At 45.3% G+C, this 63,848-nt stretch overlaps 1 protein-coding gene across 4 annotated transcripts; it reads right to left on the minus strand.

The window, feature by feature from the left end:
- Positions 1-30,687: 30,687 nt before the first annotated feature.
- On the minus strand, positions 30,688-59,889 carry NSMCE4A (NSE4 homolog A, SMC5-SMC6 complex component). Of its 4 annotated transcripts, none has more exons than XR_005779923.1 (10): positions 59,650-59,889; positions 56,280-56,360; positions 53,819-53,949; positions 53,153-53,304; positions 52,972-53,071; positions 50,020-50,110; positions 47,116-47,210; positions 43,061-43,109; positions 36,158-36,232; positions 30,688-30,980 (listed from the first exon to the last, which is right to left on the minus strand). XR_005779923.1 is itself a non-coding variant. In XM_040438032.1 (10 exons), exons 1-10 carry the CDS (start codon positions 59,789-59,791, stop codon positions 36,182-36,184), a joined length of 924 nt encoding a protein of 307 aa, XP_040293966.1. In that variant the 5' UTR covers positions 59,792-59,889; the 3' UTR covers positions 36,164-36,181. The 4 variants fall into 4 exon arrangements, 2 of the variants coding, with proteins under 2 accessions (XP_040293966.1, XP_040293965.1); XR_005779924.1 differs by lacking the exon at positions 30,688-30,980 and adding an exon at positions 30,995-31,254 and having other exon boundaries at positions 36,159-36,232; XM_040438032.1 differs by lacking the exon at positions 30,688-30,980 and adding an exon at positions 38,285-38,376 and having other exon boundaries at positions 36,164-36,232; positions 47,116-47,150.
- Positions 59,890-63,848: the final 3,959 nt, after the last annotated feature.

The following is a 63,848-nucleotide window of genomic DNA, read 5'->3' on the forward strand; positions in this document are numbered from 1 at the left end:
CATATATTATCACATGAGAAGACTTTATTACAATCAGTACAGGAAGATGATAAAACTCAGAAAAGTCACTGGTTACTTACCGATGCCAACAAGTCTGTGGGTTCTAGACCTGTACCACGGGTCAGCGGTTGTAATCTGGGGTCAGGTAGAGACTGCAGCTTTGGTGACGTAGAGGATCTAGGTCTGTTTCAGTAATATCAGGCTTCTGGTCAGGGCGATCTCTTGGCCCATCATAGACTCGACATGTCATGAAAGACATGGAGTCGCTAATTGACCTTTTTGGGAAAGCCTGTGATCCTGCCATTCTGCAGGCAGGATATTAGATGGTCTCTCATCACGTTGTGCTGGAAGATTGCCGTGGGTTCACCGTCATCTGCCAGAAACTCAAAGGCAAATGCTATGGCGAACACCCCACAGTCATAGGTGTTTCTCTGCTGATCCACGTTGAGAAATTTTAGATGTTTCAGGGGCTCATGGACCACTACACTGTAGATGTTATTAATCTGCTGGCAAACAGATAGAGGCAAATTGCTGGTCTTGATGCTGTCGGCCACTAAGATGTCGCCATTTTTGAAGCAGGTGGTCAGCCAGTGCACCCTGTCCTCGTCGTAGTGGATTTGTACAGCCTTATTTAGCACACTGTACCCTGGAAAGAGAATAGCAGCTGCGGGCTGCAGGCCATCAAAGTCTCCAAATTGATTCTGCAGGAGATCCTGGGCCTTGTTAATGATGTCATCAACCAGCATGCCTTCCTGGCCGCTGCTCTTCAGGATGGATAAGTGCTCTGGAGACAAGTTGTTCTGTGCTCTCCAGGTATAGGCCATCTCCACTTGTGGTGTTCCCAGCTCCGGGCTTCCTACATCGTTCTTAGATGGAGCGGACATGTTTTCTGCCGCAGCTCTTTTGGCTAGTGGAAGTGTCCCGGACTGACTGTCATTGGAGGTTGGTGCTTTCCTTTTAAGACTGGCTTTGGAAGCTTCACAAGATGCCTTCAAAAGGTCTTCAGCAGACTCGGCCATTTTCTTGTCCTGTTTTTGACGAGTTTTTCTATTATATCGTCGCTTACAGCTCTTTGGTGTTTTTTTAGCAGGTGGTGCTTTGTGGACAAGGAATGGCTCCACAGCATCAGTGTCCCGGGGTCTTTTTTGTGAGGGTTCCCCCCTTTCTGGTATTTCTCCCAGGGACATGCCTTGTGGTATTACGGGCCCCTCATGTGCAACTTTTGGATCAGCAATAAAATTGGTTGGTGTCTTCTCAGCTGTGTCATGGCGGATGACATGGTTTTTACGTCTTAAGACAACTGACCTGAAGAAGCTCCTGGCCTGTGTTATGATGGTTGATTTCTTGGCCAGGAAGCTGGAGTTCCTGATCAGAGTTCTCCATTTTTGATTCAATTTCCTGAATCGGGTCAGAAAGAATGAGCCAATCGACATGCAGGATGAGAGAGAGTTGACCAGCAGCCGCCGATCAACATAGCGCCGACGCCTATGAATCCTCATGATGGCGTCCAATCTTCTTTCTGAAGTCGTGTGCAACTTGGAGTCACACCTTCACAAATTCGTCATTGTGATGTCATCCAGTGACATCACAGCTGTAGGCCCAGTTCTAGAACATTCTATGCAAATGTGGTGACATCACAATGCTGTGCCAGGATGAAGGCCAGATTATTTTAACCACTTAATGGCCAGAGCACATAATATGTTAATGAGCTAAGATATATGGATAGTGTTTGTTTAATGGATGCAGATTTTCAGTTTTCGAGAATACATTGATTTTTACTTTTACAGTACACTTTGTGCTTCGCATTTTTAGTTGATTTGGTTGCTGATTATTATTTTTAAAATCTGTATAGTTCCAAAACTTAGGGGTCAGATCTTTATATTATATGAAACACTCTAATACTTTAAATAAAATTACATCATGCCGATGCTACAGAACCTCTTTTCTGAAAAGTAAGTAAGAGATTCCTGTCCATCGTTGATTGCTTGGAAAAGGCCTCGTCATAAGAAGGTCTGCAGTATATGAGATGTGTATTTTTGTGTTGTGCCCACACTGGTGATTACAGAGGGGTTGTCCAAATTGTCAATTTAATTTCAGCCACCCATTGACACCAGAGTAATATGCAAGTGGTACGCAGCCATAATACAGCCCCCAAAGTAGTCTATAGGGCCTTACTGTACCCAAGGGCATAATTTGGGGCAAAATTTGGAAACACCCCAAGCAACTTCCCCAAAACCTCTCCTTCCGTAGCGAGTCCTGCACCGTTCAGGAGAAGGAGTCAAGAGTTTACTAATCAATGGCTGATGAAAGCAGTTCCCAAGGCCCTTCCCCCTTATTAATGCCCCTCCCCTCCATCTACATGCAGCAGCTTCCTGATAGTCCTCTTCTCTCTGAGGGTTTGGGTCCCTGTAGTTTATAATCTTCTGTCCTTACTGTAACCTAATCATCTCTCTACGTACTGACCTTCCACTTACACACAGCAGCAAAATTGAACAGGACGTGCTGCAGTGTAAAGCATGAGGGAGATACAGAACAGCAGACCAAGTTTATATGTAGACAGAACCTCCTATACACAATGCAGCTAAGCTGCAGTCACTGATCATAAGGCTGTCTAGTCCTGCAGAAGATTTATCACAGTGGCTCAGGCTGGATGATAAATCTGGTGCAGGAATAGACACTTTTCTCTAACTCGCTAACAACTATTGGTTGGCTTACTTTGCAACAGAAGTTTATGCCATAATTGTGGTGCAAAATTAGGCCACACCCCTTCCGACAATGCTCCACCGCCTTTCAAGCAAGTCTGAAAAAATGTGCAAACCCTAGTTGCACCAAAATGGCGCCAGATTTTAGATGCACACATAAGTAAATTTAAGTGGATTAGTAAATTTGGGTCATTGCAGGGCATTGATTATTACCCCCTATGCCAGAAACTGGTGTGAAAAATAAGTCACACGGCCCCGTTTGTGACTTTTTGAATGCCAATGCCCCTAAATTTAGGCACACACAGTGTTTTTACACTCTGAGGAGTGGCAGAGGCGGGGACCGTTTTCTGGCATATAAATGCCGATTTAAATCTACTCCACCTAGGGGCTGGAGTAGGAGTCAATCTAGACATACAGACTGTGCTAATTTAGGGCTCATGCACATGATCTTGGGATGCTTTGCGGTCCGCAAATTGCAGATCCGCAAAACCCGGGTACGCGGAAAACAGAACATCCAGCCGCTAATAGAACAGGCCTATCCTTGTACGTAATGTGGACAATAATAGGACATGTTTTATATTTTTGCGGAACAGACATACGGACACAAAATGCACATGGAGCCATTTCCGCCCCATTGTGGCCCCTTTGAAGTGAATGGCTCTGCATACGGGCCGCAAAAAAAAAACAACACAGAACAGACACTGAAAAAATACGGTTGTGTGCATGAGCCCTTATAATGAGGCCTGAGTCTCGTCATAAACAGATGTAGCAGAGATGAGTTTGCCTGCCAGTTTCATGCTAAAGCCTGCTGGGACCAAGATAAAGTTTGAAGATTGATTCTGATGAACGTCTATTCAAGTAAAGCTGCTGTTCAAATACATACAAGGTCTGGACTCAATTTTTCTTGCAAATTCCTCAGTTATTCCCCCTATTTATTGCTTCGGAGCCAACGCCTGGGGTCCAGCCGTATCCAGGTAGGAGCACCATGACACACATAAAGGGACATTTTAGGCTGCACTATACCACTTGGCATTCCTATACCTAGGTCGCATTACATAGAGGGCCCTTAGGGGAGGTCCCCGTTGCAGGTTCAGTACTGGAAATGAGGGGTTCACGTCACACCTAAAACACATATTACTGACAGCACAGTCACTTCTCACCTTAAGTCATAGTTTCCGCAGAAGTCACTCTCATCATCCTCTACACTGTCACTTGCAAGTTGCTTACAGAGGAATGAAATCCCAACTCCCGTGGCACAGGGCACTAAAGTTTCTCTGCTGGGCGCTAGGCAAGCCAATCAGCAGCAGGCTCTGCGAGCACCGCTAATGCTGATTGGACAGCCCAGCACCAAGCAGTGAGACAACATAGAGCGCTAGTCGGGACTCCAGCAGGTGCAGCGCTAGCCACTGATGATGTGCTGAGTAAAGGGAGGCCCCGAGGACAGGACAAAGGAAGCAGGGAGTTGAGAAGCGGAGCCTGAGCCCCGAGCAGCGACTCAAGACATGAGTGAGAATTAAGAGTAATTAGGAGGAGGGGATTTTAGTCCAATATCGGGCCCCCCTCCTCCAGATGCCCCATAGCAGCAGCGTATTCTGCCTCCATTGGAGGTGCATAGCTGACTGTACCTCAATTTTTCTATTTCATTTTTTTTCAGTAGGATCTATATAAGACGCCATGCAAACAACCATATCCATTTTGCGGTCTGAAAATCGCTGATCTGCAAAAAATATGGATGTGGTCCATGTTACATCCACATTTTTTACAGACCTGTTGACTTCAATGGGTATGTGGTCCGGAGATAGTTTCTGTCAATACAAAACTTTCTCCTATCCACAGAATATCCACTGATCACGAGAACTGGATCCGGCGCCCCTTACTAATGAAGTGGCAGGTCGAGCGTGCACATAGGGACTGCTGGAGATAGACGAGTACAATGCTCAGCTATTTCTAAAAGTCCCATAGACACTGAATGAAGCAGAAGGGAACATGGTTGACCTACAATTCAATTTTTTGGGGGACACAGGATTCCCATTCTCATGATCATGGGGAACCCAGCAGTCCCCACCGATCAGATACTTATCCCCTATCCTGTAGGTAGGGGATAAAAAAATAAGATGAGCTATAAAACCAAGAAAGCCATCACTATCTGATCAGCAGGATCCGACACCCTGCACCCCCATCCAGTTGACTATGAAGATTGATAAAGAGGCTCAGACACACCACTACTTAATATACACTGACTTCTTTATTAACTGCAAGGTATCAAATGTACAGTAGTAGATGTTTTCATTAGAAGTCAGGGCACTAGTCTTAAATGTGGCCCTGTTGATGATGGGGCTTTGACTCATGAAGAGTCGGGCCTTCAGCACTCAGGAGAGGAAAAACCCCCAGTGGAGGGAACCTCTAGGGAACCATGGCTGAAGGACTGCCCTTCCCCTAGGCGGTGGAGGAAAACAATGTCACATGACAAGGACGGTAGATTTTTCCTTCAATCAATGGTAAATGTGTGTTGACTTCTGCAGAGACCAAGCCTGGAATCTGCCTTTTGATGCAGCAGGAAACTCACTTCTTCGGTGAATACATCTGACTGCGGAAAGTCCGGTGAATGACAAGTCCAGTGGTGAATGCAGAGACCGAGCCCGGAATCTGCCTCTTAATGCAGCAGGAAACTCACTTCTTTGGTGAATACATCTGTCTGCGGAAAGTCCGGTGAATGTCAAGTCCAGTGGTGAATGCAGAGACCGAGCCCGGAATCTGCCTCTTAATGCAGCAGGAAACTCACTTCTTTGGTGAATACATCTGTCTGCGGAAAGTCCTATGAATGTCAAGTCCAGTGGTTATTGCAGAGACCAAGCCTGGAATCTGCCTTTGGTGCAGCAGGAAACTCACTTATTCGGTGAATACGTCTGACTGCAGAAAGTCCGGTGGGTGAGTGCAGAGACCGAGCCCGGAATCTGCCTCTTGCTGAAGCGCAAGTCATCTGATCCTGACATGGTGGCCACCATGTCGTTGACTTGTGGTAGAGTCATCACCTCCAGCTGTATCCCATATTCATTGCCAGGACACAGTGAGACCCCCACTCTGGTACATTGATCTGCAGATGTGAAAAATATAACTAATTATGACTGAACATGGAGCAGCGGAAAGTTACATGTAAGTGACACACAATTTACTCCCGGTCACTGTGGGTCATTGTAATCCCTTTAACTGTATTAAACTTGGGTCCGTGTTTCTAACAGCGATACCAACGCTTATCATTTTCATTGACTGTTATAGCTGTTATTCTTGTTCTGGGACCCACTGCTGTATCCAACATAAACAGAATAATACACCTTATAATTGTGGGCTTATTTATTTTCATCTTTATAGGGTTTGGAGCTAAGTTTTTCTGATACAAATGGCCAAAACCCCTGCTTTCTTACACACCCTAGTGGTGACTGCAGATAGTTAGAATTTTATTATACTTTTATGCCATGTATCAGGCGATTTGGACGAATTTCCACTAATGGCCACTGAGAGAATCTAAACCCTAAATTATTCTGTGTCATCACTCTGGTGCCTCCAGAACTTGGCATCATGTCTGTTATTATTATGAGCTCCTGTCATAAATCACATTACATTTTATGAGTCCTGTAGCAAGGATCTTACCTTACTTAGGGCTCTTTTTGGTTCTTAAGACCAATACCTTCCAGCAGGGGTCACTGGTGAAGATCAGGAGATGGTTTATTCTGCGCCTCCTTTTGTCTCAGACCTCTGGTGATCCGATCTGCTGCAATTGCCTTCTTAACCCCAGGCTGTTTTTATTTCCAGTGGTGACCAGTGGATAGTGCTGTGTCCAAATTATACAGAAAACACCATAAATATCAAGGAAGCAGAAAAATCACAAATCATCAATATACCCAATGAAGATACAAGGTCTTCTCATGGATGCAGTCCCTATCATCTGATAGTCTGACACATGTTCCCGGGACACAACTGCCTGATAATCAGGTCTCTGGGACTGAGTTAAAATAATAAATTAGGACACCCCCACATTAATAGGTATAACTATAGACACAGCAAAGTTATGGGGCCCATAGGCTAAAAGGCCAATGTTTGTGGGCATTATCCAGAACCTTTGGTGGTTGTCTAAGTACTTACCACACATACATATATTATCACATGAGAAGACTTTATTACAATCAGTACAGGAAGATGATAAAACTCAGAAAAGTCACTGGTTACTTACCGATGCCAACAAGTCTGTGGGTTCTAGACCTGTACCACGGGTCAGCGGTTGTAATCTGGGGTCAGGTAGAGACTGCAGCTTTGGTGACGTAGAGGATCTAGGTCTGTTTCAGTAATATCAGGCTTCTGGTCAGGGCGATCTCTTGGCCCATCATAGACTCGACATGTCATGAAAGACATGGAGTCGCTAATTGACCTTTTTGGGAAAGCCTGTGATCCTGCCATTCTGCAGGCAGGATATTAGATGGTCTCTCATCACGTTGTGCTGGAAGATTGCCGTGGGTTCACCGTCATCTGCCAGAAACTCAAAGGCAAATGCTATGGCGAACACCCCACAGTCATAGGTGTTTCTCTGCTGATCCACGTTGAGAAATTTTAGATGTTTCAGGGGCTCATGGACCACTACACTGTAGATGTTATTAATCTGCTGGCAAACAGATAGAGGCAAATTGCTGGTCTTGATGCTGTCGGCCACTAAGATGTCGCCATTTTTAAAGCAGGTGGTCAGCCAGTGCACCCTGTCCTCGTCGTAGTGGATTTGTACAGCCTTATTTAGCACACTGTACCCTGGAAAGAGAATAGCAGCTGCGGGCTGCAGGCCATCAAAGTCTCCAAATTGATTCTGCAGGAGATCCTGGGCCTTGTTAATGATGTCATCAACCAGCATGCCTTCCTGGCTGCTGCTCTTCAGGATGGATAAGTGCTCTGGAGACAAGTTGTTCTGTGCTCTCCAGGTATAGGCCATCTCCACTTGTGGTGTTCCCAGCTCCGGGCTTCCTACATCGTTCTTAGATGGAGCGGACATGTTTTCTGCCGCAGCTCTTTTGGCTAGTGGAAGTGTCCCGGACTGACTGTCATTGGAGGTTGGTGCTTTCCTTTTAAGACTGGCTTTGGAAGCTTCACAAGATGCCTTCAAAAGGTCTTCAGCAGACTCGGCCATTTTCTTGTCCTGTTTTTGACGAGTTTTTCTATTATATCGTCGCTTACAGCTCTTTGGTGTTTTTTTAGCAGGTGGTGCTTTGTGGACAAGGAATGGCTCCACAGCATCAGTGTCCCGGGGTCTTTTTTGTGAGGGTTCCCCCCTTTCTGGTATTTCCCCCAGGGACATGCCTTGTGGTATTACGGGCCCCTCATGTGCAACTTTTGGATCAGCAATAAAATTGGTTGGTGTCTTCTCAGCTGTGTCATGGCGGATGACATGGTTTTTACGTCTTAAGACAACTGACCTGAAGAAGCTCCTGGCCTGTGTTATGATGGTTGATTTCTTGGCCAGGAAGCTGGAGTTCCTGATCAGAGTTCTCCATTTTTGATTCAATTTCCTGAATCGGGTCAGAAAGAATGAGCCAATCGACATGCAGGATGAGAGAGAGTTGACCAGCAGCCGCCGATCAACATAGCGCCGACGCCTATGAATCCTCATGATGGCGTCCAATCTTCTTTCTGAAGTCGTGTGCAACTTGGAGTCACACCTTCACAAATTCGTCATTGTGATGTCATCCAGTGACATCACAGCTGTAGGCCCAGTTCTAGAACATTCTATGCAAATGTGGTGACATCACAATGCTGTGCCAGGATGAAGGCCAGATTATTTTAACCACTTAATGGCCAGAGCACATAATATGTTAATGAGCTAAGATATATGGATAGTGTTTGTTTAATGGATGCAGATTTTCAGTTTTCGAGAATACATTGATTTTTACTTTTACAGTACACTTTGTGCTTCGCATTTTTAGTTGATTTGGTTGCTGATTATTATTTTTAAAATCTGTATAGTTCCAAAACTTAGGGGTCAGATCTTTATATTATATGAAACACTCTAATACTTTAAATAAAATTACATCATGCCGATGCTACAGAACCTCTTTTCTGAAAAGTAAGTAAGAGATTCCTGTCCATCGTTGATTGCTTGGAAAAGGCCTCGTCATAAGAAGGTCTGCAGTATATGAGATGTGTATTTTTGTGTTGTGCCCACACTGGTGATTACAGAGGGGTTGTCCAAATTGTCAATTTAATTTCAGCCACCCATTGACACCAGAGTAATATGCAAGTGGTACGCAGCCATAATACAGCCCCCAAAGTAGTCTATAGGGCCTTACTGTACCCAAGGGCATAACTTGGGGCAAAATTTGGAAACACCCCAAGCAACTTCCCCAAAACCTCTCCTTCCGTAGCGAGTCCTGCACCGTTCAGGAGAAGGAGTCAAGAGTTTACTAATCAATGGCTGATGAAAGCAGTTCCCAAGGCCCTTCCCCCTTATTAATGCCCCTCCCCTCCATCTACATGCAGCAGCTTCCTGATAGTCCTCTTCTCTCTGAGGGTTTGGGTCCCTGTAGTTTATAATCTTCTGTCCTTACTGTAACCTAATCATCTCTCTACGTACTGACCTTCCACTTACACACAGCAGCAAAATTGAACAGGACGTGCTGCAGTGTAAAGCATGAGGGAGATACAGAACAGCAGACCAAGTTTATATGTAGACAGAACCTCCTATACACAATGCAGCTAAGCTGCAGTCACTGATCATAAGGCTGTCTATTCCTGCACCAGATTTATCACAGTGGCTCAGGCTGGATGATAAATCTGGTGCAGGAATAGACACTTTTCTCTAACTCGCTAACAACTATTGGTTGGCTTACTTTGCAACAGAAGTTTATGCCATAATTGTGGTGCAAAATTAGGCCACACCCCTTCCGACAATGCTCCACCGCCTTTCAAGCAAGTCTGAAAAAATGTGCAAACCCTAGTTGCACCAAAATGGCGCCAGATTTTAGATGCACACATAAGTAAATTTAAGTGGATTAGTAAATTTGGGTCATTGCAGGGCATTGATTATTACCCCCTATGCCAGAAACTGGTGTGAAAAATAAGTCACACGGCCCCGTTTGTGACTTTTTGAATGCCAATGCCCCTAAATTTAGGCACATACAGTGTTTTTACACTCTGAGGAGTGGCAGAGGCGGGGACCGTTTTCTGGCATATAAATGCCGATTTAAATCTACTCCACCTAGGGGCTGGAGTAGGAGTCAATCTAGACATACAGACTGTGCTAATTTAGGGCTCATGCACATGATCTTGGGATGCTTTGCGGTCCGCAAATTGCAGATCCGCAAAACCCGGGTACGCGGAAAACAGAACATCCAGCCGCTAATAGAACAGGCCTATCCTTGTACGTAATGTGGACAATAATAGGACATGTTTTATATTTTTGCGGAACAGACATACGGACACAAAATGCACATGGAGCCATTTCCGCCCCATTGTGGCCCCTTTGAAGTGAATGGCTCTGCATACGGGCCGCAAAAAAAAAACAACACAGAACAGACACTGAAAAAATACGGTTGTGTGCATGAGCCCTCCTTATAATGAGGCCTGAGTCTCGTCATAAACAGATGTAGCAGAGATGGGTTTGCCTGCCAGTTTCATGCTAAAGCCTGCTGGGACCAAGATAAAGTTTGAAGATTGATTCTGATGAACGTCTATTCAAGTAAAGCTGCTGTTCAAATACATACAAGGTCTGGACTCAATTTTTCTTGCAAATTCCTCAGTTATTCCCCCTATTTATTGCTTCGGAGCCAACGCCTGGGGTCCAGCCGTATCCAGGTAGGAGCACCATGACACACATAAAGGGACATTTTAGGCTGCACTATACCACTTGGCATTCCTATACCTAGGTCGCATTACATAGAGGGCCCTTAGGGGAGGTCCCCGTTGCAGGTTCAGTACTGGAAATGAGGGGTTCACGTCACACCTAAAACACATATTACTGACAGCACAGTCACTTCTCACCTTAAGTCATAGTTTCCGCAGAAGTCACTCTCATCATCCTCTACACTGTCACTTGCAAGTTGCTTACAGAGGAATGAAATCCCAACTCCCGTGGCACAGGGCACTAAAGTTTCTCTGCTGGGCGCTAGGCAAGCCAATCAGCAGCAGGCTCTGCGAGCACCGCTAATGCTGATTGGACAGCCCAGCACCAAGCAGTGAGACAACATAGAGCGCTAGTCGGGACTCCAGCAGGTGCAGCGCTAGCCACTGATGATGTGCTGAGTAAAGGGAGGCCCCGAGGACAGGACAAAGGAAGCAGGGAGTTGAGAAGCGGAGCCTGAGCCCCGAGCAGCGACTCAAGACATGAGTGAGAATTAAGAGTAATTAGGAGGAGGGGATTTTAGTCCAATATCGGGCCCCCCTCCTCCAGATGCCCCATAGCAGCAGCGTATTCTGCCTCCATTGGAGGTGCATAGCTGACTGTACCTCAATTTTTCTATTTCATTTTTTTTCAGTAGGATCTATATAAGACGCCATGCAAACAACCATATCCATTTTGCGGTCTGAAAATCGCTGATCTGCAAAAAATATGGATGTGGTCCATGTTACATCCACATTTTTTACAGACCTGTTGACTTCAATGGGTATGTGGTCCGGAGATAGTTTCTGTCAATACAAAACTTTCTCCTATCCACAGAATATCCACTGATCACGAGAACTGGATCCGGCGCCCCTTACTAATGAAGTGGCAGGTCGAGCGTGCACATAGGGACTGCTGGAGATAGACGAGTACAATGCTCAGCTATTTCTAAAAGTCCCATAGACACTGAATGAAGCAGAAGGGAACATGGTTGACCTACAATTCAATTTTTTGGGGGACACAGGATTCCCATTCTCATGATCATGGGGAACCCAGCAGTCCCCACCGATCAGATACTTATCCCCTATCCTGTAGGTAGGGGATAAAAAAATAAGATGAGCTATAAAACCAAGAAAGCCATCACTATCTGATCAGCAGGATCCGACACCCTGCACCCCCATCCAGTTGACTATGAAGATTGATAAAGAGGCTCAGACACACCACTACTTAATATACACTGACTTCTTTATTAACTGCAAGGTATCAAATGTACAGTAGTAGATGTTTTCATTAGAAGTCAGGGCACTAGTCTTAAATGTGGCCCTGTTGATGATGGGGCTTTGACTCATGAAGAGTCGGGCCTTCAGCACTCAGGAGAGGAAAAACCCCCAGTGGAGGGAACCTCTAGGGAACCATAGCTGAAGGACTGCCCTTCCCCTAGGCGGTGGAGGAAAACAATGTCACATGACAAGGACGGTAGATTTTTCCTTCAATCAATGGTAAATGTGTGTTGACTTCTGCAGAGACCAAGCCTGGAATCTGCCTTTTGATGCAGCAGGAAACTCACTTCTTCGGTGAATACATCTGACTGCGGAAAGTCCGGTGAATGACAAGTCCAGTGGTGAATGCAGAGACCGAGCCCGGAATCTGCCTCTTAATGCAGCAGGAAACTCACTTCTTTGGTGAATACATCTGTCTGCGGAAAGTCCGGTGAATGTCAAGTCCAGTGGTGAATGCAGAGACCGAGCCCGGAATCTGCCTCTTAATGCAGCAGGAAACTCACTTCTTTGGTGAATACATCTGTCTGCGGAAAGTCCTATGAATGTCAAGTCCAGTGGTTATTGCAGAGACCAAGCCTGGAATCTGCCTTTGGTGCAGCAGGAAACTCACTTATTCGGTGAATACGTCTGACTGCAGAAAGTCCGGTGGGTGAGTGCAGAGACCGAGCCCGGAATCTGCCTCTTGCTGAAGCGCAAGTCATCTGATCCTGACATGGTGGCCACCATGTCGTTGACTTGTGGTAGAGTCATCACCTCCAGCTGTATCCCATATTCATTGCCAGGACACAGTGAGACCCCCACTCTGGTACAGTGATCTGCAGATGTGAAAAATATAACTAATTATGACTGAACATGGAGCAGCAGAAAGTTACATGTAAGTGACACACAATTTACTCCCGGTCACTGTGGGTCATTGTAATCCCTTTAACTGTATTAAACTTGGGTCCGTGTTTCTAACAGCGATACCAACGCTTATCATTTTCATTGACTGTTATAGCTGTTATTCTTGTTCTGGGACCCACTGCTGTATCCAACATAAACAGAATAATACACCTTATAATTGTGGGCTTATTTATTTTCATCTTTATAGGGTTTGGAGCTAAGTTTTTCTGATACAAATGGCCAAAACCCCTGCTTTCTTACACACCCTAGTGGTGACTGCAGATAGTTAGAATTTTATTATACTTTTATGCCATGTATCAGGCGATTTGGACGAATTTCCACTAATGGCCACTGAGAGAATCTAAACCCTAAATTATTCTGTGTCATCACTCTGGTGCCTCCAGAACTTGGCATCATGTCTGTTATTATTATGAGCTCCTGTCATAAATCACATTACATTTTATGAGTCCTGTAGCAAGGATCTTACCTTATTTAGGGCTCTTTTTGGTTCTTAAGACCAATACCTTCCAGCAGGGGTCACTGGTGAAGATCAGGAGATGGTTTATTCTGCGCCTCCTTTTGTCTCAGACCTCTGGTGATCCGATCTGCTGCAATTGCCTTCTTAACCCCAGGCTGTTTTTATTTCCAGTGGTGACCAGTGGATAGTGCTGTGTCCAAATTATACAGAAAACACCATAAATATCAAGGAAGCAGAAAAATCACAAATCATCAATATACCCAATGAAGATACAAGGTCTTCTCATGGATGCAGTCCCTATCATCTGATAGTCTGACACATGTTCCCGGGACACAACTGCCTGATAATCAGGTCTCTGGGACTGAGTTAAAATAATAAATTAGGACACCCCCACATTAATAGGTATAACTATAGACACAGCAAAGTTATGGGGCCCATAGGCTAAAAGGCCAATGTTTGTGGGCATTATCCAGAACCTTTGGTGGTTGTCTAAGTACTTACCACACATACATATATTATCACATGAGAAGAGTTTATTACAATCAGTACAGGAAGATGATAAAACTCAGAAAAGTCACTGGTTACTTACCGATGCCAACAAGTCTGTGGGTTCTAGACCTGTACCACGGGTCAGCGGTTGTAATCTGGGGTCAGGTAGAGACTGCAGCTTTGGTGACGTAGAGGATCTAGGTCTGTTTCAGTAATATCAGGCTTCTGGTCAGGGCGATCTCTTGGCCCATCATAGACTCGACATGTCATGAAAGACATGGAGTCGCTAATTGACCTTTTTGGGAAAGCCTGTGATCCTGCCATTCTGCAGGCAGGATATTAGATGGTCTCTCATCACGTTGTGCTGGAAGATTGCCGTGGGTTCACCGTCATCTGCCAGAAACTCAAAGGCAAATGCTATGGCGAACACCCCACAGTCATAGGTGTTTCTCTGCTGATCCACGTTGATAAATTTTAGATGTTTCAGGGGCTCATGGACCACTACACTGTAGATGTTATTAATCTGCTGGCAAACAGATAGAGGCAAATTGCTGGTCTTGATGCTGTCGGCCACTAAGATGTCGCCATTTTTAAAGCAGGTGGTCAGCCAGTGCACCCTGTCCTCGTCGTAGTGGATTTGTACAGCCTTATTTAGCACACTGTACCCTGGAAAGAGAATAGCAGCTGCGGGCTGCAGGCCATCAAAGTCTCCAAATTGATTCTGCAGGAGATCCTGGGCCTTGTTAATGATGTCATCAACCAGCATGCCTTCCTGGCCGCTGCTCTTCAGGATGGATAAGTGCTCTGGAGACAAGTTGTTCTGTGCTCTCCAGGTATAGGCCATCTCCACTTGTGGTGTTCCCAGCTCCGGGCTTCCTACATCGTTCTTAGATGGAGCGGACATGTTTTCTGCCGCAGCTCTTTTGGCTAGTGGAAGTGTCCCGGACTGACTGTCATTGGAGGTTGGTGCTTTCCTTTTAAGACTGGCTTTGGAAGCTTCACAAGATGCCTTCAAAAGGTCTTCAGCAGACTCGGCCATTTTCTTGTCCTGTTTTTGACGAGTTTTTCTATTATATTGTCGCTTACAGCTCTTTGGTGTTTTTTTAGCAGGTGGTGCTTTGTGGACAAGGAATGGCTCCACAGCATCAGTGTCCCGGGGTCTTTTTTGTGGGGGTTCCCCCCTTTCTGGTATTTCTCCCAGGGACATGCCTTGTGGTATTACGGGCCCCTCATGTGCAACTTTTGGATCAGCAATAAAATTGGTTGGTGTCTTCTCAGCTGTGTCATGGCGGATGACATGGTTTTTACGTCTTAAGACAACTGACCTGAAGAAGCTCCTGGCCTGTGTTATGATGGTTGATTTCTTGGCCAGGAAGCTGGAGTTCCTGATCAGAGTTCTCCATTTTTGATTCAATTTCCTGAATCGGGTCAGAAAGAATGAGCCAATCGACATGCAGGATGAGAGAGAGTTGACCAGCAGCCGCCGATCAACATGGCGCCGACGCCTATGAATCCTCATGATGGCGTCCAATCTTCTTTCTGAAGTCGTGTGCAACTTGGAGTCACACCTTCACAAATTCGTCATTGTGATGTCATCCAGTGACATCACAGCTGTAGGCCCAGTTCTAGAACATTCTATGCAAATGTGGTGACATCACAATGCTGTGCCAGGATGAAGGCCAGATTATTTTAACCACTTAATGGCCAGAGCACATAATATGTTAATGAGCTAAGATATATGGATAGTGTTTGTTTAATGGATGCAGATTTTCAGTTTTCGAGAATACATTGATTTTTACTTTTACAGTACATTTTGTGCTTCGCATTTTTAGTTGATTTGGTTGCTGATTATTATTTTTAAAATCTGTATAGTTCCAAAACTTAGGGGTCAGATCTTTATATTATATGAAACACTCTAATACTTTAAATAAAATTACATCATGCCGATGCTACAGAACCTCTTTTCTGAAAAGTAAGTAAGAGATTCCTGTCCATCGTTGATTGCTTGGAAAAGGCCTCGTCATAAGAAGGTCTGCAGTATATGAGATGTGTATTTTTGTGTTGTGCCCACACTGGTGATTACAGAGGGGTTGTCCAAATTGTCAATTTAATTTCAGCCACCCATTGACACCAGAGTAATATGCAAGTGGTACGCAGCCATAATACAGCCCCCAAAGTAGTCTATGGGGCCTTACTGTACCCAAGGGCATAACTAGGGGCAAAATTTGGAAACACCCCAAGCAACTTCCCCAAAACCTCTCCTTCCGCAGCGAGTCCTGCACCGTTCAGGAGAAGGAGTCAAGAGTTTACTAATCAATGGCTGATGAAAGCAGTTCCCAAGGCCCTTCCCCCTTATTTATGCCCCTCCCCTCCATCTACATGCAGCAGCTTCCTGATAGTCCTCTTCTCTCTGAGGGTTTGGGTCCCTGTAGTTTATAATCTTCTGTCCTCACTGTAACCTAATCATCTCTGTACGTACTGACCTTCCACTTACAGACAGCAGCAAAATTGAACAGGCCGTGCTGCAGTGTAAAGCATGAGGGAGATACAGAACAGCAGACCAAGTTTATATGTAGACAGAACCTCCTATACACAATGCAGCTAAGCTGCAGTCACTGATCATAAGGCTGTCTAGTCCTGCAGAAGATTTATCACAGTGGCTCAGGCTGGATGATAAATCTGGTGCAGGAATAGACACTTTTCTCTAACTCGCTAACAACTATTGGTTGGCTTACTTTGCAACAGAAGTTTATGCCATAATTGTGGTGCAAAATTAGGCCACACCCCTTCCGACAATGCTCCACCGCCTTTCAAGCAAGTCTGAAAAAATGTGCAAACCCTAGTTGCACCAAAATGGCGCCAGATTTTAGATGCACACATAAGTAAATTTAAGTGGATTAGTAAATTTGGGTCATTGCAGGGCATTGATTATTACCCCCTATGCCAGAAACTGGTGTAAAAAATAAGTCACACGGCCCCGTTTGTGACTTTTTGAATGCCAATGCCCCTAAATTTAGGCACACACAGTGTTTTTACACTCTGAGGAGTGGCAGAGGCGGGGACCGTTTTCTGGCATATAAATGCCGATTTAAATCTACTCCACCTAGGGGCTGGAGTAGGAGTCAATCTAGACATACAGACTGTGCTAATTTAGGGCTCATGCACATGATATTGGGATGCTTTGCGGTCCGCAAATTGCAGATCCGCAAAACCAGGGTACGCGGAAAACAGAACATCCAGCCGCTAATAGAACAGGCCTATCCTTGTACGTAATGTGGACAATAATCGGACATGTTTTATATTTTTGCGGAACAGACATACGGACACAAAATGCACATGGAGCCATTTCCGCCCCATTGTGGCCCCTTTGAAGTGAATGGCTCTGCATACGGGCCGCAAAAAAACAACAACACAGAACAGACACTGAAAAAATACGGTCGTGTGCATGAGCCCTTATAATGAGGCCTGAGTCTCGTCATAAACAGATGTAGCAGAGATGAGTTTGCCTGCCAGTTTCATGCTAAAGCCTGCTGGGACCAAGATAAAGTTTGAAGATTGATTCTGATGAACGTCTATTCAAGTAAAGCTGCTGTTCAAATACATACAAGGTCTGGACTCAATTTTTCTTGCAAATTCCTCAGTTATTCCCCCTATTTATTGCTTCGGAGCCAACGCCTGGGGTCCAGCCGTATCCAGGTAGGAGCACCATGACACACATAAAGGGACATTTTAGGCTGCACTATACCACTTGGCATTCCTATACCTAGGTCGCATTACATAGAGGGCCCTTAGGGGAGGTCCCCGTTGCAGGTTCAGTACTGGAAATGAGGGGTTCACGTCACACCTAAAACACACATTACTGACAGCACAGTCACTTCTCACCTTAAGTCATAGTTTCCGCAGAAGTCACTCTCATCCTTCTCTACACTGTCACTTGCAAGTTGCTTACAGAGGAATGAAATCCCAACTCCCGTGGCACAGGGCACTAAAGTTTCTCTGCTGGGCGCTAGGCAAGCCAATCAGCAGCAGGCTCTGCGAGCACCGCTAATGCTGATTGGACAGCCCAGCACCAAGCAGTGAGACAACATAGAGCGCTAGTCGGGACTCCAGCAGGTGCAGCGCTAGCCACTGATGATGTGCTGAGTAAAGGGAGGCCCCGAGGACAGGACAAAGGAAGCAGGGAGTTGAGAAGCGGAGCCTGAGCCCCGAGCAGCGACTCAAGACATGAGTGAGAATTAAGAATAATTAGGAGGAGGGGATTTTAGTCCAATATCGGGACCCCCTCCTCCAGATGCCCCATAGCAGCAGCGTATTCTGCCTCCATTGGAGGTGCATAGCTGACTGTACCTCAATTTTTCTATTTCATTTTTTTTCAGTATGATCTATATAAGACGCCATGCAAACAACCATATCTATTTTGCGGTCTGAAAATCGCTGATCTGCAAAAAATATGGATGTGGTCCATGTTACATCCACATTTTTTACAGACCTGTTGACTTCAATGGGTATGTGGTCTGGAGATAGTTTCTGTCAATACAAAACTTTCTCCTATCCACAGAATATCCACTGATCACGAGAACTGGATCCGGCGCCCCTTACTAATGAAGTGGCAGGTCGAGCGTGCACATAGGGACTGCTGGAGATAGACGAGTACAATGCTCAGCTATTTCTAGAAGTCCCATAGACACTGAATGAAGCAGAAGGGAACATGGTTGACCTACAATTCAATTTTTTGGGGGACACAGGATTCCCATTCTCATGATCATGGGGAACCCAGCAGTCCCCACCGATCAGATACTTATCCCCTATCCTGTAGGTAGGGGATAAAAAAATAGGATGAGCTATAAAACCAAGAAAGCCATCACTATCTGATCAGCAGGATCCGACACCCTGCACCCCCATCCAGTTGACTATGAAGATTGATAAAGAGGCTCAGACACACCACTACTTAATATACACTGACTTCTTTATTAACTGCAAGGTATCAAATGTACAGTAGTAGATGTTTTCATTAGAAGTCAGGGCACTAGTATTAAATGTGGCCCTGTTGATGATGGGGCCTTGACTCATGAAGAGTCGGGCCTTCAGCACTCAGGAGAGGAAAAACCCCCAGTGGAGGAAACCTCTAGGGAACCATGGCTGAAGGACTGCCCTTCCCCTAGGCGGTGGAGGAAAACAATGTCACATGACAAGGACGGTAGATTTTTCCTTCAATCAATGGTAAATGTCAAGTGCGTTGACTTCTGCAGAGACCAAGCCTGGAATCTGCCTTTTGATGCAGCAGGAAACTCACTTCTTCGGTGAATACATCTGACTGCGGAAAGTCCGGTGAATGACAAGTCCAGTGGTGAATGCAGAGACCGAGCCCGGAATCTGCCTCTTAATGCAGCAGGAAACTCACTTCTTTGGTGAATACATCTGTCTGCGGAAAGTCCGGTGAATGTCAAGTCCAGTGGTGAATGCAGAGACCGAGCCCGGAATCTGCCTCTTAATGCAGCAGGAAACTCACTTCTTTGGTGAATACATCTGTCTGCGGAAAGTCCGGTGAATGTTAAGTCCAGTGGTTATTGCAGAGACCAAGCCTGGAATCTGCCTTTGGTGCAGCAGGAAACTCACTTATTCGGTGAATACGTCTGACTGCAGAAAGTCCGGTGGGTGAGTGCAGAGACCGAGCCCGGAATCTGCCTCTTGCTGAAGCGCAAGTCATCTGATCCTGACATGGTGGCCACCATGTTGTTGACTTGTGGTAGAGTCATCACCTCCAGCTGTATCCCATATTCATTGCCAGGACACAGTGAGACCCCCACTCTGGTACAGTGATCTGCAGATGTGAAAAATATAACTAATTATGACTGAACATGGAGCAGCGGAAAGTTACATGTAAGTGACACACAATTTACTCCCGGTCACTGTGGGTCATTGTAATCCCTTTAACTGTATTAAACTTGGGTCCGTGTTTCTAACAGCGATACCAACGCTTATCATTTTCATTGACTGTTATAGCTGTTATTCTTGTTCTGGGACCCACTGCTGTATCCAACATAAACAGAATAATACACCTTATAATTGTGGGCTTATTTATTTTCATCTTTATAGGGTTTGGAGCTCAGTTTTTCTGATACAAATGGCCAAAACCCCTGCTTTCTTACACACCCTAGTGGTGACTGCAGATAGTTAGAATTTTATTATACTTTTATGCCATGTATCAGGCGATTTGGACGAATTTCCACTAATGGCCACTGAGAGAATCTAAACCCTAAATTATTCTGTGTCATCACTCTGGTGCCTCCAGAACTTGGCATCATGTCTGTTATTATTATGAGCTCCTGTCATAAATCACATTACATTTTATGAGTCCTGTAGCAAGGATCTTACCTTATTTAGGGCTCTTTTTGGTTCTTAAGACCAATACCTTCCAGCAGGGGTCACTGGTGAAGATCAGGAGATGGTTTATTCTGCGCCTCCTTTTGTCTCAGACCTCTGGTGATCCGATCTGCTGCAATTGCCTTCTTAACCCCAGGCTGTTTTTATTTCCAGTGGTGACCAGTGGATAGTGCTGTGTCCAAATTATACAGAAAACACCATAAATATCAAGGAAGCAGAAAAATCACAAATCATCAATATACCCAATGAAGATACAAGGTCTTCTCATGGATGCAGTCCCTATCATCTGATAGTCTGACACATGTTCCCGGGACACAACTGCCTGATAATCAGGTCTCTGGGACTGAGTTAAAATAATAAATTAGGACACCCCCACATTAATAGGTATAACTATAGACACAGCAAAGTTATGGGGCCCATAGGCTAAAAGGCCAATGTTTGTGGGCATTATCCAGAACCTTTGGTGGTTGTCTAAGTACTTACCACACATACATATATTATCACATGAGAAGACTTTATTACAATCAGTACAGGAAGATGATAAAACTCAGAAAAGTCACTGGTTACTTACCGATGCCAACAAGTCTGTGGGTTCTAGACCTGTACCACGGGTCAGCGGTTGTAATCTGGGGTCAGGTAGAGACTGCAGCTTTGGTGACGTAGAGGATCTAGGTCTGTTTCAGTAATATCAGGCTTCTGGTCAGGGCGATCTCTTGGCCCATCATAGACTCGACATGTCATGAAAGACATGGAGTCGCTAATTGACCTTTTTGGGAAAGCCTGTGATCCTGCCATTCTGCAGGCAGGATATTAGATGGTCTCTCATCACGTTGTGCTGGAAGATCGCCGTGGGTTCACCGTCATCTGCCAGAAACTCAAAGGCAAATGCTATGGCGAACACCCCACAGTCATAGGTGTTTCTCTGCTGATCCACGTTGAGAAATTTTAGATGTTTCAGGGGCTCATGGACCACTACACTGTAGATGTTATTAATCTGCTGGCAAACAGATAGAGGCAAATTGCTGGTCTTGATGCTGTCGGCCACTAAGATGTCGCCATTTTTGAAGCAGGTGGTCAGCCAGTGCACCCTGTCCTCGTCGTAGTGGATTTGTACGTCCTTATTTAGCACACTGTACCCTGGAAAGAGAATAGCAGCTGCGGGCTGCAGGCCATCAAAGTCTCCAAACTGATTCTGCAGGAGATCCTGGGCCTTGTTAATGATGTCATCAACCAGCATGCCTTCCTGGCCGTTGCTCTTCAGGATGGATAAGTGCTCTGGAGACAAGTTGTTCTGTGCTCTCCAGGTATAGGCCATCTCCACTTGTGGTGTTCCCAGCTCCGGGCTTCCTACATCGTTCGTAGATGGAGCGGACATGTTGCGGATCCGCAATACACCCGGCCGGCACCCCCAATAGAACTGCCTATTCTTGTCCACAATTTTGCGGAACGGATGCGGACCCATTTGCGGTTGTTTGAATGGACCCTTAATCAGAGCTAGTGCAAATGAAAACTGATTTAGTTGCCCATAGCAACCAGTCAGATTGATCCTTTCATTTTCCAAATGAACTCTGAAAAATGAAAAGTAAAATCTGATTGGCTGCTATGGGCTGTGATCACATGACCATGCAGCTTTCATATTTTCTGTGATGTTATGGCCATGGGTACAACAAGGCAGTGATAGGGGAGTGTCTATGTAACTAGCTGGTGGGAGGAGCTATAAACTAGCTGGATGTTGTTAGGGGCAGTGATAGGGATATGTAACTAGCTGGTGGGAGGAGCTATAAACTAGCCGGGTGTTGTTAGGGGCAGTGATAGGGGAGTGTCTATGTAACTAGCTAGTGGGAGGAGCTATAAACTGGCTGGGCATTGTTATGGGCAGTGATAGGGGAGTGTCTATGTAACTAGCTGGTGGGAGGAGCTATAAACTAGCCGGGTGTTGTTATGGGCGGTGATAGGGGTGTGTATATGTATCTCACTGGATGGGAGGAGCTATAAATCAGCTGGGCGTTGTTAGGGGCAGTGCTAGAGCTATGGTAGAGAAAGAAGTGCATCATGGGTTTGGTTGGATACAGCAACAGGAACATATAGGAAGGAAACAATCCAGAGGGATTGGCTTACATGGTGAAAGTGGGTCAGGAGAGTCCAAACTAATAAAGCATGGAGAAGATGTAATAAGTTAAGCACCTCTCAGAAAAAATCCCTTTAAGGTACTGACAAACAATTTTTGTGTTGTGCATTTTTTAGATACAAAAATGTTTAGTGTGCGGTCCCATCTGATGAGGTGATCTTTAGGGAGATATACCGTATTTTTCGCTTTATAAGACACACCTGATGATAAGATGCACCTCGTTTTCAGAGGATGAAAATGGTGAAAAAAATAATTTGAACTAAAAGGTGGGCTAAAATATTTTAATAAAATAACATTTAATGTGTGGACATTACCAATAGCAGCATTAAGAACCATTATTACTGTAATTAAAGGTAACAGATGAGGAAAGCTTTAGAACAATACACCTCTAGTCATCTTGAAACCCCAAAAGCTCCTCGCTACTGTCCGAACTCAAGCTCAGTGGTATCACTATCACTGGTATCTTCATACAGGACACCATCCTCAGAACCGTCCATGGCATTACTGATGCCACATTTTTTGAAGGATTTTAGAACTGTTTCATCCTTCACTGACTACCATGAAGACTTCACCCACTCACAGACTTGGATAAGAGTGGGCCTTTTCATCCGTCCACTGGGTGTAAGATCGTGATTCCCAGCAGCCATCCGTTTATTCCACTCCTCTCTCATAAAAACCTTAAATGGCTTGTTGATTGAAACATCCAGAGGTTGCAGCTGGCTAGTAAGCCCCCCAGGAATCACCGCTAGATGAGTGTTCACGTCCTTGAACCTCTTTTTTGTGGGTTCACTGATATGTGCCCTAAACTGGTCAAGCACAAGTAAGGCCGTTTTTTTTCAGAAGCCCTCCAGGGCTTTTGGACCACACTTTGTCGAACCCACAGTCTCATGCCATTTTCGTCCATCCACCCTTTGTCGTGTACATGCACAATTGCGCCTCTTGGAATCGCCTCTTTTGGCATGTTCTTCCTCTTGAAAATCAGCATTGGTGGCAGTTTGGTTCCATCTGCGCAGCAGGACAACACAACCGTGTAATGGGTTTTCTCATGTCCTGAGGTCTTCACTGTTACAGTTTTTGCGCCTCTGACATCAACGGTCCTGTTCGATGGAACATCAAAGGTTAACGGGACTTCATCCATATTCCCAATCTGGCCTATTTCATAGCCATTTTTCTTTCTTGCAAATTTGTGAAAAGACACAATCTTGGATTCATATTTTTTTGGCATTTTTTGCGCAATTCCAGTTTTGGTGCGCATAGCAAGGATCCAGTGAACTCATCAATGCCTTTCTCTGCAGCTAGACGCTTGGCTTCATATATGATCATTTTTGTAGATACTGAGAAGCCGTTGTTTCTGTGACATGTGATCCACTCTTTAATTTCCACATATATCTGTGGTCATTTTGCAGAACACCCACGAAAAGTGGCTTTTCCCCTCCACTTTGGAGGGGAAAAAAGTGCATCTTATAAAGCAAAAAATACAGTAGGCTCACAGCTGATGTTCAGGCAGTGCAAGCACCAAAGGGTGACAACTTCATTGCCACTCGTTTGGACCGGCCTGATTTAACAGGCCAATGCAAACTGAATGTGGGAGGAACAATTGCTGCTGCCGTCGTTACTCCCTCAGACAGTTCAGTTGACTATGGGCACCACATCCTTGATTACAAATGGAGATGTGCTGCCAATAATCGTGCATCTTACATCCTGATGAATGTTGCCCATCTGGTCATTTGTCAGCAGCTCGATTATACCAGCCAATTATTGGGAACAAGCATTACTATGAACACTTGTTCCAGATAATTCATGCCACTTTGCATAAATTAATAGTACAAGCGACAATAAGAAACTTTTTAATATGTCTTATCAGGAAGAAATGTCTAGTTCTCATGTTATTACTTGTCAATACAAGTCTATGGATAGGTGAGGGGCGAGGAGTGAAACAGAGAAGAGAGGTACAAAGAGCTGAATAGGAAGTTTATATCTCAATACAAGTGCATTTTTCACAACCATACAGGTCAGTACTTCTGTAATGTCCTCTATGATCCTGGGCTTCTTCTGAGTGAATAAAAGAAGGTTCTACACCAGAATTTATATCCACACCTTTTGCTTTACAAAAAGGGATGAGACAGGGATGTCCAATATGCCCATTATTATTTAATTTGGCCTTAGAACCTCTGTCAAAAGCAATAGAAAAAGGGATGACAATCTCAGGTATTCACATAGGAAATATAGAAGTGAAACATGCACTCTTTGCAGACGACATTTTGTTTTTCTTGACTATGGTATTCATGTGAGGGAGATATTCTTGCTACTTGACCAGTTTAGTGAACTATCAGGCTTTAAAGTAAATAAACACAAATGTGAACTACTGGACTTAACCCCCAACTCTTTAAAAGGAAGGCTCAAACAAGTTAATGATGTTGTAGTCGCCATGGCTAAAGAGTCCATAAGATACCTAGGCATATTAATTGTGAGATATCCACTGAATTACCCCCCTCTAATTAAAAAAGTGCTAAGAGACATATCTAGATGGATGAAACTTCCACTATCATTGCTGGGAAGATGCCATATGCTGAGAATGATGAGTGTACCAAAACTATTCTATTTGATACAAACCATACCGTTACTGATAAAGCACACTGACATTAAACAATTAGAGGCAGCATTCTGGTCTTTTATATGGGCAACTAAAAGATCAAGAATATCCTTGACCACACTTCAGCTAGATAAACAAAATGGAGGAACATATTTCCCTGATCTACGAACATACAACTTAGCCAGCCTATTAAGACACTGTTTTGATTGGCTGAGGGGACAAAGTCGATATTCCAATTATAAATTGGAATGTAGACTGTTTGCCCCTTGGAATCTGACTACTCTCCTACACATAAAAATACTCCGAGCTAGCTACCTTAGCCAGGTACAGCCTAATGTTTAAGGATACATATGCAACATGAAAGGCAGTACGGAAAAAATATGGCCTATCTTGGCAATGCTCTAAATATTTAGATCCCCTGACGCTAAATCTGCCAGTTACAGGGAACACCATAAAATGGAAAGAACCAAAAACTATAGATGACTTTTGGAATATAGAGGACAAGCAATACTACACATTTCAAGAGTTCAGGAGTAAGACGGGGATTGACAAGTCTTCCTTTTTACTCGATTATAGGATAGTGGTAATATTAAGAGAAAAACTGAGATTATACACCTGAAATTCAACAGAACGAGACTCATTAATAGGACAACCAGGGGAAAAAATAACGCCATCCACTATTTATAAAGATATCCGCCATTATATATCTAAAACACTAGTGCGAAACATCTTTAAACAACGGAAGAAGGATATCCCGGAGATAGATACACCAACAGATGTAATAAAAGGCTGGGAGATGGTGCGCATGTCTACTGTAAATGAGGTATGGAGAGAAACGCAATTCCGCATAATGCACAGAGCAATATATGGTTTCTTTACAAGACAAGGTCAGTCCAATAAAATGAAAACTGCCCTAAATGTAAAAAGGAAAATACGAACTTGTATCATTGCCTATGGACATGCACGAAGTCTCAACTATTTTGGGAAAGCATAAGACGGCTCATAAAGCATAACCTTAATTTTACAGTATTGAATGACCCACGCTTGGTGGTGTTTCAAACTATGCCTGACATGACCCACTACCAAGGGTACTACACTTATTAATACTAGCAGCTAAGAGATATTTGCTGGAGAACTGGCTAAACCCAAAATGTCCAACAATGATTGAAGTAGTCAAGCAGCTGAAACGATGCTTGCTATTAGAAATGGTAGAAGTGGAACAGAGAAAAACAATGATGTCCACACAATTTTTCAATAAATGGCAAACCTGTATTGAAGCTTTTCTCTCAAATGACAAAATACAGGCGATTGTGTTACCTTTTTGCGACACCATATGGTATCACAAGGGACTTATGTAAGAGGCAAGACCAATATAATATAAAATATAAAGTGTATTGTATATGGAAACCATTTATGTCACACTGTGAATGTTACCCAAGATTGTTTACTATGTATATCCTTTGTAAAACTAAAAAAAAGAGTTTAAAAAAAAAAAAAAAAAGTTAGAAAGGAGAGTCTCCTCTACTTTCTGTATGCAGTGAATGACAACTCACCCATTCTTGAACAACCCCTTTAAGGTCTGAATACATTTTAGGGTTGTGTGATGCTATTGTTTTACAAACTTTGTAGAACTGTTCACAAGACAGGATCTTTACAGTTGATGTTCAGCTCATACCTTCATCTGAACACAGACCTTTACTAAAACTTCCTGCTGTACAATAGTATTTCCATTCCTGTGTGACACATTGAAAGACCACCAGGTGGCAGCCTACTGGAGCAGCTGTGAGGGAAATGAAGCATTACACAATACACATTGTCCATGCAATGCAAACAACACTCTCTGTAGATGTTTCCTGCTGATAGAGAAGCTTCCTGAAAAAGGCCCCCTCTTATTAACGCACAGATACAGTGCGGTCCCATATTTCTTCAAGCTGCTCGACCATTACAACAAGGGATGAGCCAATGTTCGGGTTGTGGTATATGCTGAATTGCCTTATGGATTCCGATACCACTGACCATAACGCAATGCCTTTAGAGGCATTCAGTTATTCATTCCGTCATAATTAGAGAGGAGTGAATTTCCGCTTATGAAATTCATTTGCGATTCGTTTACTGGTAAAAGCAGAATTGCGTTATGGATTCCGTTACCACGGACCATAACGCAATTCTATGACTGAATGCCTTTAGAGGCATTCCGTTATTCATTTCATCATAATAGAAGTCTATGGGCTGCAAAACGGATCCGTCCCATTTCCGTTATGCAGGGGAGTCCTCTCCTGCATAACGTAAACGGGACGGATCGTTATGCAGCCCATAGACTTTTATTATGGCGGAATGAATAACGAAATGCCTCTAAAGGCATTCAGTCATAGAATTGCGTTATGGTCCGAGGTAACGGAATCCATAACGCAATTCTGCTTTTACCAGTAAACGAATCGCAAACGAATTTCAAAATATGAAATTCGCTCATCCCTCATTACAACACTGACACACTTGCGGGTGGCCAGTTTATAGATTTCATAAGTGTCCATGCCAGCAGATAAATCTCATGGGAAAAAAAAAAATGCAAATATCGCTAGGGCAGCAGATGTTGACACTGAGATAGGCTATGACTATTGGCCAAAGTATAATCTGGCATGACCATGCCAAACAAGTTAACACATGTGAGGCCATCTTGAAAGCCTTAAAGCTGTTTCACACATGCGAGTCCATTGCGGAAATCCGGCTCCGTGTGTGAGGGTGATCCTCCATTCTGGACTTGCAGGAGAGCATGGCATGATCGTGATTTATAATGCTATGTGCCTCTACATGACCTTACGGATTCAGGACCATACTGACAGCGTTATGTCACTATAATCCTGTAGAAGTAAGGTCAAGCAGAGACACACAGAATCATAAATCATGATAATGCCATGCTCTCCTGCAAGTCCAGAACGGAGGATCACACTCGCACACAGAGAGCGATACCCGCCATGGACTCGCTCATGTGAAACATCCCTTAAAGGTGACATGACAACAGGTATTTTACTATATTCAATTTATGCAAAGCAAAAAATGGTTGCTGCACGATATCATTCTCCCCGGAGAGAGCACTATGACATATCGTGGTCTCCAAGTCTGGAAGCCGATTCAAGTGACAGACACCATGCCCATGCTGCCTGGGACCAATAATCAGAGCCAGGACTACATGAGTACAGGATTACATTATGATGTCAACTAGTTAGCACTGATCCCTGTTAGGACATCTCGTATAAAATAAAACTACAGACAGGTACACTTTTTTGCATGTGTAATGCTACCACATCACAGTGTCTTCTGTTTCATCCTAGCCCAGTTACATCCATACATTCGGAACCATTTATTATAGGGACCTGGTCATGTTATTTCCCCTGGGCGATCAGTCTCTCCTGTGTGGCTGACTTCCTGTGAACTACAGGATTATAGTGCTTATCGAATCCCTCCTGGCAGCTCTCAGCACCTCTCTTTACCACCCATCTGCACACTCCTTGTTCCTCTGTATGTCCCTATACGCTGATGAAGATATACATTTGTGCCTTATTTAAGAGAGCCAGAGTGAAGTGATATAATGCGTGACGTACTGTAATGATATGAGTTCATGTAGCGATTAGCTGCTGAGCTGTAAAACTCCAATGACTCACACTAAGGGCTCATGCACACAACCGTATGTATTTTGCGGTCCGCAAAACACAGATGACGTCTGTGTGCATTCTGGAGTTTGTGGCACGGAACAGCTGGCCCCTAATAGAACAGTCCTATCCTTGTCCGTAATTCGGACAATTATAGGACATGCTCTATTGTTTTGTGGAACAGACATACGGAAACGGAATGCACACGGAGTAACGTCCGTTTCTTTTTGCGGACCCATTGAAATGAATGGTCCTGCATACGGTCCGCAAAAAAACCCAAAAAACAAACGGACCATTCGGGCCTAAGAGTCCATTCAGATGTCCGTATGTGTAGTTCCATGTGCTGTCCGCATTCGTAGATCAGTTCCGTGGCCCCACAAAAAAGATAGAGCATGTCCTATTCTTGTTCGCAACAATTTGCGGTAGGGCTGCACGATATGGGAATTTTGTGCGATTGCGATTAGGGCCCTAAAAATTGCGATAACGATATGCGATGCAATATTTTAAGGGAATTGTGCTAGAGGTCTATTTGCTTGGATTTTCCCATATGAGCCTCTGACGCGGCTGGGTATGACATAGTTATGGGGGATCTGTGGATGATGCACTGTTATGGGGGATCTGTGGATGATGCACTGTTATGGGGGATCTGTGGATGGCGCTGTTATGTGGGGGATCTGTGGATGGCGCTTTTATGTGGGGGATCTGTGGATGGCGCTGTTATGTGGGGGATCTGTGGATGGCGCTGTTATGTGGGGGATCTGTGGATGGCGCTGTTATGTGGGGGATCTGTGGATGGCGCTGTTATGTGGGGGATCTGTGGATGGCGCTGTTATGTGGGGGATCTGTGGATGACGCTGTTATGTGGGGGATCTGTGGATGACGCTGTTATGTGGGGGATCTGTGGATGGCGCTGTTATGTGGGGGATCTGTGGATGGCGCTGTTATGTGGGGGATCTGTGGATGGCGCTGTTATGTGGGGGATCTGTGGAGGACACTGTTATGGGGGATCTGTGGACGACACTTATGAGGGATGTGTGGAGGACACTGTTATGGGGGATCTTTGGAGGACACTTATGGGGGACCTGTGGATGACGCTGTTATGGGGTGGATCTGTGGATGGCACTGTTATAGGGGATGTGTGCTATGACACATAGGGCCATGATTGGGGTCAGCATAAGACACACATATAGCATCTTATGCTGGTCCCCCTCATGGCTCTATGTGTCCCATCATGTGTCCTAAACTGCGCACATAACTCTCCTATTGATCAAATGGCCAGCCTCTGTACTCATTTTCACTATGAATGCACGGAAGTGAGTGGGCCGGCCGGCGCGTGACTGACGTCACTGTCACGCTCCTCCCACTTAATTCAGGAAGCAGGAGCGTGACTAAGTGACGTCAGTCTCGCGCCGGCCAGCTCGCTCGCTGCAGTGCATTCATCGTGAAAGTAAGTACAGAGGCTGGCCATTTTATCAATAGGAGAGAGGACATTTTATCAATAGGGGCCCCTTCATATATAATCACTCCATTTTCGGGTCGGCCGAAACGCCATATCGCATTTGGCGATTATCGCGATTCGATTATTTTTGCGATATATCGTGCAGCCCTAATTTGCGGTCCGCAAAACACTTGCGGACGTGTGAATGGACCCTTAGTGTGATGATACTCTGCCACCTTTGGTGCTGCAAAACCAGAGGCGTGATGGGAAATGTAGGCTGCTTTAGGGAGGCGAAGAAGGTACGGCAGACTATTCATAATCGGCACATCAACTATAACCGGTATCCAAAAGGCATAGACAAGAGCATCTACATACAGCACTATACAGGCATTGAAGTGCTACTTTAAGGCTAGTTCCACAGCTGCGCTAAAGCTTTCCGGCAGGCTGTTTGTTCCAGCAGAGAAACATCCTGCTATTGTTCACCGTATCCAGCCTAGCCAGATACTGCCGTTCACTACCAAACCCCTTTAACTATAATGGGATCCGGCAGGGATTCGTCCAGTTTCCGGAATAAGCGCCAGATTTCGTCTGGACAAAAAAACTGTGTGTGCACCAGTTTATGTCCAGCCGTAACTCAGCTCTCATGCCGGAAACCAGCTGGATTCCATTATAGTCAATGGGGTTCATTGGGGAACAGAAGTATCCGTCTATGCCAGATATGGTGAACTCTGGCAGAACCGCCTGCCGCATAGCTTACCGCAGGTGTGGAACTAGCCTAAGTAAGGAATGAACAATAACCAAAGGATGGTGTAAAGTAAACTTGTTTATTTGGATTTTCAAACTCAGAATACAAAATGTTCCTAGAATTTACAAAAATTAAAACACTTTTGTAGCAAATGTAAAATAAATATAGTTGTTTGCAACATTCAGGTAGAAGGTCGTTTTCTTAACTATATAAATGCCATACAATATGGTTCATAAAATATTTGACATATATGTACAAACTATATACATAATAAAATTTTTGCCATTTATTACATTTATAACAATTTACAGATGCTTTGAATAACAGAAAGGATATTTAGCAAGGTAAAGACTTTTTCAAAACTAAAAAAAAAAAGAATACAGAAAATAAGTTCAAACACCACATCACTTAGGGTCATATACACAGAGCAGGTAAAGGATGCAGACATCTTTGCACTTTTTTATTCTTCATTTGCTTTCAAAACAGCCTGCATTAAAATGTTCTACTGTGCTGTCTGTAAAACTTCAACATAGCTGGCTGTCCTTCTGACACAGATCACATTGTTCCAGGGAGGCAGAGGATTTTGTAAACAGGAAATCAGAGTGTGGAGAGCGGGGAAAGCATCCAAGCCAGCACGGACAGCAGATTACACAGGCTGTACTGTATCAGAGATCGGGAAGATAGCACACACTAGTCGTTTTGAAGTAGGAGGGTGTTAATCACATAGGCTGCGTATGAGTGTAGAGAGCAAGCAAAGCATCCATGGCAGACTCTGCTGGGGGCAGAGGAAATCACACACTTCTCAGTATCAGCGACTGTCGTTGTAAGCAGAGGAGATCCCATAGGAGATATAGAGGGGAAATTAATACAGGAATGAAGCTTTGCTCATACAACAGAGTTAATGAAGGCAGTAGCATCGTGGATACATGGACCTCAAATCTAGCAAATATTACTGAGAGGGACACACCCACATGAGAAAAGCCTGAAACTAATAGCAGACTGTAAGTTGTACATCAGGGCTCTAAAAATTATGAAAACATGAGAATTAAAGCCTGAAACTTAGATCACCATTTTAATCTCAAGGTAACAAATTTTATATGGATACCTGAAGTAGCTGAAGTAGGCCGGACACAACTGATATACAGGTGAAACTCGAAAAATTAGAATATCGTGCAAAAGTCCATTTATTTCAGTAATGCAAATTAAAAGGAATTACATTAATGCAGCTTAAAATTAGAATTTTGTGAAAAGGTTCAATATTCTAGGCTCAAAGTGTCACACTCTAGTCAGCTAATTAATCCATACCCCCTGAGCAAAGGGTACCTTAAAAATAGTGACTTTGGGGTTTCATAAGCTGTAAGCCATAATCATCCAAATTATGCAAATATCTCGCTTTGCATTAATGAGTCTATCTTATATATTAGTTTCGCCTTTTAATTTGCATTACTGAAATAACGAGATTTTTGTATAACTTACCAGTAAAATCTCTTTCTCGCTCTTCCTTGGGGGACACAGAAGACCTTGGGTATAGCTCAGCTCCCTAGGAGGCGTGACACTAAGTGAATACTGTTAAGCCCCTCCTCCAGCAGCTATACCCTCAGCCTGGAGAGAGAGACAGAAGGAAGGAAGGGACGGGATGGAGAACAGCCTTGTCGTGGGGAAGGACAGAAAGGCTCGGAACAAGGAAAAAAAGGACGCTAATTCAGACACCCGTCTGAGAGACATGATGGCCACAAGGAACAGGACCTACAGGACAGAGGCATAGAGAGATCTTCTGTAACGGCTCGAAGGGGGAAGTTTGGAGCGCCGAAAGCACAGTATTTTGTTCCCAGGGCGGTACCGGGGGACGGTACAGAGGAACCAATGAGCCACCCTATGGAGGGGCCAGGGGACGCCGGAGGAGGATGGATAGCGCCGACACTTGACTCTTCAAGGAACAGAGTCCCAGTCCCAGGTCGGACTGGAGAAAGGACCGAACCGTGGGGAGAGAAAGGCGGAGTGGGGGAACGCCCAGCTTCCCACAGAACCGCAGGTAAGATTTCCAAGACCGATAATAGACCCTGGACGAAGCACGTGATCAGGCGCAGACCAGTAGCGCGGGCGGAAGTGTCCGGCAAAGCTGGTTCATCGGCCCACGAGCAACTCTGTCCCGTAGCCACCCGGAGTGGGGGAGCAGAAGAGCGGACGGAAGGAACCGAAGGGGTCCGCCCAGTAGCCGACAGATGCCAGGACAAGTCAGGCTAAAGTCCATGTCGATGGTGCCACCGGAGGAGGGGTTCTACCATTCCTGAGGAAGGTTTAAGGATAATAAGTGACCGAAGAGTAGTCCTCAAGCAGGGACAACAGCAGGAAGGGATGAGGATGGCCTTGCTGTAGAACGCAATGCAGCTACCCCCAGTACAACAGGAAGATAGTAGTCGCGGAACAAAAAAACGGCAGGTAAGGCAGAGACAACTAACCTCGAGACGGATGAGGTATAATTGAGGGCACCATCACTACCTCAGACCCGAGCGAATGGATTACCAGTACAGGGAGTGAGAGGCTACGGCCTACAAGTTAAGGGCCAATATGGCAAGGAATAGAAGGTAAGTGCCGGAAGCGCTACCGTTACCACTGTAGAGACCCAGATTCAAGCCTGGGGGTCAACTTACCGAGAAGGTAAGTTTACAGCAGGACCCCTGCCTAGAACGGAAAAACGCAATCTGCCACAAGCGTGAGGACAGAACGCGGTAGGTACGATAATTGGGCACACGGCCAGTACAGCTAGTGTGAACGAGGGAGACGGTCCGAGGTCACAACAGGAACTCCGGAACCATCCAAGACAACAACCATACTCTCCCGAGGAGAGGGCTGTGAAGGAACAGCCTCTAAAGCCTGGCCAGGGCAGAAGCCACATCGGAGGGATATGCCCTGAGCAGGAGCCAAAACAGAGCCAGCGAGAAGAAGCAGTCGAGGCAGACGCCGGCATAACCCCTCCAATCGAAAGGAGGAGTGGGTAACAGGGTAGTCAGAGTAGGACAGCTCAAAGGCCGAATACTCTGTGTGTTGCCCGGCTCACCGCCTCGCAGAAGGCGAACACCCTGAAGAACCCAAGGTGGAGGTCCCCCAAACCTGGCATAACCGAAGCACCCAAGAGAAGTTGGGTGACCCTCCAAAGGAGAGCGGCCCGAACCTGGCAGCAGAGCGGCACTAAAAAGCAGAGGGCGCCCATAGGAAGGACTCATACCACACCACATCCGAAGAGGAGGGAATGGTAGTAGGTGAGGGAACCGTAGTCCCGCCAAAACCAACGTAGAATTAGAAGGGCGCTGCAGACAGCCCTCTTGTCCATGAAACCGCTTGCGCAGGGAAGCAAAGCAGCAGGAGGACAAAACGGGTACGCATCAAGGAGCCATGAACACTCCACAGGTGGAAGGGCCAACGAGCATAGTGGATACTGCCACAAGCGGAACCGCAAAATACTGTCCTAACCCGAGAATGAGCACCGCCTAGCTCGGTGCAGGCAGAGAGCAAGTAGACCACGTCCGGACCAGGTGGAAGCAGAATGATCTCTTCGGAGAAGAGTGGAAGGCGTGCGGCTAGTATCGTATCCCAAGAGAAACACGTATGTCGCGGGAGGAAGGGGGACATACGTACGGTCAGCCCCGTAAGCAGTGAGAATGCCAACCCACCTGGGAAGGGGGGCCACCGACAGAGCTCCACAGTATCTACAGAAGTGCAATATGCCGCCTGGAAGGGAGTCATGCACAAGACTAGTACAGTATGTGATGGAACGCAAGCAGTCCGCCAGAAAAAGGGGGATATGCACCTGGCAAACACTGCATTCGGCAAGAGTGTAAAGGCCCGCCTAAGAAGGGGGTAATGCCCAAGACCAGTACCGACTTCAGAGAAGTAGGGCATACAATATACCGCCCAGAAGGGGGTCATGCACATGGCCGCACTGTATCCAGTAGGAACGCAGGAAGTCCGCCTAGGGAAGGGGGACATGCACATGGATACCATTGCATTAAGTGAATCCACCTAACACCGTATCCTGTGAGAGTGCAACTACCCCGCCAATGAAGGGGGACATGCACGAGGCCAGCACAGCACGTACAAGGACCGCAAAATTCCACCTATGGAATGAGGGGCGGTCATGCACATGGCCAACACCGCATCCAGTGGGAGTGCAAGCATTCCACCCATGGAAGGGGGTCATGCACATGGCCAGCAACGTATCCGGTGAGAGTGCAGTATTCCGCCTAAGGAAGGGAGTCACGCACGTGGTCAGCACCACATCCGGTGAGAGTGCAAGCACCCCGCCGATGGAAGGGGGTCGTGCACATGGCCAGCAACATACCGGCGAGAGAACAACCACAGGCAGTGAGAGCGCATTATGCCGCCTAAGGAAAGGAGGCATGCACATGGCCGCCATCGAATCCAGTGAGTGCATAATTCCGCCTATGGAAGGAGGTTGTGCACGTGGCCAGCACCTCCAGTGAGAGTGCAGTATTCCGCCTATGGAAGGGGGGCATGCACATGGCCGGCAGCGGATCCAGTGAGAGTGCCGAATTTCTCCTATGGAAGGAGGTCGTGTATATGGCTAGCACCGTAGCCGGTGAAAGTGCAGTATTCCGCCTAGGAAGGGGGGTCATGCACAAGGCCAGTACCGTAACCGGTGAGGGTGCGGAATTCCGTCTGTAGAAAGGGGTCATGCACCCGGCCGACACTGTACTCGGGATGGGGGGGGGGGGGGGGGGGACGACTGCAAGATTCCACCCAGGGAAGGGGGCATGTACTTTGGCCAGCGCCGTGTGGGGGGAGCGCAACATGCCGCCTATGGAAAGGGCTGGAGAAGCCACTCTCTCACCATCAGCCGTCTTCACCCTCGGTCCGTTCCAGCAGGGTCGCCCCTTCAGCTACTGGCAGGACGCTGGAAGAGGGACTTGGCGTGCGGGCGACCCTTGCGCTGGCGGGATGCAGCAGTGCGGGTGACCGACACTGGCGCAGCTCAACCCCGGGAGAAACAGAGAGGTCTATTGCGTCTCTGTTGTCCCTGATGGTCTGGAAGAAAAAGAAAAAAGTAAAAATCTCAATTTAAACAAGGAGAAAACAGCCCTGCAAGCAGAGAGTGTCTTGCCTCCTTGGACACTAAGAAAAAACTGGCAGTCTCTCTCTCCAGGCTGAGGGTATAGCTGTGGAGGAGGGGCTTAACAGTTTTCACTTAGTGTCACGCCTCCTATGGAGCTGAGCTATACCCATGGTCTCCTGTGTGTCCCAAGGAAAATAGGCGAGAAAAATAAACTTTGCACAATATTCTAATTTTTTTTGAGTTTCACCTGTATGTGAAGGGGGCCTAATGTGGTATTTGAAAATGTGATCTCTGAAACAAGAAAACCCCATCACACTGACTTTTGGGCAGCAGATGCTTTCAGACAACTTTAAGACATGCTTAGTGACTAGAGTTTAGCTCTTTGCACAGTAACACCATTAACACGTTTGCACACCCTGAACACTAACCCATTCAATATCTCACAATGTGCACGACCAAACTACTTACCATGAAGCTGGACCGTCTTGCTGTTCATGGGGGAGGTATCATAGGTTGTTCAATTTCAAACGTTTCAACTATTTCCTTTGGGGAAGAAACATATATTTAGTATTTGAAAAAAAGACCATGGGGGACTGTTATCATTTGCGGTTGTTTTTGTCTCCGTTTTTAAAGAGGACTTTTCACTGGTCCTAACATTACAATATTGTTACCTGACAGTGTAGGGCTTTATTAGGAGAGGTCAGGGCGCTTTTCCTTTTCACATTGGCTGCTCCGTTCCCCCGCTGTGCCCCCCGTTCACTTTTGCAGCGCTGTATGCTAATTAGCAGCATCGGTCCAGGGAGGAGGAGACGGCAGCCTTTCTTAAGGGGCGTCACCTTCTCCCTGGCAGTAGTGCGGTCCAATCGCAGCGGAGAGCGGGGAGGAAAAAAAAGCTCAACTTCTCGCTGGCTGTGTCGCTAGTTGGTAACCCTGGTTCTTGGTGGGGCAACTAAGAGATATTACTGTATGGGGGCATCAAGGAAACATTATAATGTATGGGGGCAACAAGGGAACAAAGTACTTGTTTTGGGCGTTTTTTATTCTAAATGGGCATGGGCTTAATATCGTTATTGTGGCAATATTTTTGATATCGCCCAACCCTACTATAGGACACGTTCTATAATTTGCGGAACAGACATATGGATGCAGACGGCACACATGGATGACATCCGTGTGCTGTCCATATTTTAGTAGACCCCAAAAAATGAATGGGTCCGTGTGCAATTTGCAAAAAATGCGGATCAGACCCAATGCTAAATACAGTTGCGTGCACGAGACCTAAGGCATACAGACACCACAGAGGAGTTCACTATCTAACAAGCAGCAGCTGTCAGTCAGGCAGGGTAAGGTCATCCCTGACTAAATGGCCTCCATGTAATACTACATTTACATTTTGCAGGGGAAATGTCTTTCCGGCTGCAGACTGTCACCAGAATTAACCCTATTAAGCTAGCTGACATTACTCCGTTACTCCAGAAATCGAACTTTTATAATATGCTAATTAGCCTCTAGGTGCAGGGGGGGCGTTACCCCTGCTCCTAGAGGCCCCGTTCTCCCACCTCTGGCCACGCCCCCTGCTACACTAGATTGACAGGGGCAGGCAGCGTTGGTCTACTGCCAGCCCTGTGCGCTGGGGAAATCTCACGCCATTCAGTATTGGGCGCAGGCGCAGTGAGGAAGCCGGCAGCCAGCAAGCGCCCTTCACTCACTGCGCCGAATACTGAACAGAACGACACAGGAGCGAGATTTACACGGCAGACAGGGCCGGCAGTAGGAGACCAACGCTGCCTGGCCCTGTCAATCTAGTGTAGCAGGGCGTGGCCAGAGGTGGGACAACGGAGCCTTTAGGAGCAGGGGCAACGCCCCCCCTGCACCTAGAGGCTAATTAGCATATTATAAAAGTTAGATTTCTGGAGTAACGGGGGCATAGATAAAAGTAGGAATAGGCTAGCTAGGTCAGCTAGTTTAATAGGGTGACAGAAACCCTTTAAAGCAGTTGTCTGAGGTGAAGCAATCCCTTTAAGAGCTCAGGCACACAACCGTATTTTCTTTCCGTGCCCGTTCTGTATTTTTGCAGCCCATATGCGGAACCATTCCATTTCCGTATGTCAGCAAGTCCGTTCCGCAAAAAAATAGAACATGTCCTATTCTTGTATGTTTTGCGGACAAGGACAGGCTCCAATGGATGCAACACGGATATTATCAGACCACAAAATACACCCGGTCGTGTGCATGAGCCCCAAGACTTGGGCTACATGGAGACATTGCCTGTCATGTTTATATCTGGACATGCAACCTACTGAAGCTTTGTAAAAATAAAAACCCAACAATGTTGATATTTTTTTTGTCTCAAGTTGTAGAAGACTTTGCCATGATCAACTACTGTGCAAATCATGTGCCCCTGCAATTTGCTTGCCACCTTTCTGCAATTTGGGCATTTCTTTAACTCCAAATCACAGCTATAAAACAGCCATGGCAGCCAGTTGCAGATATCTGTACAAGCATGCACATTTACAAAGTCATCGGCGGGGTAACTGACCCCTCAGAAACCCCCCCCAAACATCATTTCAATACAGGTAAAAGGGATGGTCTTACCTTCCAATCCTGGTGGCTTAGACTAATGACACCTTGATATCTAGGCTGGTTTTCTTTGTCAACCTGTGACTCGCTGTCTTGAGCTATGGGCTCTGGCAAAGACATATAGGGGAGAAAGTTAACCCCTTCCCCCTGTATGCATTTGGGGCCTTAGTGAGCAAGCATTTATTTTTATTTTTTTCATCATCTCATTCTAAGAGCCATCAGGTTTTTTTTTTTTTGGGGGGGGGTCGCCAATGTATCCGTATGGGGGCTTGTTTTTTGTGGGACAAGTGGTCGTTTTTTTATGGCATTTTGGGTACACAGAGCTGACTAGTAAAGTTTTATTAACTCTTTCTGGGGGCATGGAAAAAAGAAAAAACAGCAATATTACCACCGAGTTTTTACATTGTAAGGCCTCATGCACAAAGCCGTATTTTTTGTGGGCCGCCGTGTGCACCCCACATTTTCCCTTCCACAGGTCCTGCAGTCTGTTTCAAATGCCAATTGTTGTCTGCAAAACGGACAAGAATAGGATATGTTCTATTTTTCTTTGCGGGGCTGCGGAACAGACATACTTTGAAGTAGGGCTGCAGTAAACGATTATTTCAGTATCGAGTATTCTATTGATTTATTTTTTAGAATTAATCAAGTAATCTAATAAGAAAAAATGTATTAATAGACTGTTTTCCTTTATAAAAACTCATCAGACCCCTGCCATCAGTCCAACACCCTTTGTTTCCCCCGTGCAATCAGCCCAAGTGCATCAGTTCCCCCCAGTGCCATCAGCTCCCCCACCCCAGTGCCATCAGCTGCCCCCCTAGTGCCACCAACCGCCCCCCTAGTGCCACCAACCGCCCCCCAGCTTGCCCCCTCAGTGCCCCCAACATCCCCCCCCCAGTGCCACCAACTGCCCCTTAGTGCCACCAGCTTGCCCCCCAGTGCCACCCCTCCTAGCCATGTCCCCAGCGACAGTACTTACCTTTCCTGTAGGGGCGCAGCTCCACAGCTCCTCCATCTTCTCTGCGCGCTGCACTGTCGCTCTGACGTCACACAGCGTTGGGTCATAGTGCACGTTCTTACGTGCACTATGACCTGACGATGTGTCAGGAAGAAAGTGCAGCGCGGGGCAGGGGGGGGGTGGCGGGTGACCACGTAGCGGTAAGTAATAGCAAGCGCTTCACTCCCGCTCCGTGGTCACATGACACAAATGAATCCTTGATGCAAAAAATTTACATTGAGGATTTTTTTGTGTCGAATTACTTGATTCAATCAAATAATCGTTTCAGCCCTACTTTGAAGCCTCATTGAAATCCGAGCCGGAAAAAAAATGCGAATTGGAGGCGGACCAAAACTATGGCCGTGTGCATGAGGCTTAAAGAGCAACTATACCTTTGTATCAAATTTTAATAGGATGTCTCTAATGCCCTAATAAAGCTTTTTCAAATATAGTTTGTTATCTAATTTTGCATTTTTATTGTACTTTTTCCTCTCTAAAGCGCACCATTCACTGTGAGCTTAAAACTCAGTTCTCTGTGCACTGCTGACAGCTCAGCGCTGTACGGAGTACGGACTGTAAAATTTATGAATGGGCCACATAAGCAGGGAGTACGGGCAAGGGGCACACATTGCTCCTCCTGCCCGTGTCCCCTGGAGAATTACTAACTCCTGGCATAGCACATGGGTACTCTGTACCCATCTACTATGCCAGGATTAGCTGAGCGGAGTGTGCTCCTGCTTCTGCCCGCTCCGCTAATCGTGGCATACTACATGGCTACAGGGTACCCATGTACTATGCCAGGAGTTAGTAATCCTCTGGGGGAGCACGGGCAGGAGGAGCAATGTGTGCCCCTGCCTGCTCTCACTATGCTGCGGCCCCGTTTATAAATTTCAGTCTGTACTAGAGGTGAGAGCGGATCAAAATATATGGTCTAATAATTAAAAAAAAAAGTTAAATTTAAAAAAAATAATAAACCCCAATATATTAAAAGTTTAAATCACCCCCCTTGATGATGAGGGTTCCTACCATGCATAACGGAAACGGGACGGATCCCTTTTGCAGCCCATAGACTTCTATTATGACGGAATGCCTCTAAAGGCATTCAGTTATGCATTCAGTCATAGAATTGCGTTATGGTCCGTGGTAACAAATGCTACAAATATGGTACCAATAACAACTACAGTTCGTTACTCAAAAAATAAGCGCTCTGTAGACCACAATATTAAAAAGTTATGGCTGTCAGAATATAGCGATGCAAAGAAAATTTCGATTTTTCCAAAGGTTATTTTTTTTAAAGTAGTAAAACAAAAAAAAACAAATATTCAAGTTTGGTATCACCACATTCGTATTGAGCCGCAGAATAAGGGTTCATGCACATGAACGTATTTTCTTTCCGTGTCTGTTCAATTTTTTTTTTTTTGCGGACCATATGCGGAACCATTCAGTTCAATGCGTCCGCAAAAAAAAACAGAAGTTACTCTCCGTGTGCATTCCGTTTCTGTATGTCTGTATTTCCGTTTTGCAAAAAGATAGAGCATGCCCTATTCTTGTCTGCGGACAAGAATAGGCATTTCTATCAAGCCGAAATTAGGAGTGGATCATAAAGGAAGGGAAAGCATTGAGGACCAATATTATTTCTCCTAATTTTTGAATCTACTCCTGGGTTTGGCTTCAAAAACTGCATAAAAAAAACCTGAATATGTAGCCTTACTACAAGTGCAAGTTCTCTGACAAGACACGGGGGGGGGGGGAGAGTGTCAGCTGTCCATTTGCTCATATACTTCCAGGAGGATTAGCCAAGGAACGGCACCCTGCAGAAATCTAAGAAAAGGTGCAGACATGTCAGGAGAGGTGACAGATCCACTTCCAATTCTTTTAACATCTATCTACACATAGGTTTGCTTTGCTTACAGGGGTTTTCCACCTTTTAGATATTGAAGAACTATCCTCCAGTATCAGATCAGTGGTGGGCAGCACCTGACTCCTCCAACAATCAGCTGTTTCCAGTAGTGGTCAGTGCCAGAAACATAAGTGAATGGAATGGGAGCTGAGCTGCAGTACACCACACGGACAGAGCCTTCTGCCAACAGCTGAACAGTGCGGTGAACCCCCACCCTATTGGGCTGCCATCTGCTGTAATGATCATCTGGTCTGCATCGTCTGGTGGAAATGAGCCCACTTGATTGTGGGAATACAGGATCTCAGACCTAAGGCTAGGGCTGCACATAGGGCACAACTACACCGCAACATTTGTTTGACACTGATGTCGCGCGAGAATTTTTATGATAGTCTGCGACACACGATATTCTGCGACTGCGACAGTCACAGGAAAATCCATCTTGAATGGATTTTTTATTACTGTCTTGTAGGGATCGACCGATGTTGATTTTTTTAGGGCCGATACCGATAATCTGTGAACTTTCAGGCCGATAATTTATACCGATGTTCTGTGAATTTTCATTTTTGAAAAAAAATTTAAAATTCCTACACAAATCTGCTGAAAATGAATATGTTTCTTGTTAACGTGTAGGTTTATTGGGTAAATCTTTCTTTTTCATTTATAATTAATATTTTGGTGTGTGTTTTTTTGTTTTACTAACTATTAGCCCCTATTAGGGACTAGAACCCTTGTCCTATTCACCCTGATAGATCTCTATCAGGGTGAATAGAACCTCACACTCTCCCTGCTGCTCTGTGCTCTGTGCACACAGCAGCATGGAGCCGACTATGGCAGCCAGGGCTTCAATAGCGTCCTGGCCGCCATGGTAACCGATCGGAGCTCCAGGGTTACACTGCTGGGGCTCCGATCGGAACTGCCACTGAGGAGGAGGGGAGAGGGGACCCTGTGGCCACTGCCACCAATGATTAATACTGGGGTTGGGGGGGCGCACTGCACCACCAAGGAGGAGGCGGGAGCTGGCTGCAGAATCACATAGCCGGCTCCCGACCTCCATGAGCGTTAGCTGCGATCCGTGGCACCTGAGGGGTTAACTACCGCAGATCGCAGCTAGTACCGCTCATAGAGGTCGGGAGCCGACTATGTGATTCTGCAGCCAGCTCCTGCCTCCTGTATATGAATTAGAGAGAGGTATCTTCATTGGTGGCGCAGTGGCCACATCCCCTCCCCCTCCTCTTGTCCTCCCTCCTCTCATTGGCGGCAGCGGCACAGGGGAAGGGAGACACTGCTTCCTTCTCCCCTGTGCTGCTGAGGGAACACGGAGAGCGCTGTCAGCAGCGCGATCCTTGTTCCCCATACGTTATCGGAATATCGGCAAAATAGATGCCGATACCGATAACGTTCAAAATCCTGAATATCGGCCGATAATATCGGTAAAACCGATAATTGGTGGATCTCTACTGTTGTGTCACAATGCGAGACCATAGACTATCATTATAAAAATTGTCGCGCGACACATGTCGTCGTGTAGCCCTAGCCTTATATTTGCATAGCTTCCCTGTTGGAAAAACATTACTCTCTGTACTACCAGGGACCTCTATGTGGGTGGAAGGAAACAGGAGGGACCCTAGAAAGAGCGCTGGAAGGACTGTGCCAGACTCGAAATCTCCCAATTTACTTGCCATCCAAGTTTCTGTAGAATGTCAATCAATATCTGGAAGTGAATTTTTAACCCCTTATAGACCGGGCCTATTTCCATTTTGGATTTTTCCTCACCACGTTCCAATAGCCATAACTTTTTTATATATTTCTGTTCACATAGCTTTATGAGGGCTTATTTTTTGCGGGACAAGATGCATTTTCTTTGTTCTTACTTTAGTAGTGCAGAATACCGACTTACCTATTACTGGCAGTTTATCTGAATCAAGCTTTATTCTTGCAAAACCATCCTTTAAAAAAAAAAAGCAAAGACAGGAAAAAAATTGCCACCATTTATTACTTATTTAGGGTAAAATGTAATCAGCATTCAGATGTTACAAAATAAAAAATAAAATCAAACCACTAGTGACACAAAGATAGGGATTGTTATCACTCTGGAACAGTATTACAGGGGTTCTCCAGTATACCCCATCAATATCATATTGTGGGGTCCGACAACTGGCACTCCCACCAATCAGCTGTTTTATGGTAGCTTTGTTAGTCTGTGCCAGAACTACACAGCTCTGTCCATTGTGTAGCGAACAGAGCTGATTACTCCACTACACAATAGGCAGAGCTGGGCAGCTCTGGCACCAGAACTAAACTGTTAGGCCCCTTGCAGACAAGCGTTCCTCCCGCAGCGAGTCCGCATCGCAGCACCCGGCCTGACCTCTCAGCACTGACAGGATTCACATAGCATTATGCCAGTGTTATCCAATACATTCCAGAACTGTAAGGGTTACATAGCATCACAAATCAATAATTTACTACGACCCCCCGCAGCGCTGGGAGGTCAGGCCGGGAGCTGCGTTGAGGACTCGCTGCGGAAGGAACGCTCATCTGCAAGGGGCCTAACAGTTGATCAGCAGGGGTGCGGGGTGTCAGACCACCACCGATTTGATACTGACAGCCTATCCTGAGGATAGGGTGTCAAGATCAAAATCCTGCAATGGCCCTTTATGTGCTGATGACTTATCCTTAGGATAGGTCATCAATATCAGATTGGCAGATTCATGCCACGGAACTACACAAATCGATCAATATGAAAATAAACTAAGGAACCCTTAAAACTATCAATTTTAATGAATACACTTAAAAAGAGCTTAAACCGGTCAAACGATACACATATAACCCTAAATGGGATAGGAAAGGGTCCAGGATTGAGTCGACAAGAGGAAAACAATTGTGCCAGGGACAGTACTATCCCTATTATATTCCTGATTGATCCTACATTAGTAACAGGAGTCGTCCCGGAAGATTGGAAATTGGCAAATGTCGTGCCCATTCACAAGAAAGGTAGTAGGGAGGAATCGAGCAACTATAGACCAGTGAGTCTGACATCAATAGTAGGCAAATTAATGGAAACCCTATTAAAGGATAGGATTGTGGAACATCTAAAATCCCATGGATTGCAAGATGAAAAACAACATGGGTTTACTTCAGGGAGATCATGTCAAACAAATCTTAAAGATTTTTTTGACTGGGTGACTAAAATAATAGACGGTGGAGGTGCAGTAGACATCGCATATCTAGATTTTAGTAAGGCTTTTGACACTGTCCCACATAGAAGACTTATCAATAAACTGCAGTCATTGAGCATGGACTCCCATATTGTTGAGTGGATTAGGCAGTGGCTGAGGGACAGACAGCAGAGGGTTGTAGTCAATGGAGAACATTCAAAACAAGGTCATGTTACCAGTGGGGTTCCACAGGGATCTGTACTGGGACCAATTTTGTTTAATATCTTCATAAGTGATATTGCAAAAGGCCTCGATGGTAAGGTTTGTCTTTTTGCTGATGACACAAAGATATGTAACAGGGTTGATGTTCCTGGAGGGAAACGCCAAATGGAAAAGGATTTAGGAAAACTAGAAGAATGGTCAGAACTCTGGCAACTGAAATTTAATGTGGATAAGTGCAAGATAATGCACCTGGGGCGTAAAAACCCAAGGGCAGAATATAGAATATTTGACACAGTCCTGACCTCAGTATCTGAGGAAAGGGATTTAGGAGTAATTATTTCAGAAGACTTAAAGGTGGGAAGACAATGTAATAGGGCAGCACGAAATGCCAACAGAATGCTTGGATGTATAGGGAGAGGTATAAGCAGTAGAAAGAGTGAAGTGCTTATGCCGCTGTACAGAACACTGGTGAGACCTCACTTGGAGTATTGTGCGCAGTACTGGAGACCATATCTCCAGAAGGATATAGATACTCTAGAGAGAGTTCAGAGAAGAGCTACTAAACTAGTACATGGATTGCAGGATAAAACTTACCAGGAAAGGTTAAAGGACCTTAACATGTATAGCTTGGAAGAAAGAAGAGACAGAGGGGATATGATAGAAACTTTTAAATACATAAAGGGAATCAACTCGGTAAAGGAGGAAAGAATATTTAAAAGAAGAAAAACTACCACAAGAGGACACAGTTTTAAATTAGAGGGGCAAAGGTTTAAAAGTAATATAAGGAAGTATTACTTTACTGAGAGAGTAGTGGATGCATGGAATAGCCTTCCTGCAGAAGTGGTAGCTGCAAATACAGTGAAGGGGTTTAAGCATGCATGGGATAGGCATAAGGCTATCCTTCATATAAGATAGGGCCAGGGACTATTCATAGGATTCAGATATATTGGGCAGACTAGATGGGCCAAATGGTTCTTATCTGCCGACACATTCTATGTTTCTATGTTTCTATCCTCAGCCCAGAGGTATCACCTGATGGTGGTGACCCCCCCAGTCCTCGTACCTATCCTGGATTACCCTAGTTAGCCCTGAAAATAGTACCCTGTCACCACGACGCGTTTCCCCCACTCGCTAGGTTCATCAGGGGGTACTAAAGACGGGTGCTCACACACAACAAAAAAGTGGGCTGGTAAATACAGAGATACCTGTAGTGGGAATGGTCCACTGATAGGATGATACATTTAGATATCCCGCTAAACAGGCATCCAGCCCCACCGAGGTCCAGGATAACTGCAGTTATGTGTATCGTTTGACCGGTTTAAGGTCTTTTTAAGTGTATTAATAAAAATCTATAGTTTGAAGGGTTCCTTCGTTTATTTTCATATTGTTTCGTTCCAGTAATAGGACTCATTCATCGACTGGTTATCTGTACGCTGCTTTGTCGTTTACACAAATCCATCCACTGTGTAGTGGCCGAGCCTGGTCACTGCAGTGCTTCTACCATTCACACGAGAGATCCCCTCCCCGCTTGGCCGAGCGTGCATGTATATAGGGTTGCATTGGAATGTCTGTCATGCTGAAGTGCATGGCCAGCTTTTGTCAAGACTATGGTTATGTATTCATGGTGGTTTTCCAATTACTTTTAAAAGGGGTTTCTTAGATTTGATATTGATGGCCTTGGCCCTCAGGTGTCAGGACCTCCCAAGAGTCAAACCTCCAACAATCAACTGTGATGTCACATTTAGGGTTGAGCAAATCGACTTCGGATGAAACATCCAAAGTCGATTCGCATAAAACTTCATTCTAATAGTGTAAGGAGCTTCTGCTCCGTACAGTATTAGAATGAAGTTTTATGCGAATCAACTTTGGATGTTTCATCCGAAGTCGATTTGCTCAACCCTAAATGTGACATCACAGTTGATTGTTGGAGGTTTGACTCTCGGGAGGTCCTGACACCTGAGGGCCAAGGCCATCAATATCAAATCTAAGAAACCCCTTTAAAAACAGCTGATTGGTCGGGGGTCCCGGGTTTTGGACCCCTGCTGATCTGATATTAACGACCTACCCTGAGCCTAGTTCATCAATATTAGAATCCCAAAAACCCCTTTAAGGCCTCCCGTCTATAGGCCCCTGTGCTGTGTTTTCATATTGATGACCACACCACTGCAATCAACAGAAATTAAAAAAATAAAAATAAAACACAACAAGGCTGGAAGCTCACTACTTGAGATGCGGAAGGGGTTAAAAATACTGTGTCATCATACTTAATTCTCTCTGTGCAGTGTGCACAAGACACATAAACAGGTCATACGCCCTGGTGACAAATCTGTCAGAAAACGTTGATAAATGGGCCCCACCCATTCTTCCTGACACATCTACGGGAGCTGGAAAAACGCAACACAGACTCTTCATAGATAAATTAAGATATTAGGCTCGCTGTGTAGTATTGATGTGTGCACGTTCGCTGCAGCATATAGGCTATGCAGAACATCTACTAGAACAGAGCAAATTATGCCTCAACTACTGGCAAGATGACCAAATGTTCTTTTGTATAGAAAAGAAAAAGAAAACTCACCCGAATGATAAAGGAGACATGAAAGATGTTCTCAACTGTACGAGCAAAAGAATTTGGATCAATTACGAAATCAAAAAAGGATATAGGATTATCCGCTATTTAAAAAAAAACAAAAAAAACGTCAATATGGAGACACCAAGAACTTGCATTTGCAAGGTTCAATTTGTGCATAAACACTTCACATCTCCTTGGTCAGGAGATAATTCACACCTTGTCCACGTCTGGCTTTGTCTAACACCAAAATTCATGAGGGGGTACTGGTGCTCCTTGTGGAGGTTTAGCTGGTGCAGGGAGCCTGGCAGGCAATGGTTTCAGGGAAAAGGTATACAAATTAGCTCTCCTCCAAAAGGAAGAAAACTCTCTAGGGACAGGTTTCTCTCTTCTGGAGGAGGGCTAAGCTGCTTGCCTTTTCCCATGGAGTATGCGTATAGGACTCACTACATCAGCCAGATCAGTAAAGAGGACCAATGTGCTCTTCAGAGCTGTATCAAAGGCTTCACATGAGTTGGACACTGGCTTACTGGACAGTTACATACAGGTAGGGTTGCACCGGGTATCGAACTTTCGATACCCAATCGATACTTTTGCTCCTGGATCGATACAATACTGGGATTTGCTATTTTCTGATACTAGGCTGAGCAGCCTAGTATCTTTTAGAGAACATGGTGCAGGCTGCTCTCGGTGTGCACCATGTTTTCCTGAGCCAGCACAGTGGAGAAGGAGGGAGTCCCTCCCTCCCCACTGTGACGTTGACGTCACTGCCACCAATGACGAGAGGGGAGGGGGCTGTGAAGCTTCCACTGCCACCAATGACAATAGCACTGAGGAGGAGGAGAGAGGTTGTGGCCACTGCGCCACCAATGAATATAATTAACCCCTTAATACAAATGTACGCAGCGAGTGCTGGCTGTATCCCACAGTCGGCACCCGGCCTCAATGACATGGCGCGGTGATCTGGCGAATCCAATCAATTAACCCCTCAGGTGTGGCACCTGAGGGGTTAATTGACACGGTTCGGCAGGATCCCGGTCATTGAGGCCGGGTGCCGGCTGGGTGATACAGCCGAGACCCGCTATGTACATTTGTATTATGGGGTTAATTATATTCATTGGTGGCGCAATGCGCCCTCCCCCCTCAGTATTATAATCATTGGTGGCGCAGCGGCTTCCACCCCACCCTAGCATTATCTTTATTGGTGGCACAGTGGCCACAGGGAACTCCCCACTTCTTAGTATTCTCATTGTTGGCAGTGGCAGTTGTGATCGGAGCCCCAGCAGTGAAATTGAGGGGATCCGATCGGTTACGCTACTGAAGCCTATACGGTGAACGCCATAACGGAGGGGAAAAAAATAGGATCGGACTGTTCTATTATGGGACGGACGCTCCATAAAATGCGGAATGCGCGCTGCTTTTTTAGCGTTTTCTTTTGCATGCTATGAAGTATTGCGATACTTTTTTATGGTATCGAAATCGAATCAAAATTTTGCTATTGTGACAACCCTACATACAGGTAGCACTGCAGACCGTTTTCTTCTTTGAAGACAGCTCAGTTCTGCTTCAGGCTGTGTCCACTGTTTAGTGTCTGGTGCCGGCAGCTACCGAATACAACTGTATAATAGTGCAGGGTCTCAGACCCCCACCAATCCGATACTGCCAACCTATCCTGAGAAGTTTTATTCTGCCAGATTCTGCTGTTGCAAGTGCTCAGAAGGCAGGACTTCACTGTGAAGCACATTCTGCTCTCCACATTTAGATGCTTCATGCTTTTTTGTTTTTTGTTAACTCAGACAACACATTTAAAAAAGGAGTCTTGCAAACGATTCCCTTTAAATGGGTTTTCTCAATATATTGATGTAGAGAGCCCTTACAGCAGGGCTGGCCAACCTGCGGCACTCCAGCTGTTGTAAAACTACAATTCCCACCATGCCCTGCTGTAGGCTGTCTGGGCATGCTAGGAGTTGTAGTTTTTCAACAGCTGGAGGGCCGCAGGTTGGCCATCCCTGCCCTACAGATCAGATATGTACAGTGCACCCTAAAATAATGAGATATATTGTTCATTTTCTGGGTTTACAAATGTTACAATAATATGACGTGATTATTCTAGGACAGTAAAGTGTAACCGTCATTTCAAAAACTGTTGGCATGGTATAGTGGCACATCAAAAGTTTGAAAATGGTGGGGGTCCGGGTGCCAAGAGCCCCAGTGATCTCCAAAATGAGAAGCCTGAGCTGCCTTCATCTAGCAAAGAGAGAGAACTCTTGGCTATGGGCTCCTATTTCCTCATTTGACTGATCTGGTCTTGGCACCTGGACCTTCAGTGATCAAAACTATGACATGTCAAAAGTTTTATGAAATGACAGGCTGCTTTCACACTGTCAGTGTTTGGTCCATGATTTCAGTCAGCGATTATAAGCCAAAAACACAGAACAGTACCAAATCTTTCGATTATACCTTATCACTTTGGTGGCTCCACAATCACGGACCTTACAGAGGGCTCATGCACATGACTGTATGTATTTTGCGGTCCGCAAAAAATGCGGATGACATCTGTGTGCATTCCGTATTTTGCGGAACGGAACAGCTGGCCCATCATAGAACAGTGCTATCCTTGTCTGTAATGCGGACAATAATAGGACATTTTAAAAAAAAATTGCGGAACGAAAATGGAATGCACACGGAGTAACTTCCGTTTTTTTGGCGGACCCATTGAAATGAATGGTTCCGCATACGGTCCGCCTCCCAAAAAAAAAAAAACGGAACGGACACGGAAATAAAATACGTTCGTGTGCATAGGCCCTAACCGTGTGAAAGCAGCCTTACACTTTCTTTGCCCAAACATTATGTTAGATGGATATGTGAAGATGAAGCCTAGTTTTAATCATTTCACTTGTAACACAATCTTACGATCCTCTCTGAAGTAAGTTTGCAGAAACCCTAAAATCCTTTCGACTTCCTTCTCTGTAGCCTCTTGGTGAGACTCTTCCATTTTCTTCAGCTACAAGAAAAAACAAAACCTTTTGTTATGATTAGTGATCGATTTCTCCTATCCTGAGTGAACGGACAAGCTGTTCATATTAGAAAATCAAAAGGTTTGACTATTCGGCTGTCAGAAATTGACACATGTTCTAGTGGTAATTATAAGATACTGTATTATTCGCTTTATAAGACGCACCTGATGATAAGACGCACCTAGGTTTTTTAGAAGGAAATTAAGAAAATAAAATATTTTTAACTAAATGGTGTGCTTTTGGTGGGTTTTGAACTAGTGGTGGGGATCTGCGGAGGACACTGTTATGGGGATCTGCGGAGGACACTGTTATGGGGATCTGCGGAGGACACTGTTATGGGGATCTGCGGAGGACACTGTTATGGGGATCTGCGGAGGACACTGTTATGGGGATCTGTGGAGGAAACTGTTATGGGAGAATCTGACCCCATAACATTGGGCCCTAGTCAAAGCAGCCATCACATATAAAGTGTGTGCAGAAGCCCCTAGCAGTGCTGCTTTGCTAAACTTGCTGTAAGCAGTACTCGCCATGCACAGAGCGGGCAGGCCGGCAGCGCACGTCGCTCAGTCACGCTCCGGCCCCGCCCTCTTCATTAATGATGGCTGCTCTTACCGGGGCCCAGCTTAATGAAGTTCATTGACTGCGTCAGGCCCCGCTACTACCCTGATAGCGCCCCTGTTTACATGTCACTGGTACATCGCAGGCCGCTATGCCTATGCAGCACAGCACCACCTGCGATGTGCCGGTCATGTAATACTGCTGTATTCGCTTTATAAGATGAACGGACATTTTCCCTACACTTTTGGGGGGAGGGGGAAGTGTGTCTTATAAAGCGGAAAATATGGTATACAGTCACAGAACCACCACCAATTATGGGCTCATGCCTGTATTGAGGCCCACAAACAGCTTGAATAGGTCCGCTATCCGGAATGAGCGATGCGGAACCCCATGGAAGTACTACGGAGCACTTCCGTGAGGTTTCTCTCCGTGCCTCTGCACCACAAAAAAATAGAACATGTTCTATTTTTTTGCGGTGCGAACGATTCACGTACCCATTCAAGTTGAATGGGGCTGAATCCGTCTACGGCAAACGCACGGATCGTACCCCAATACACAGAACGGCCGGCACACGTTCGTGTGCATGAGCCCTAAACGATAACGGGAGGTGTACAACTAGGAAAGAGAAATCAACTCTCCTTGTTGTCTCACCCTATTCTTATGGGCCCTGCCTAAAAGCAAAATAGACTAACATGCGCAGCAGCTTCCCGGCTCCCTTCTCTCCCCTCAACGTTGGCGTAGATCTCATAGTGAAGTGGCCCGACATCTTTCATTCATCCGTCCTTCTAAATTTATAGAAATATATAGCTATATCTCTCTCTCTAGACAGTGGTTAAGAAACTTGTGGGGGCATTGTGTATTATATGCATCTCTGGGGCTGTATGTGAGATATTTTGTAGGGAGGGGAGGAAGGGGTTGGCAAGAACTAATTGAAATGCATCCAGGTGCTTGATGTCCCCCTGGCCCCACCCAGAAAAGGAAGAAAGTCCTCCAAATAAGAGCTCATGCACACGAATTTATATTCTTTCCGTGTCGGTTCAGTTTTTTTTTTGCGGAACTATTCATTTCAATGGATCTGCAAAAAAAAAAAAAAGTTACTCCGTGTACATTCCGTTTTTTGTATGTCTGTTCCGCAAAAGAATAGAACACTTCCCTTTATTGTCATCATTTCGGACAAGGATAGGACTGTTCTATTAGGGGCCAGCTGTTACGTCCCGCAAAAGATGTAACGCACACAGACGTTATCCGTATTTTTTGCGGATCCATTTTTTCAGAATGCAAAATACATATGGTCGTGTGCATGAGCCCTAAGTGACTAAAAATAAAAGATTTAAAAACATAGAATAATAATTTTTAAGGCTACTTTCACACTGTCGTTTTGGTTTCAGTTTGTGAAATCCGTTCAGGGCTCTCACAAGCGGTCCGAAACGGATCAGTTTTTCCCTAATGCATTCTGAATGGAAAAGGATCCGCTCAGAATGTATCAGTTCAGTCTCCATTCCGCTTTGGAGACGCACACCAAAACGCTGCTTGCAGCGTTTTGGTGTCCGTCTGACGAAACTGAGCCTAACGGATCAGTTTTCTCTGACACAATCTGGCACAATAGAAAACTGATCCGTCCTCCATTGACTTTCAATGCAGTTCTTGACGGATCCGTTTTGGCTATGTTACAGATAATACAAACGGATCCGTTCTAAACAGATGCATGCGGTTGTATTATCGGTGCGGATCCGTCTGTGCAGATCCATGACGGATCCGCACCAAACGGCAGTGTGAAAGTAGACTTAAGCCCACAGTGCTGTAACTAGTTACCTAGCCCCGTGCTCCCCCTGTCCGGCACCACAGCTGTTGATGTGACTCAGCTTGAGGGGCAACCATATGCCGATAACTTAGATGTACATGCTGTTCCCAAGCTGCAGCAATCTCTGCAACATAACTTACTCTGCTTATGTTCATTTTAGAGTTAAATTGGATGGAGACAAGTGAAATATAAATTTAGAAATGTTTTTAACTTTTGTCATGGAGTAAAACCAGTGGCATCACCATCTTCTGGCTGTGTGAAGCCCGGATCTACACTACCAACCATTGCCGACTTCGCACTCCCTTTTATCCATCCACCAAAAGAATCGAAATATTGGGTGACAGTGAAGTGCTGATTCTAGGGAGGCTCGTCCCCGTGGTGGCCTGCTATTGGCTGGCCAAACCCCAGATGTGGGGGGGGGGGGAATCTGGTCAGGTAAAGGGGTCGTCTTCTCAAAGAATTAAGTCTTTTGGAGAGATTTCACTGTACCTGCGATGGCATCACGCTCTTCTCCGCGACTTTACTAGCCCTCTTTTGACGCTCTATCTTCTGCCGAGCAACTGGAGGTTCAGTCTTAAATGAGCCTAACCTATTGGAAAATAACAACAAAAGCTCTAACGTCTTACAGGATAGAACATGTTTCTGAAGAACACTGCTGCCCAAAACTCACATGAAATGGAAGGTAGGTGTTCTTTTGAAGAATTTATTGGCTTCAGTTCCCAGTTTTTGCCAGGCATCCACCCCAAGATACCCCTTGGCACAACCTTCATCTTCACTGTCACTGTCTGGATTTTCCAGCCGATTTATGCCCATGAATGAAAGCTGCAAAAAAAAGCATAACACACTGTCAGACCATGGCCGCTGATTTTCATTTATAGAGCCAGGGTAGCACTGATACGCTGCATCCAAGTTAAAAGACTATCTCATCCGCATAACAGTCACACAAATCCACCGAAAAATGCGGACAGCAAACGGATTAAAAACACGGTCGTGTGCATGAAGCCTAAGGCTGGATTATCACTTTGCTTTCGTCTGTGCCACTTTTTGTCTGGAACCTAATGTATGGATGCCAGAGGCACACAGCACCCAAGCTTACGTTGTTCACAATATAAATTGGCACCGGATGGGTTAGGAAGCCACTTACCCATACACAAAGGGGTCCCATGTACCCCGAAACGCGTTGTCTCAGAATAAAGTAAAACTATATTGGACGCCTGGTCGTGTTCTGCGCCTTGTCCACCACAAGCTCGACTACCATGGTCCGGCTTCCTTCTAGTGCTACAATCTAATGTCTATAGGCAGCTGTATCACTTCCATGTAACTACATATAACATACCAGGTCTTCAGAAAATGATGTTGGGTCGAAAACCGTCATGTCTGCTTGGAGCTGATTGGCCTTTTCCTTCCCGAGATTGGTTGCCAAAACGAGTAACTGAGCATCGAGTGCAGCTTCTCTAGGCTTGGAGACTAGGGATGAAAGGTGCATCAATTCACTGAGAAGCAAAAAAATGGCAAACTGCACCAAATTTACCAAAGTCACTTTTGACATAACTCGCTAAGGCTACTTTCACACTCGCGTTTGGTGCGGATCCGTCATGGATCTGCACAAACGCTTCAGTTCAGATAATACAACCGCCTGCGTCCGTCATGAACGGATCCGTTTGTATTATCTTTAACATTGCCAAGACGGATCCGTCTTCAACACCATTGAAAGTTAAAGGGAGACGGATCAGTTTTCTATTGTGCCAGATTGTGTCAGAGAAAACGGATCCGTCCCCATTGACTTACATTGTGTGTCAGGATTGTGTGTTTGCCTCCCCATCATCAGGCGGACACCAAAACTCTGCAGTCCCCCTCCAGAGCGGAATGGAGACGGAACGGAGGCAAACTGATGCATTCTGAACGGATCCTTATCCATCAGAAGGCATTAGGGCAAAACTGATCCGTTTTGGACTGCTTATGAGAGCCCTGAACGGATCTCACAAACAGAAAGCCAAAACGCGAGTGTGAAAGTAGCCTAAGGCTGCTTTCACATCTGCGTTTTCCTTTCCTGTTTTGAGATCCGTCAAAGGATCTGAAAACCGCAGGAAAACGCATCCGTTTGAATAATATAACTGGTTGTATCTGTTATGAAATGATCCGGTTGTATTATATCGAAAATGAACATGCCGGATCTGACATCAAGTACTGTTGTAAGGCAATGGTCGCCAGATCCTTTTTTTTTTTCTGATTTATAAAAATTTTTAAAAAAGCGGATTCAGCACCATTGCTTTACATGGTTTTTGATGCCAGATCCGGCATGTTCAGTTTCCCATGACGAACACAAAACAGAACGGAAGGCATTCTGGCAAACTCTGTTCCGGTTTGTTCAGTTTTGTCCCCATTGAAAATAAATGGGGTCAAAACTGAATCGTTTTCCTCCAGTTTTGAGATCCTATGACGGATCTCAAAACCGGAAAGGGAAAGCGCAGGTGTGAAAGTAGCCTCAGCAAATCAGACACTTTCCTCTTACTTCTGCCACCTGTGGCTAGTGTAGTTTACAGCTATGGCCACACGTGGTGGATGTTCTACAGAAGAATTTCGCGCAGAGAATCCACAGTGTATACAGCAGGAGCAAAAACGGACAAGATTTTTTAAAAATCTCATCCACACACCGTGGAAACGTTCTGCAATCCACACATCACTTGACTCACAGCACAGATTTTATATCTTCAGAATGCCAATTTAGGCTGCGGGTTTTCTCCGTAGATTTCATCCTTTACTAAACAGACGATGCACTCCCTGGCAAATCCGCATGCAACTCCTAAGGATTCGTTGTGGGTTTTCAGCATCCAAATCCGTAGTAGAATAAGGGTATTCTGGCCAATTTTGCTGATAAATCTGCTTTAAATACTTACATTTTAATGTAGATTTACTATAAAATGGCATCAAAGGCAACAACTTCTGCGAGATGTTTGTGGGAAGCTTTAGGATATATTTACATGGGTCAGAAATGCCTTTTATCTGCTGTGAATTTATAAAGACAAATAGTGGCACAAATCTGAGGCTGAACTCGGATTTCAGCTGTGGATGTGTCAGTGACTCTACACTTGCCCCATTGTAATTCAATGGGGCTAATTAGGGATGAGCGAATCTACTTCGGATAAAACTTTGTTCCAATACTGTACGGAGCAGGAGCTCTGTACAGTATTAGAATGTATTGGCTCCGGTGAGCCAAAGTTTTTGCTTCGTGAAGTCTCGCTAGACTTCGCATAATAACTTCAGAACTTGATTTATACTGTAAAAAAAAAAACATTTCCCGAACCGAACCAGAGTTCGGGAAATGTTTCTTTTTTTTACAGTATAAATCAATTTATGAAGTTTTTATGCGAAGTCTCGTAAGACTTCACAAAGCAATAACTTCTGCTCATTGCAGCCAATACATTCTGATATTGTACGGAGCTCCTGCTCCGTACAGTATTGGAACAAAGTTTTATGCGAATCGACTTCAGATGTTTCGTCCCTAGAGCTAATCCACAGCTTCTCCATATGGAAACCCTGGCAGTGGACAGAGCCTTCTGCTTCCAGTTTCATCTACGGTTACGTTTCCAGCGGCTGCCGCAAACAGCGGGTCAGTGGGGGTGCTCCACCGATGTGATATTGATGACCTATCCTGAGGAGCGGTTCTCAATATCTAAAAGGCAGAGTACCCCTTTAAACTCTGCAGCATTCAGGGTTTTCCCACAGATTGCCAGTGGATTCCGTCAGGATATAGGAGCGGACAGAAACCTGACGGTGGCCGAATTGTAGTCACTTACCTTCTGCAAAGAGCTGATTGGCAGCATGGAGAGTGTCCGTGAGCTTGTTACTTCTGGAGCTCAGCATGTCTTCTCGGTTCTCTGCACAGAAAGGAGCATTAAAAGAAAGGTTTCATCAGTATAGAAACGTTCAGTAACTCTGGCATCTGATTAGGCTACTTTCACACTGGCGTTCTGGCTTTCCGTCTGTAAGATCCGTTCAGGGCTCTCACTAGCGGTCCAAAACGGATCCGTTTTGCCCTAATGCATTCTGAATGGATAAGGATTTGCTCAGAATGCATCAGTTTGCCTCCGATCAGTCTCCGTTACGCTCTGGAGGCGGACACCAAAACGCTGCCTGCAGCATTTTTGGTGTCCATCTGACGAAACTGAGCCAAACAAATCCGTCCTGGCACACAATGTAAGTCAATGGGGACGGATCCGTTTTCTATGACACAATAAAAAATGGATCCGTCTCCCATTGACTTTCAATGGTGTTCAAGACGGATTTGTCTTGGTTATGTTAAAGATAATACAAACGGATCCGTTCTGAACGGATGCAGATGGTTGTATTATCCATGACGGATCCGCACCAAACGCGAGTGTGAAAGTAGCCTAAGACATTTTGATAGTTCATTCTCTGTGTCTTGCACATAGCTGAAAGATAAACTGTAATCGGATCTGCCAATTTACAAAGCTGACACCAGCCGGGGCAGCCATACTGGTTGTCACTTTTGAGGTAGCTTCTTCAGAAACCCACGATAAACTCATTTTGTCAACATCAGTCACCCGTGATGAATGTGAGATCAGTGGCCTAGGAAGAGCCTGCCAAACGGGACATGGAAAAGTATGAACTAAAAGTGGATGTTTTTATCCAGAAGTGCGGAGGAAACTACTCATTCCCTGTATCTGAAGATTGTGGGCCAGCAACCACCCGGGTCTATGTTAAACCCTCTCATTGGATCGAATGGCCAAGTAGAGTCTCAAAGGGTATCAAACATTGGGAACAATCCCAAAAATGACTACTTCACTGGTATCTTAAAAGTGGTTTTGTCACTGTAGAGAAAGTTAAAACAAAGCACTTACTAATGTATTGTCCATATTTCCTCCTTTGCTGGCTGGATTCATTTTTCCATCACGTTATACACTGCTTGTATCCATGGTTATGACCACTCAGCAATCCATCAGTGGTGGTCGTAACCATAAGAACAAGCAGTGTATACCATGATGGAAAAATGAATCCAGCCAGCGACGGAAGCAATATGGCCAATCGCAGTACATTAGTAAGTGCCATTTGCTGAAGTGACACAACCCCTTTAAGGTAACTTTACACAAAGCGATGATTGGTTCGACTGAGCGACAAACGAGTCGTTTCTTGCTGCAGGGAATGCTCCAACAATGACCCTTTAGACGCGCCGATTATCGTTCACAAAATAGTAATTTCGATCGCATGTTCCATCGTTTGCTAAGCAGGCAGGTGCACTTACACAAAGCGATAACTAGAGCCGCGGAATGCTTCAACACACCCACGGCGTAATCGCGCGTGCAGTGAACGATTCCTGTTTACATGTATGAAATCGTCGTGTGCTGCCGTGCCGCCGCCGGAACCCCCCTTCCCCTCTCTCATTATAGTCAATGGGGACGGAGCGGCAGTCCGGGGCCACGCGTGAACTAGTGGCAGGACGGATCCGACACCCGCCGGAACATCCTGCCGCTAATGTGAGACTAGCCATATAGGAACATATATTGATATGTGGTGACATTGCCCAGTGGTATACCCAGTCTGGAGCTCAGCTTCTGACCAGACCCAGCTCGAGCTGCACAAACACCAGTGAGCCACATTAGCCTCCAAGCCAGGGTGTGTATAGCAAAATTGTGGAAATTACCCCCAAAAAACAGTGTTTATGCCGGACCCCATTCTAGTCAATGTGGATCTGATGGTGTGCCGTCCTATCGGGCTATGCCAGACACGGTACTCAGGCGGTCTGTTCCTCTGCTGGATCACATGTGTGAACATAGCCTAACGTGGACTGTCTGGTGACAATGCTGTCAAGGCGTAGATACATTAGCAGGAGGTGAAGAGCCCGTTCTTGTGGTGGATGTGTAGGAAGCAGGAAAAATGAGGAACATTAAGGAGCCACTTTGTTCCAAACTGTGATGGTCAGCCAACGAGGTTGGAGCATCTCCAAAGCAGCAGGCGTGCGGTATGCCCGGGTATTACCGAGCAGGGACAACTAGTTAAAGTGTCATGGGCGCCCAAGTCCCTAAATGCACACAGGGAGTAGGGGCTAGCCTCAATGAAAAGCAGTATCAACCCCTGAAGGGGTTACATCCAGCTAATTAGCCTGTCCCTCCCATCCTCCAGTTTGCTGGGAAGACCCAGCGCATGCGCTGTTGAGTTTTCTGTGCTGGATCTCCCCTGCTTCACTACAGCAAGAAAGGAGGATCAGGGGTGAGAGCTGGTAATCAGAGGGGATAACCTGGAGCACAGCACTGACAAGGGAGGAGATTTATCATTGCCCATAGCAACCAATCAGATTCCACCTTTCCTTTTTCAATACTCCTCTGGAAAATGAAAGGTGGAATCTTGTTGCCATGGGCAACTACGCCAGTTTTGATAAATCTCTCCCAAGAAGTCTTGGCTGCAGGGAAGTGGATGCAACATCAGAGGAAGCTGCAGGGGAGAATGGATGGGGTCACCTAGGGGAGAAATGGTGACTACAGTACAGTGCAAAGGGAAAGATGGCTGCACATGAGCGCTGGTTGTTGTATCCCAGAATCCCCCTTTAAAGGGGTTGTCTCACTTCCGAAAACAGCATTTATCATGTAGAGAAAGTTAATACAAGGCACTTACTAATGTATTGTGATTGTCCATGTTGCTTCCTTTGCTGGCTGGAGTCATTTTTCCATCACATTATACACTGTTAGTTTCTATAGTTACGACCACCGCTGCAGCACAGATACGAGGGGAGTTCACATAGTCCCGGCCACCAGAGAGGTCGCCGCTTTTTCCTATAGTGTGCAAGCACGACCACCACTGCTGGATTGCACCGGTGGTCGTAACCATGGAAACAAACAGTGCATAATCTGATGGAAAAATGAATCCAGCCAGCGAAGGAAGCAATATGGACAATCACAATACATTAGTAAGTGCCTGGTATTCACTTTCCCTACATAATAAATGCTGTTTTCTGAAGTGAGACAACCCCTTTAAGTTAATATCCCTTTACTCTGAGGGACACAGCAGAGCAGAAAGCTATTGCCCATAGCAACCAATACATCTTCAGCTTTCACTTTCAAAGCCGTTGCTATGGGCAACAAAGTCACATGACGCCCACACGCTACAGTATTCATCCCCCCCGCATGACGTCACCATGTCCCGCGCACTCACGGTGCATGCTCTGCATCAGCTCCCGGTACTGATGTCGGATTTGACGCCGGTTTGCATCGTCTTGCTCAACCTCAAAGTCCTCCGTGATGTCGTTAATGTCGTCATTCTCCTCCTCGTCGACAGGTGACCTCCTTCGGGACATCTCGGTACCGCGCTCGCCGTTCACACTTTGCCGCTTCTCGGAACAGGACAAGTCGGGGCTGGAATACAGCAGTTCGCGGTTGGGGCGATGACGTAGAGGTCACGTGGGCTAGCGAGCGGTCATGTGACTGTCCTGCGCTTTCCCAGTCAGCGCGCGCAGGAAGGAGCGGGCGTGCTGTCTCTCATGAGGGATTGGGTGGCCCCAGTGTGTGGCACTAGTGGCCGGGTGCTGGGTGGTACTTTACCTGTTCTGTTTTGTGGGATACTTTCGGCATCATTTAACGAACGGTACCCATATCTTTTTGAGATTTATGTATAATTGTATAGGGTTTACCTGTGTATTATGTGGCTTATTACAAGTGTACTTACTCATTTTGAGATCTTATTAACCACCTCAGCCCCTATAGCCTAAACACCCTTAACCACCTCAGCCCCCAGTGCTTAAACACCCTGAAAGACCAGGCCACTTTTTACACTTCTGACCTACACTACTTTCACCGTTTATTGCTCGGTCATGCAACTTACCACCCAAATGAATTTTACCTCCTTTTCTTCTCACTAATAGAGCTTTCATTTGGTGGTATTTCATTGCTGCTGACATTTTTACTTTTTTTGTTATTAATCGAAATTTAACGATTTTTTTTGCAAAAAAATGACATTTTTCACTTTCAGTTGTAAAATTTTGCAAAAAAAACGAGATCCATATAGAAATTTTGCTCTAAATTTATTGTTCTACATGTCTGATAAAAAAAAAATGTTTGGGTAAAAAAAAAATGGTTTGGGTAAAAGTTATAGCGTTTACAAACTATGGTACAAAAATGTGAATTTCCGCTTTTTGAAGCAGCTCTGACTTTCTGAGCACCTGTCATGTTTCCTGAGGTTCTACAATGCCCAGACAGTACAAACCCCCCACAAATGACCCCATTTCGGAAAGTAGACACCCTAAGGTATTCGCTGATGGGCATAGTGAGTTCATAGAACTTTTTATATTTTGTCACAAGTTAGCGGAAAATGATGATTTTTTTTTTTCTTACAAAGTCTCATATTCCACTAACTTGTGACAAAAAATAAAAAGTTCTATGAACTCACTATGCCCATCACGAAATACCTTGGGGTCTCTTCTTTCCAAAATGGGGTCACTTGTGGGGTAGTTATACTGCCCTGGCATTCTAGGGGCCCAAATGTGTGGTAAGTAGTTTGAAATCAAATTCTGTAAAAAATGACCAGTGAAATCCGAAAGGTGCTCTTTGGAATATGGGCCCCTTTGCCCACCTAGGCTGCAAAAAAGTGTCACACATCTGGTATCTCCGTACTCAGGAAAAGTTGAGGAATGTGTTTTGGGGTGTCTTTTTACATATACCCATGCTGGGTGAGATAAATATCTTGGTCAAATGCCAACTTTGTATAAAAAAAATGGGAAAAGTTGTCTTTTGCCAAGATATTTCTCTCACCCAGCATGGGTATATGTAAAATGACACCCCAAAACACATTCCCCAACTTCTCCTGAGTACGGAGATACCAGATGTGTGACACTTTTTTGCAGCCTAGGTGGGCAAAGGGGCCCATATTCCAAAGAGCACCTTTCGGATTTCACTGGTCATTTTTTACAGAATTTGATTTCAAACTCCTTACCACACATTTGGGCCCCTAGAATGCCAGGGCAGTATAACTACCCCACAAGTGACCCCATTTTGGAAAGAAGACACCCCAAGGTATTCGCTGATGGGCATGGCGAGTTCATGGAAGTTTTTATTTTTTGTCACAAGTTAGTGGAATATGAGACTTTGTAAGGAAAAAATAAATAAATAAAAAAATCATCATTTTCCACTAACTTGTGACAAAAAATAAAAAATTCTAGGAACTCGCCATGCCCCTCACGGAATACCTTGGGGTGTCTTCTTTCCAAAATGGGGTCACTTGTGGGGTAGTTATACTGCCCTGGCATTTTCCAGGGGCCCTAATGTGTGGTAAGTAGGTAAATGACCTGTGAAATCCGAAAGGTGCTCTTTGGAATGTGGGCCTCTTTGCCCACCTAGGCTGCAAAAAAGTGTCACACATGTGATATCTCCGTATTCGGGAGAAGTTGGGGAATGTGTTTTGGGGTGTCATTTTACATATACCCATGCTGGGTGAGATAAATATCTTGGTCAAATGCCAACTTTGTATAAAAAAAATGGGAAAAGTTGTCTTTTGCCAAGATATTTCTCTCACCCAGCATGGGTATATGTAAAATGACACCACAAAACACATTCCCCAACTTCTCCCGAGTACGGCGATACCAGATGTGTGACACTTTTTTGCAGCCTAGGTGGGCAAAGGGGCCCACATTCCAAAGAGCACCTTTCGGATTTCACAGGTCATTTACCTACTTACCACACATTAGGGCCCCTGGAAAATGCCAGGGCAGTATAACTACCCCACAAGTGACCCCATTTTGGAAAGAAGACACCCCAAGGTATTCCGTGAGGGGCATGGCGAGTTCCTAGAATTTTTTATTTTTTGTCACAAGTTAGTGGAAAATGATGATTTTTTTTTTTTTTTTTTTTTTCATACAAAGTCTCATATTCCACTAACTTGTGACAAAAAATAAAAACTTCCAAGAACTCGCCATGCCCATCAGCGAATACCTTGGGGTCTCTTCTTTCCAAAATGGGGTCACTTGTGGGGTAGTTATACTGCCCTGGCATTTTCCAGGGGCCCTAATGTGTGGTAAGTAGGTAAATGACCTGTGAAATCCTAAAGGTGCTCTTTGGAATATGGGCCCCTTTGCCCACCTAGGCTGCAAAAAAGTGTCACACATGTGGTATCTCCGTACTCGGGAGAAGTTGGGGAATGTGTTTTGGGGTGTCATTTTACATATACCCTTGCTGGGTGAGAGAAATATCTTGGCAAAAGACAACTTTTCCCATTTTTTTTTATACAAAGTTGGCATTTGACCAAGATATTTCTCTCACCCAGCATGGGTATATGTAAAATGACACCCCAAAACACATTCCCCAACTTCTCCTGAGTACGGCGATACCAGATGTGACACTTTTTTGCAGCCTAAATGCGCAAAGGGGCCCACATTCCTTTTATGAGGGAATTTTTAGACATTTGGATCCCAGACTTCTTTTCACGCTTTAGGGCCCCTAACTTGGGACAAAAATTTCAATCTTTCATGGACTCAATATGCCCCTCACGGAATACCTGGGGGTGTCTTCTTTCCGAAATGGGGTCACATGTGGGGTATTTATACTGCCCTGGCATTCTAGGGGCCCTAAAGCGTGAGAAGAAGTCTGGAATATAAATGTCTAAAAATGTTTACGCATTTGGATTCCGTGAGGGGTATGGTGAGTTCATGTGAGATTTTATTTTTTGACACAAGTTAGTGCAATGTGAGACTTTGTAAGAAAAAATAATAATATTTCCGCTAACTTGGGCCAAAAAAATGTCTGAATGGAGCATGACAGGGGGGTGATCAATGACAGGGGGGTGATCAATGACAGAGGGGTGATCAATGACAGGGGGGTGATCAGGGAGTCTATATGGTGTGATCACCCCCCTGTCATTGATCACCCCCCTATAAGGCTCCATTCAGATGTCCGTATGTGTTTTGCGGATCCGATCCATGTATCCGTGGATCCGTAAAAAACATACGGACATCTGAATGGAGCCTTACAGGGGGGTGATCAATGACAGGGGGGCGATCAGGGAGTCTATATGGGGTGATCACCCCCCTGTCATTGATCACCCCCCTGTAAGGCTCCATTCAGATGTCCGTATGTGTTTTGCGGATCCGATCCATGTATCAGTGGATCCGTAAAAATCATACGGACGTCTGAATGGAGCCTTACAAGGGGGTGATCAATGACAGGGGGGTGATCAGGGAGTCTATATGGGGTGATCAGGGGTTAATAAGGGGTTAATAAGTGACAGGGGGGGGTGTAGTGTAGTGGTGTTTGGTGCTACATATTACTGAGCTGCCTGTGTCCTCTGGTGGTCGATCCAAACAAAAGGGACCACCAGAGGACCAGGTAGCAGGTATATTAGACGCTGTTATCAAAACAGCGTCTAAT

This window comes from Bufo bufo, chromosome 6 (assembly GCF_905171765.1).
Source record: "Bufo bufo chromosome 6, aBufBuf1.1, whole genome shotgun sequence".
NCBI lineage: Eukaryota > Metazoa > Chordata > Amphibia > Anura > Bufonidae > Bufo > Bufo bufo.

Excerpts from the sequence above, each read along its gene's own strand:
- NSMCE4A (XM_040438031.1), bottom strand. The coding sequence starts at position 59,791 with ATGTCCCGAAGGAGGTCACCTGTCGACGAGGAGGAGAATGACGACATT. Across the intron at positions 47,211-50,019 it reads AACTTACTTCAGAGAGGATC|CGGATAATCCTATATCCTTT; the intron begins GTAAGATTGTGT and ends TTTTTTAAATAG. Across the intron at positions 36,233-38,284 it reads TAAGCCACCAGGATTGGAAG|GAAATAGTTGAAACGTTTGA; the intron begins GTAAGACCATCC and ends TCTTCCCCAAAG.